The 72089-nt window shown below is 35.2% G+C and overlaps 2 protein-coding genes across 3 annotated transcripts; one reads left to right on the top strand and one right to left on the bottom strand.

The window, feature by feature from the left end:
* Nucleotides 1-32925: 32925 nt before the first annotated feature.
* On the bottom strand, nt 32926-38487 carry LOC126725633 (boron transporter 4). Of its 2 annotated transcripts, none has more exons than XM_050430439.1 (14): nt 38366-38487; nt 37359-37466; nt 37062-37144; nt 36653-36845; nt 36429-36567; nt 36170-36335; nt 35926-36092; nt 35602-35775; nt 35415-35510; nt 35195-35323; nt 34659-34969; nt 33844-34123; nt 33633-33770; nt 32926-33359 (listed from the first exon to the last, which is right to left on the bottom strand). In XM_050430439.1, exons 2-14 carry the CDS (start codon nt 37460-37462, stop codon nt 33330-33332), a joined length of 2010 nt encoding a protein of 669 aa, XP_050286396.1. In that variant the 5' UTR covers nt 37463-37466; nt 38366-38487; the 3' UTR covers nt 32926-33329. The 2 variants fall into 2 exon arrangements, with proteins under 2 accessions (XP_050286396.1, XP_050286397.1); XM_050430440.1 differs by having other exon boundaries at nt 35602-35676.
* Nucleotides 38488-63145: 24658 nt separating this feature from the next.
* Nucleotides 63146-68437, top strand: LOC126725632 (uncharacterized). Its single transcript, XM_050430437.1, has 7 exons — nt 63146-63805; nt 64289-64424; nt 65165-65246; nt 65663-65838; nt 66978-67115; nt 67204-67343; nt 67817-68437. The coding sequence occupies exons 1-7, from the start codon at nt 63688-63690 to the stop codon at nt 68074-68076; spliced, it is 1050 nt and encodes a 349-aa protein (XP_050286394.1). The 5' UTR covers nt 63146-63687; the 3' UTR covers nt 68077-68437.
* The last annotated feature ends 3652 nt before the right edge of the window (nt 68438-72089 follow it).

Genomic DNA, 72089 nt, shown 5'->3' with positions numbered 1-72089 from the left:
GATCATACTTAAAGTCTTATTGCAATATATTGCAAATGATTAATATATATATATATATATATGTGTGGTATAAATAATGAATATATCATTGTAATAATCTAATATCAATTATTTCATAATCTATCACATGAAGTAATTATCTATTACAATGAAGATATCATTGCAATAATTTAATCCAACTTATTTTGGTCAATTATTTGCAATACATTGCAATAAGATTTATGTAATAACCAATTCATACAAGATATTCAAAACAGTAAATTGTTCATTGCAACAATATATATATATATATATATATATCATTTTATCAAATTTCTCATTAAAATATTTTGAGTCTAGTGCAACAAAATTTTTTGTTACAAAAACCTATTATCTCAACTTTTATTGCAACATATTGTATTAACTATTGCAATGACTCTAATGTTATTACAACAATTTTTTTTTCATTACAATAAATATTTTTTCTTGTAGTGAATGCAGTCAAATATTTGAAGAGAATGAATGGAAATTAATGTCAATTCAGAATTAAAGATTTAGAGTGATAAGGAAAATTTAATTTAGTAGATGAGGGATTTGAATCATATTGCCTTCCATTTTCAAAATTATACAAAAATTAGTATTAGTGCACATATTAGAAGAAATGAAATTGAGTCAGTCTTCATTATTAATGAATATTTACGAACATGAAAGAAAAAAACTAACGTTAAATGCCGGCTGTTTCTTCTTTAAACTTCGTTCTTTTTTTCTTTTCTTTTTTATCACTATAATTCTAGTAGAAATAACGATCAGCACTACTCAAATCTGGTTTAGTCGGTTGTGGATTTCACGTGTCCATTGATATGCAAATGACTTTGCACTTTCCCACATGTACCTCCTGAAATAAGGAAAAAAAAGTGGACATGATATTACATTGTTCAGAGTACCAAAAGTGCAAATGAACATAGAAGTCATTCATATTCATTCTTCATGGCAGGACCTTCTCAACTCCCCTCATTTCGCCACCTTTTAAGCACCAATCAAATGGTATAAACTCAGTTCTAGATGTAAAGCTGTTGAAGAAACCATCAACTTATCTTTCTCCTTGACTTGCAAAATAATAAGTGTAATCAATAGTGTTAATAAATTGACCCTATTATCAGATTCTTTTTTTTTTTTTTTTTTTTTTTTGGTGGAAAGCGGGAGGTTTTATTTAATAAACTGAGTTCATACAACACCTATAACTGTGTTGGGGTTACAAAGCTAAGTTTCCCCCAGGCTAGTCAAGTCCCTCACATATGATACATAAACAAAAGTGGGACATTCGCTATACGCAGTCATCATATTTCGGAGATGGGTCCCCCGCTTTGCTAGAGCATCTACACAGCCATTTGCCTCACGGTACACGTGTTGCATGTGCACTTCCCATTCCTGATCCAAAAGGTTCCTGTAATCACAGATCAAGGGCAGAATATTAGTGGGATAATTCAAATTTGAAATTGTTAGCCAGTTTAGGACCACTTTAGAATCTAGTTCCAGTTGAAGGAGCTTTACTCCCATATTCCACGCCATTGCCAGTCCCTGTCTAACCGCCGCCAACTCAGCCATATTGTTTGTTGCGAGGCCCACATGCATTGAGAATCTTGCGATCCATTGGCCCTGGTGATCTCGAAGAACACCCCCTGCTCCGGCCAATCCTAGGTTATCTAGGGCACTACCATCAGTGTTGAGTTTAAGAAAGGGGTAGGGGGGGGGGGCTTGCCAGCTGATAATCTGAGGAATCAAATCTGAGGGTCGTTTGGTGGTACCGAAGAGGAAATGAAACTCTATCGCCACTTGAACAGAGGAATAGATTAGGCTATGTTGGGAGCGAGATTTGTTTTTAAATATTCTTTCATTCCTTGCTAACCAAAGTTTCCAACAGGTGAAGGGAAAATAGACCTGCCATGGGCGGTGGTGGGGTAAGGAGGTCCTAACCACCGTAGCATTATATCTCAGCCAGTCTTGAAGCGGCAAATGGAAGAAAGACAAGGGCAGGATACCTGGGGATTGGTGCCATACCTCTTTTGCCCAAGGGCAGTCACGAAGAATGTGTATAGTCATTTCAGGTGAGTGGCATCTAGGACAACGAGTATCCACATATGGACGACCATAGGATAGGTATGTTTTGGTGGGGAGTCGGTAATGCATAGCCTTCCACAGAAACATTTGGATCTTTTTGGGACAAGGGGATACCCAGATCCATTGCCAAAGGGCTTTTGACGCGATAAAGGAATTTTGACACGAATTTGACGAAACACGTGCCCTTATTGTGGGGCCATAGAAAGCAGTCAGTAAGGCTAGCAAAGCGAGCCACCAGAATGCCTTGAAGAAGGTCTTGGAGTTGGGTGGGGAGGGGAAGATTTAGAGAGTCGAAAGACCAAACTTGGTTTGGAAAAAGAGAGTTGACACAATGGTCGTCCTCCTGGGGGAGGAGAGGACCCTCAATATAGTTCCGCAGGGATCCGTTAGGAAGCCAATGGTCTTTCCAAACTCGTATAGACCTTCCATCTCCTACAATCCAACGCATGCCTTCAAGAAGAAGCTCGGCCCCTAGTGAGATAGCGGTCCAAATGTGTGAGCCTCTTGATGTTCGGGGACTGGTAAAAACAATAGCATGAGAAAAATATTTTTCTTTTAGGACCTTGGCCCAGAGCGAAGTGGTATTGGAATAGAGGCGCCAGGCCTGATTCATGAGGATAGCTTTGTTTCTATGCCGGGTAGAGGACATACCCAATCCTCCAGCCTCTTTGAGGAGCGTGACAGTCTCCCAGTTAATAGTGTGGCAACCCCTGCGTTGATCGGTGTCCCCCCAGAGGAAGTGACAGCTCATTTTATCTATGTGGTGGCAAATTTTTTGAGGGAGAAGCGTGGTTTGCATGGCATAAAGCGGGACAAAGGTGACCGAAGCTTTGATGAGGGTGGCTCTGCCAGCCATCGAAAGATACCTAGCTTGCCATCCTTCTATTCTCTTACGGATATTATTCACCAGATATTGATAGGAGCTAGCTGTTCGGCAGGTGGTAAAAATGGGTGTTCCAAGATAGGTTCCTATGCGGTCCGTGGTAGGGAGGCCAAGGATACCTGCCACCTGATCTTTTATTCGCCTAGGGGTTCGGGGAAAGAACCAAGTTTTAGATTTGGTGGCACTCATAAGCTGGCCGGATGTCGCACAGAAGTCAAGTAAGAGTCTGCTAAGATTTTTACAATCCCTAGTTGTGGCTCTCGTAAACAAGAAGATGTCATCAGCAAAAAATAGGTGCGAGAGGCGAACCCCAGTTCGAAAGTTTATTGGGTGGATAAGTTTATCACGGACAACCTCATTAATCTTGATGGACAGTCTCTCCAAACAAAGGATAAACAGGTAGGGAGAGAGAGGGTCGCCCTGTCGGATGCCTTGGCTGGGCACTACTTCCGGGAGAGGGGATACATTCCATAGAATGTGGAATCACGTAGAAGAAATCATACTCATGATGAGAGTAATGAGATTAAGAGGCACCTGAAAGAATTCAAGGGTTTCCCGGATAAAGGACCACTCAAGACGATCATAAGCTTTTTCAAGATCCAGTTTAAGTGCAACGTATCCCGTCCAACCTCGTCGAGAAATAAGAGTCCGAATAACCTCCTGGACAATGATGATATTATCGCTCCTACGACGGCCAGGCACAAAGCCTGCTTGACAAGGATTGATGACTTCTTCCATGAAGGGTTTAAGTCAATGAACAATGATACGAGAAAGTAATTTGTAGAGGGTATTGCAGAGACTGATAGGACGAAATTGCGTGATCACATCAGGGTGAGCAACTTTCGGAATAAGGACCAAGTTTGTGATCCCCCAGCTAGGAGGGATAGTGAGATGCTCAAAAACTTCTTGTATAACTTGGATAATGCTTGGACCCAAACTAGACCAATTTGATTGGAAAAAAAGAGCGTGATAGCCATTCGGTGCGAGGGCCTTTAAGGGGGGGAGAGCCTAGAGGGTTTGGAGAATTTCATCAAGTTGGGGAATCCTAGTAAGTAACTGAGCATGGGTACGGAAGGGACTATTGGGACAATAGAGCCTCTCATTACCAGTGGTGGTGTGGCAATACGATGAAGAGGCCTGGAACAAAGTTTTGAAGGCATTGTGAATGTGATGGGTTAGAGGCTCTCCAGTGAGCCATAATCCCGTGCCATCCTTTAAAGTTATCACTCGTAAGTGATTGCGACGTTGGACGGTTTTGATGTGAAAATATTTAGTATTGGCATCTCCATAGTTTAACCACATGATTCGAGATTTGAGACGCCAATATAAATATTCTTGGTGGAGAACAATATTGTACTCCTAAGTGAGCTGGCTTTCGAGCGAGTGCAAATATGCAGAGGGTTTCCTGGCTAAGGCCATTTGGATACCTTTAAGTTTGGCTTCCAGGCGGTTTTTACGATGAAACACATTTCCAAAATGAGTTTTGTTCTAGGAACGAATGTTTTCCGTCAACGCATCCAGGCGCCGAGGGAACCTAGATAAGGAAGAGGAAGCAGTAGGGATAAGTTCCGAGGCTTGCCAGCTATCCTCCACAAGGGATGGGAATGTGGGATCGGTCAACCACATTTGCTCGAATCAAAAGGGTTTGGGGAGTTTAGGCTTCGATGGGTCAATGTTCAGCATGATAGGGTAATGATCAGACTTGACCCTAGGGAGATGGTGAATTTCAGTGGTAGGAAAGAGCAAAGTCCAATCGGCATTGCTCAGACCTCTATCTAATCGCTCCTTTATGGTGGACTGCCAAACCGGGCTCTTGTTGGTTCACGTGAATCGGGGGCCATGAAAACCTAAGTCTATGAGCCCACATTTATCCAAGCAGTTTCTAAAAGCCACAATGCGGGTTCTATTTACAGGAAGACCTCCAAGTTTTTCATCCTCCGAAATCATATCATTAAAATCTCCTAGAAGGATCCACGGAAGAGATATATTCCTAGCAAGATTTTCTAAGTAATCCCAAAACGGTTTTCGCTTATTAAAATGGGGAGGAGCGTACACAGCAGTAAGTAAAAAAGAAAGGGGTGGAGAAGGTACCGTCACAAGGGCGTGAATACTGTGATCACTACAGGTGATAATTCTGACACTGAAGGAGGGGTCTTCATTCCAAAGCAGCCAGATTCCTCTAGAGAAACCAGCCGGGTCCACATGACGAGAGTGAGAGTACGGGAGCGTGTCTATCACCCTTTGAGCCCTAGCTTCAGCAATACGGGGCTCGATGATAATCAGGATATTAGGGTGGTGCCTACAGTGGAGCTCATAGGCATGGGCACGAAACATCTCATTTTCGGCGCCTTGACAGTTCCAGGCGATCATCTTTATGGATGTGGAAAAGGGGGTCAGGGACTCATTCGGGACTTCCCATGTCGAGGGAATCCTCGCTGTCGGCAGAGGGAGACACTGATGCCTCGCTGTGGTGGTCATGATGCGATACAGTGCTTCCACATCGCTGAGCCTGGCCCAGTGCGTGCCAGACACAACGAATGGTAGGCTGTAGTTTGAGAACATGACTATGTATAGGTTGGGCTCGTCTTCCCGCATGGCGATGTTTATTTCGCCGCGATCCAGGAAGCAAAAAATGGCTGCGGGCAGTATGTCCGGGGAGTCTGCACTGGAGGAGCTCACCGGAATGCTCCGCTGCCTGACCGGTGAAGCTTGTGTCCGCCTTGCCTGGGTGTGATAAGGATGGCTGGACCTGTTGACTCGGACATGGGATCAATGGCTGCGGTAGGGGTTGGAATGGGGAGGTGGGTCGAGCCTCAGAGGCAGGCTTGGAGTTTGAGTTGCTTAGTTCCAGTTCATGGCTGTCCGCGAATGAACTGGTATGCGGACATAGCTCACTGTCCCATCGAGGGTTTGTTCTAGAGACAATCCGCTCCAAAGCTTTTCTAGGTTCTCCATCTCCTGCTCGTAGGCTTGGAGAGGAGGGGGATGGTTGTTCAAGAGGGGTATGGTTGAGATAGGTGGGGTGTCTTGAAGTGTTGGTGTGAGTCGAAGGTCGGGATCCGTTGGTGTGGGTGAGGTTGAAGCTTGGTCCAATGAGGGAGCCATATGTTTGATTTGTGTCATGAGAGATTGGGTCGGCTAGAAGAGTAGGAAATATAGCTTCCCCTTACTGCATGGTGTGAGCTTGAGGAGATAGGTGATCTTCATTACAGCTGGCCATGCAAGGAGTGCGCATGTCGTTCACAGCCACATCATTCAGTTGGAATGGAAGACGTGAACAACCGGCATCTCCTGGATCTTGCATGCACTGCTGCTCTATCTCACGTGGCTGCATTAACTGAGCTTTTTTACCCTTGGATGCCACCTCGCCACAGTTAAAACTAGGTGGTTGTTTCGCATTATTTGGTTCAAGTCTTTTCACCGACTCAGTTAAGTGAGTGCGTTGCCCCTGTGTGTGAACTGATGATGCTTGACCACGTGGTTGAAACACTGGGTAAGTCTCGGTCAAATTGGTTTTATCGCGTTGAGTTATCTCATTTGGGCGTCCATGTGTCCGGGAGCGGCGAGTTTGGACCATTTTTCAGGGGGTTGACACGTGGGTTGGTTCAGGCGGTGAGGCGGTTGGGGTGTAAGTTTCTGTCTCGTGAGGTAGCACGGTAGTTGGAGATGGCATGCCTTCTGTGCGCTGTGTTTCCCGGTGTTCGATCCGACCACATCTGTAGCAAAGCATAGGGAGGTTCTCATATACAATGTCTTGCCAAAATGAACCTATTTTCACACGTTTGGGTAGCGGGTTGGCCATATTTATTTGGACACACACTCTAGCGAATCTTCCTTGAATGGTTGCGCTAGTGATGGCATCAACTTTCAAGACTTTTCCTAATTTTTTGCCCACGTGTTTGAGAAATTCTGGATGGTAATATTCAATGGGTAATTGTTCTAGACAGATCCAAACCGCCGTGGTTGATATTTTGGCAGTTTGCGGATGAAAATCCGTTTCCTAGGCCTGCACATGTAGGTAATGGTCTCCCACAAACCATGGTCCATCCATGAGAGCATGTTGGTAATCTTTAAGCACATCAAAACGCATAATGAAAAATCCGTAACCAAGGTCAATTAAATGCGTCGTACCTGTGGGGCGCCAAATACCGGCTAACCTAGTTTGGAGTGCCCGATATCCCAATGGCCTTCCCATAAGCTTGAGGATAACGCTCATTTTCCACGGTCCCGCTAGCTGGTTCTTCAATTCTGGAGTGAGTTGGATTTCCCAGGTTTCATCAGTGCGTTCATCTTTAGTTCCGGGTTGGGTGTCTTCATTTTTGTGTCTGCTGCTTCACGGTCTCTTCCTGGTTAGGTAGCTCTTCATTGTCTTCTTCGCCCACTCCATAACGTGCTTCTAGCATATTGGCATCTTGGATCACCTCTGCGTATGTCTTTTTGAGTGAGTTATCGCGTAGGTAAATGTTTTTAGGATCGTCAGGATCATGGGGTAGAGCCGGGGAAGATGAGTTTTCTCTAAAGTTCATCATGTCAGTATTATTATCAGATTCTTTAAATGATATACTAGCTTTTGTTTTTTCATTAATTAATAAAATCTAAAAAACTATCGAATATATCAATCACCCCAAGTAGCTACCAAGACTGTTAAATAGAACATCCATATAAGTGGCTAACGTCACTCATGATAGGTTGGTTCTCTTCTAACCATAAGAGAACATTCTGTCAAAGCTTGGATAAAAGCATTACTGAGAACAAGAAAAAGAAGACAGATGCAAGCATTGATGAGAAGGGTGTTTGAAGGATCAGCTCAGGCAAAAGGTTCAGCTCAGGCAGAGAGGCAGAGCAATGAAACAGGGCATTGGAAGAATTTGTACCAGACTTGCTAAAACGACTGAAATGATTAAGTCTTTTGATATACAACTTGTAGTTTACTTTAAATGAGTTAGCAGTTGTATATATGGACACGTGTACTATTAGAATTGGATGGATAGGTAGTTAAAATAGATCTGGATATTGCGGAGTTAGTTAGAGTTAATGGTTGAGCTCTACTGTGTGAATCATAGTGTATATATATACACTGTATAGATAGTTCAGAGATTCATTCAATACATTTTACAGAAATTCCCAATCTTCAATCTTTTCTCTCTAGCTTCTATTCTCTCCTCCATAGCTCTCTGTTTTTCTTATATGGTATCAGAGCCTGTTTCTTTGTCAATGGCTAATCAAGATCAAACTTCTCGAACTTCATCTTCTCCATCTGTTGCTCATCGTGAGCTCTCTCCAATGGAGAACCCGAGGAGTCCATTCTTTCTGCACCATGGAGAATCACCAGGTGCAATTCTTGTCACTCAGCCCTTAACAGAACACAATTACCCGAATTGGGCTAGAGCTATGCGTATGGCATTAGATGCGAAGAGTAAGCTAGGTTTTGTGGATGGCTCTATAACAGCTTCCATGGCCATCACTCCTCTAGAAAAGATTACTTGGTCAAAGAACAATTCTATGATTTCTTCATGGATATTGAATTCAGTTTCACCTCACATTTCTGGTAGTGTGATTTACAGAAACACTACAATGGAGGTTTGGAATTCACTGAGGAATCGTTTCTTGCAAGCAAATGGTCCACGGATTTCACAACTTTAAAAACAGATTTCAGCAATCATGCAAGGAGATGCAACAGTGACTACTTTCTTCACTGATCTTCAAACTTCTTGGGATCAATTGCTCAATCTCAGGCCTCTACCATGCTACTCTTGTGGCAAATGTATCTGTGGTGTGAATGACAAAATCACACTGTTTCATCATCAAGATTCTTTGATGCAGTTCCTTAATGGCCTAAATGAGGTTTATTCACAAGTTCGAACTCAGATTTTAATGATGGAGCCAAGTCCCTCTATTGACAAGGCTTTCTCTTTGGTAATACAAGAGGAAAGACAGAGGGCATTAGGTTTCAATGGAGGATATTCAGTTGATTCAACTGCTCTTGCAGTCAAGACTCAAGCATTTAATCAAGCTGGGAAGAGCACAAGTGGAAAGGGTAGGCCTATGTGCAGTCACTGTGGCAAACCTGGTCATTTCAAGGAGAAATGCTATAAATTGATTGGCTTTCCACCAGGTTATAAGCAAAAGGGAAAAGTTTCCATGGCTAATCAAGTTAGTCTCAATGGTGATTCTGGTCAGTATGAGAATGCATCACAACTAGGACCTTTTCCCTTCACATCTGAACAATGCTAGCAGCTGCTATCTTTGCTGAATTCTCAAGCATCATCTTCTGCTACTCCTGATGCTATTCACTCAGCAAACTCAGCATTATCAGGTATTTCTTGTGCTTCTTTCCATGATCCTACTTGCCTAAGTTTGAAGAATTCGATTTTTAATGAAAATCCTTCAAACAAGACAGCCTATAGTGATGAAACTTGGGTTCTTGATACAGGGGCTACTGATCACATTATTCACTCCCTTTCATTGTTTACTAAAATCACTAGTTCTATATCCTCATTTGTCCATTTGCCTAATGGTGAAAAAGTCCTTGCCACACACATAGGCACAGTTCAGGTCACTGCATCCTTAATTCTTGAGGATGTCATTTGTGTTCCAGCCTTTTCCTTCAATCTAATTTCAGTAAGCAAATTAACCAAATCATTATCATGTTGTTTGGTTTTTCTTTCCAATTATTGTTGTATACAGGACCTTACTTGCTGGAAAATGATTGGATTGGGTAAGCTTCATAACAATTTGTACCTGCTGCAAGCTTCAAATAATTGCACATCCATTTCAGAGGCATCTACTATCCTAGAGTCAGTTTTGAAGTCTTTTGTTAGTTCTGTCTCTCATGATTCCATTGTAACCAAGCCTTACTTATGGCATCTTAGACTAGGACATGCTTCTGATGAAAAACTTCAACATTGTATATCTGATATGCCTTCTTCTTTTCATTCAAATAAAGATTGTGTTGTATGTCCAATTGCAAAGCATAAACATTTACCCTTTCCCAATTCCAATCACTTATCTGCCCATGCCTTTGATTTGATTCATCTTGATGTATGGGGACCTTTTGCCAAAGCAACTCATGATGGTTTTAAATATTTTCTCACCATTGTAGATGATGCTACAAGGTCAACATGGGTTTATCTTATGCAATCTAAATCAGAAACTAGGCCCTTATTGATTTCATTTTACAAAATGATACAAACTCAATTTCAAACTAATATCAAAGTGTTTAGAACTAACAATGCTCAAGAATTTTTCCTTAAAGATTTTTATGCTCAACATGGGATTGTTCATCAACATTCTTGTGTTGCAACTCCACAACAAAATTCAATAGTGGAAAGGAAGCATCAACATATCTTAAACATTGCAAGAGCATTGAAATTTCAGTCTAACATACCACTTTGCTATTGGGGAGACTGTGTTTTAACAGCAGTTTACATCATCAATAGGCTGCCTAGTGTTGTTTTGAATCAAAAAACACCTTTTGAGAAGCTTTATGGCAAAGTTCCTCCTTATCATCATTTAAAAGTCTTTGGCAGCCTTTGTTTTGCTTCTACATTGGCTCACAATAGGTCTAAGTTCTCACCTAGATCTATTCCTTGTGTTTTTCTTGGATATCCATTTGGTGTTAAAGGTTACAAGTTATTAAACTTGCTAACAAAACAAATTTTCATTTCAAAGGATGTTTCCTTTCATGAAACTGTTTTCCCATTCATTTCTCCAAATTATTCTTCACATACTTCTATTTCCCTTCCTCATATTTGTCCAAATGTGGCTACTCCACATGATCCTATGTTTTCAAAACCTCTTACACCTTCTTTACAAGTTCCTTTCCCTAATTCTAGTCCAAATGTCTATGATTCTACCTCAAATCCTACTGTTCCTGCTATATCAGATTCCAGCATACCAGAATCCTTCATTCCACCTTTTGATGCTTCTGATCATGTCTCAGCAGGCTCTCCAGCTCTTGAACCTTTACCTCTTCCTCAAGAACCAAATATAGTTCAACCTAATAATGTCCCTTCCCTAAGAAGATCATCTAGGACTATCAAACCTCCTCCCTACTTACAAAATTACACACGCAGCAGTACCATGTCCACTGAACTTTCCCAATCCGATCCACTCAGCAAGTCAGGTACTTTCTTGGTCACTCCTAGATATCCCCTTTCTGATTATATTGATAATTCCCTCCTATCCTCTTCATATGCCCATTTTTGTTTTGTCATTACCTCCATTCCTAACCCAATGTTCTATCATGAGACTGTCAAGGATCCTAAGTGGCAAGAAGCCATGAATTCTGAAATTGATGCTTTGGTTTCAAACAATACTTGGACTCTTACCCCTTTGCCTTCAAATAAAAAGGCAATTGGATGTAAATGGGTTTATAGGGTCAAATACAAAGCTGATGGTTCTGTGGAACGGTATAAAGCAAGGTTAGTTGCTAAGGGATTCACTCAACAAGAAGGGCTGGATTTTACTGACACTTTCTCCCCAGTTGCTAAGTTGACTATTGTGAAGACACTTCTGGCCATATCTGCTGTGAAAGGTTGGCATTTGGTTCAATTAGATGTCAATAATGCCTTTTTGAATGGTGATCTAAATGAGGAGGTATACATGCAACTCCCTCAAGGCTTTCACAGCAAAAGGGGGAATGTTGTTTGCAAATTGAACAAGTCTTTATATAGGCTTAAACAAGCTTCAAGGCAATGGAATGCAAAATTTTGTTTTGTCATTAAGCAACATGGTTTCAAACAATCCAAAGCTGACTACTCTTTGTTCACAAAGAAATTTAATGATTCCTTCATAGCTTTGCTGGTTTATGTTGATGTTATCCTCATAGCCAGCAATAATGTCCAAGCAGTTGAGGAGCTTAAGACTTCTCTGAATCAGCACTTCAAACTTAAAGATCTTGGAGGCTTGAAGTATTTTCTTAGACTTGAAATAGCTAGATCAAACAAAGGTATCACTTTGTGTCAAAGAAAATATGCTTTGGAAGTCTTGAAGGATGCTGGAATGTCAGCTTGTAAGCCTAGCAAGGTGCCCTTGGAGCAGAATTTAAAGCTAAGCAAGAATCAAGGAAAATTGCTAGCTGATCCGGGAGAGTACAGAAGGTTGGTGGGCAGGTTGCTTTATCTGACTATCACCAGGCCAGATATTGCTTATCCTGTTCATAAACTTAGTCAATTCATGTCAAAGCCCAGGAAACCTCACTTAGATGCTGCATATAAAGTGTTACAATACATCAAAAGTTCTCCTGGTCAAGGTGTTTTCTTGTCAGCTGCATCAGAATTTCATTTGAAGGCCTACACAGATGCTGATTGGGCCTCTTGCATTGATACCAGGAGATCAACCACGGGTTACTGCATTTTCTTGGGTAATTCTCTCATATCATGGAAGTCCAAGAAGCAATCCATAGTATCTAGATCTTCTGCTGAAGCAGAATACAGGGCCATGGCTGTTACCGTTTGTGAGATGACTTGGCTATTAGCATTATTAAAGGATTTGGAGATTCATCATCCTCAACCTGCTTTATTATTCTGTGATAACCAAGCTGCAATTTATATTGGGGAAAATCCGGTGTTTCATGAGAGGACCAAACACATAGAAGTAGACTGCCATGTAGTAAGAGATAAGGTGCAAGACAATGTTGTTAGGCTTCTTTTTACTCCTTCATATTCTCAATTGGCTGATCTACTTACAAAAGCTCTCAACAGTCAACAATTGAGGAACTTATTAAGCAAGATGAGTATAGTGAACATACATAGTTCAACTTCTCATCTTGAGGGGGAATGTCAAAGCTTGGATAAAAGCATTACTGAGAACAAGAAAAAGAAGACAGATGCAAGCATTGATGAGAAGGGTGTTTGAAGGATCAGCTTAGGCAAAAGGATCTGCTCAGGCAGAGAGGCAGAGTAATGAAACAGGGCATTGGAAGAATTTGTACCAGACTTGCTAAAACGACTGAAATGATTAAGTCTTTTGATATACGACTTGTAGTTTACTTTAAATGAGTTAGCAGTTGTATATATGGACACATGTACTATTAGAATTGGATGGATAGGTAGTTAAAATAGATCCAAATATTGCGGAGTTAGTTAGAGTTAATGGTTGAGCTCTACTGTGTGAATCGTAGTATATATATATACACTGTATAGATAGTTCAGAGATTCATTCAATACATTTTACAGAAATTCCCAATCTTCAATCTTTTCTCTCTAGCTTCTATTCTCTCCTCCATAGCTCTCTGTTTTTCTTATACATTCTTTTTGTATATAAATGCATCACTAGAGTCTCTGTTTCACCACTAAGGCCTTTTACAATAAAAATTCGAAATAATGACAGAAAACAAATTAAGGATACGAAAGAAAGCTAATTTACCAGAGGATTGATGCAAAATGGTTTGGCTACACGTGACAAAAACAGCTCGTTCCAATGAGGCATGTGATCAATAGGACAGAAAAAATGAACAGTGTTCACTCACTTTTCAAGTAGCAGAGTTTTATACATTTGAACAAGCTTGCAAATGAATGTTTCTGTCTCCCCTTTGCAGTACACATACACACAATAATAGAGGTTATAATCTGCATCTTTGTAGGTGAAAGAACCGTAAATTTGATTGCCCTCATCTGTTAGCCTATCACCTATCTTCCTACCCCATCTAAAGTTAACGGTATCATCCACGTTAGTCACTCCAAGATGTGCCATACTGCTTCAAATAGAAACCTGAAACTAAGTTATATATAAACTATGACCCAAAAGTCAATTATAGTTTGGCAGGGAAGGACTAAAAGAGTAGTAGTGATTAGTGAAGGACTAATGCAAGAAACTATATATTTTCACCTTTTTCATATTATTCATTATCACAAGCGTGATCGTAGAGCAGCAATAGATCTCTCTCTTGAATCTTTCCCATCTCTTTGAGCTTGTGAATTACCTACTCTGATTTGCTGAAACAAATAAGGGAAATATTCATGGTTTATTTCTACATAAAGAAGAAGAAAATTAAGAAATAATGATAAAACCCTTGTTGACACCTACTATTCATTTGGATCTATCAAGATCATGCTCTCTTGCAAGTCTAGCACATAATTTGTTCTTGTGCAAAAGCATTGTCCCCTTTCTCTTTTAATTTTCTCGCTCACTCCTGGAGTTGCATAATGAGTCTTGTTGTAGATGTTTCTGATCCCAATATTTTTTTATTATTAGTTTCATCAAATATTTCAATAACTTTCCTTACAAAAAATTGCAATATTTCGAGTTCTATTTTGTTGTTATTAGTTTCCCCCAATATTTCAATAATTTTCTTTACAATTTTTTTCAATATTTTAATAATTTTCCTTACAAAAAAATTATAATCTTCTGTGCAAAATTTTATAAACAAAATAAAAAGACAATTAGAGTGGTGTAGTTATCTGATCATATTATATGTATTTATAAATTTGTAAATTGCATGATATGGGGCTGATATATATAGGCAAGTTTCATGCCTACTCAAGAATGCAAATATCATTTTTTTTTTTTTAAATGCAAATGTTTTTTTGATAAAAAATCAAAATGTAAATATTCTTCAATTATTTTATTTACATTCTTGATTGTGTGTGCTAATATATATATATATATATATATAAACATTGTTGGACTTGTTTTAGTGGTTGCAAAAGTAACTAAATTTGAGTAATACTATCATGTTTCAAATTAATGGTTTCCATACAAATCTTAAAAAAATGACATTAAAATTTATTAATATTTAAGTAATTAAAGCATCACTTAACATAATTAATATAACAAAATAAACATATTTTTCTATTAGAAATCACAAATAAAAATAGTTTCTTATATAAAATTTATATAAATAATTATATAAATTCCTCTAATATAAATAATTAATGCACAACTATAGATAATTAATATGGTGAATTACATAATTGGTTTTTATCTTTTACATCATATGTCGATTTGGTCCTCAACCTTTCAATTGTGTCAATTTGATTTTTAACCTTTCAGTGTCGTATCAATTTAGTACCTGCTTTTATGTCTTGGATGAAAATATCTATGTGTCTAACGGACTAATAAAAAAAATTATGGCTCATCAACTGCCAAATGTACAATCACGTCATTATAATTTTTTTTTTTTAAAAAAGTTTAATTTAAAAAAAAAAGTAAAAACTTTTGTAATCGCGTTAGCAAAATTAGGGGAAAATTAAATTCCTAACTCCACTTCATAATGTTTCATTTTCAACATCTTCATCTTTCAAGATTTCTACTGGGATTAAGGCTAGGCTTCAGCTTCAACACTACGACAAAACCACTACCACCACCATGAACAACAACAACGTCCAAAACAGGAAAAAACTTCATTGGTTTCAAAGTCGTCAAATGCACCAATGACCTAACAAACACTAACTTGTAATTGTTGATATGACCTCTATCTCTAATGAGTCTAATTTTCATGTTGGCAGGAACCATTTCTATCACCCATATCTAACTGAAGGGAAAATCACATTGAATATCAAAGGTTCACTTTTATTATTTTCTTTAAGTGAAGATGTTTAAAACTAAAAGTGCTACTACAAATTTGGCAATAAGTAAATCAAATATCGATTAAAAAACGAAGATGTGTGAGCAAAGTGAAAATTGGAATTGTATTTACCAAAAACAAATTGGAATTGCACCTCAACCTTCTAACTTATGAAAATGTTAGGAATACAAAAAATTTCACAACTTTTATCATAACTCACTACATGGTGACTTGTAAATGGTGGAGGTTAAATGCTAGGTCCACACTTTCCCCACCCATAACTCATCACGTAGTGAATTGTGACAAAAGTTGTAAGAGTTTTTGTGACATAGCATTACTCACTAACCTAAGTACCTAACCATCTAAGCTCTGATACCTTTACTTTTAGATACCCTATGACAAAAGGAAGAAAGCATGGTACATAAAGCACAGATACAATGATTAAAAAAAAAGCACAAATACAGTTGATGATGCAAAAAATCAGCAGTTGAGCTCCTCGTCATAGCGGATGGACGAAACTGTGATTGGGGTTGTCTCTGTTGGAGGAAAACTTGCAAAATGAATTAGGTGGAAGAGTAACACGCCGGTGTGGCGTTAGCCAAACCACCTTCAATGCTTAAGTCAGTAAGGGAGAAAGATTTTAGAGAGAAACAGACAAGAGAGTGAATTTCATAGAGTCTTTGTGTGTACCTTTCACTTCTGTTGCTTTTTCTTTTATAGTTGTGTGCCTCATTAATGGGTAATGAATTGCTGTATTTATGCTCAACGGCTAGTGTGTTACAAAATCTTTGTCTGAAGTTCACAGCTCATCTTATAACTGTTGCTCTGTCTGTTACACTTTGTCATCAATGAGCGTAATAAATGCGTAACATCGTCTCTTGGTTAATGACGGTTCCAACTTAGTGACAATCGTAAATTTATGACTCATTAGTTGCCCCCTTGTTTGAATTTTCGTCTGTTAGACAAGATGAGAACATATTCGTCTGATGCTTCGTATTTCGTGTACTGCGCATTTATGACGAGTTGATATTTGACCAGTTGAGTGCCATGTATATGGTCAAGATGCGTTCGATGTGCAGATTTTTCTTGGTTTTCCCGCACACGTTTTGGCCTTTTATTTGCATTTTTCCCTCCTGATTCCTTTCTTCTGTAATCTTTCCTCATTCAATTTTCATTTTAGGTTTTGTTTCTTCTTCAAGCTTCCCTTTTCTGTTCTGCATTCCCTGGTAAGTTCTTCGTGCTACTGTTTCTTTTTCTATTCTTCCATGGTAGATTACTCTTCTATTAGGGTTGATTGTCCTTCAGTAGCTTTTCTTTTCACTCACCTAGGTTGTTTACTTGAGACTGTAGAGGGGGAGTGTCTTAAGTGGGTCAGTCTCTTCGTGGGGGAGGACTATCCACACAAATTTGTATTTTCTTCTTTACTCCCTCTCGTTTCCCATTCTACTAGGGTTGCTAGATCACTGAAGATGTCTGGGGAGATTAGGTCTAGCGAGTTGGAGACGGGGTTTTCCTCATTTGATGATTGTGTGATCCCTGAGGTCACTTCCCCTTCCACTCCTTATAAGGCATGGAGCATCCCATGTGTCCTTTTAGAAAAAGATGAGAAGCGGATCAGGGATCGGTTTCAGTTTCCTGATTTGGTCAAGATTAGGATTCCGAATGACGAGGATAGGGCCTGTTGCTCTTATGCTAATGAAGCCTGTTTCTACGAGGCAGACTAGCGGTCTCCGTCTTCCCATTCACCCATTTGTTAGGGAACTTTTTGTGTACTTGCATCTTGCTCTAGCACAGTTAGTGCCTAATTCTTGGCAAATCATCATTTCTTGCAAGGTGCTATGGATGTCCGCCAATGATGGGGACGTCATCAAGAAAGACGAGTTCCTTCATTTTTATCATCTCAAAAAGTCCAAAGACCCTGGCTACTATGAATTTAAGTCATGGAATAGGGCTTCTAGGTTAATACTTGATTACCCATTGTCTCTTTGAAATTGGAAGCAAAACTTCTTTTTTGTTTTTGGAAGTGGTTGGGAGTTCGTCCCTGGTGAGGACCTGGACAAAGCCCCCAAGTTTTTTCGTAGTTGGGGAATCCCTGTGTCTGGTGCGTCTTTCTCATCTGTTCTTTCTATCATTTATTTTCTCTTTGTGAGTGACGATGAGGTGTAATATAGCATATACTTTTTTTTGGTAGTTCCTTAGCGCCCTCGTTTAAAGAAGAGGTATCAACGTCAAGCTGAAAATGTAAAGGAATATTTGGAGACTGTCAAGGATTTTGACGAGCTCGTTTCTCCCCAATCGCTATTCCTCCATTTCTTGGGTCCGGAATTATCAAGTAAGGTTCAGAGAAATCTTGAAGTTGTGAAGAAGAGTGAGTGTTCCATCTTCTCTTTTTTTTTCCTTCTTCTTCCTCTTCTTCTTCTTCTTCTTCTTCTATTTTTTTTTTTTTTAAATGTAGTTTCTCCTTCCTTTTAGGAATGACGACTAGATTCAGTAAGCAAAAGTTAGCCGAAGCTTAGGAGAAGAAAGCAAAGGGTGGCCTCATTAGTGGCCTTCTTTCACGGAAGCGCTCAAAAGTGGGCGACGTTTCCAAGGATGACCCCATGATAACTCCTCCTTCTGCCGATTCACTTGCTAAGCATCCTGCCTCTCCCACCTCATCTCTGGAGGTAATTGCATCTGCTAGGGAGGAGACTAAGAAGAAGGAAAAGGTTGGTGGCAAGTCTTTTCTTCCTTCTTTCTAGGACGATGTTGATGCTGCTACTGCTGCTGCTCTAAAGGCTCATGAAGCACTCTCTGTGGATGACCTGAATCCTTGGATGGCGAAGTCGTCAACCAAAGTGATGTCATCTCACATTCAGAAACTTGTGCAGGTATACGTTGATAATGTAGGTTGTCTTTTTCTTTTTTGTTTTGCTTTTTGCTAAGAGAGATTTTATGTGTAGGCCCTTGGGGGAATCTTTTTTCGTCTCTGAGAAGCTTCTGGACTTGGAGAAGAAGGTGTCCACAGCTGAGCCTATGGTCAAATCCCTTTCTGTTGAGAATGAAACACTGAAGAACAAGATCGACATCCTTGCTGTCGAGGCTGAGAATGACAAAGATCGCATGGCAGCCCTGGAGAAGAGTCTTCAAGTGGAGAAAGACTTTTGCAAGCTCAAGGATAAGTAGATGGGAGATTTGTAGCTCAAATTGCAGAAGGCTGGGGCTATGGCGGTGCAGGAATTCAAAGACTTCAATGAGTTGTGTGGGTACTATGTGGAAGGCTTCAATCTGCTCAGGGAAATGGATGACAAAGCATCACCCTGACTTGGACCTTTCTAGTCTGGTTATTGGTGATGTTGACAAGGAGCTATTGTCTTATCGTCCTTCTGAGGCTATAGCTGAAAATGTGATTGAAGAAGCCACAACCGTTGTGGAGGTGACTGAAGAAGCCGCATCCATAACTCCTGCAGATTCTACTCTTAACGAACAGTAATTTATCCTTTGTATTCTAGTTTTTTTTTTTTTTTTTTTTTTTTTTGTAAGATGAAAACAATATCTTTTTATGGGCTCATTGTTTTGAGCATCTTAACTAAACAATCTCTTTGGGCTCGTATGTTTTGGGCAAAAATTCTCTTTCTGACGATGACAAGTAAATTTATGAATTGCTGAAATGAAAAGATTTTTAGAAGTACATCTTTGCTATGTTTAGATGACGAATTTCTTCATGCTTTAAACAACTTTTCATGCTTGGTTGTGTTTGGACAACCTTTTATGACGATATTAGTTGTGTTTAAACAACTTTTTACATTTAGCTTGTGTTTGAACAGCTTTTCATTTTTAGTTTTTTTTAAACAACTCTTTATTGAGTCATGTTTGAATGATGATCTTAGTTGTGTTTGAACAACTTAGTACTTTTTAGCTGTGTTTGAACAGTTTTTTATTGAGTCATGATTGAATGACGATGTTAGTTGTATTTGAACAGCTTAGTATATTTTAGCTGCATTTGAACAGCTTTTTATTGAGTCATGTTTGAATGACAATCTTAGTTGTGTTTAAACAACTCTTTATTGAGTCATGTTTGAATGACGATCTTCGTTGTGTTTAAACAACTTGTTATTTTTAGCTATGTTTGAAAAGCTTTTTGTTGAGTCATGTTTGAATGACGATTTTAGTTGTGTTTGAATAACTTATCATTTTTAGCTGTGTTTGAACAGCTTTTTATTGAGTTATGTTTGAACGACGATTTTAGTTGTGTTTGAACAACTTATCATTTTTAGCTATGTTTGAACAACTTTTTATTGAGTCATGTTTGAATGACGATGTCCCACTATACTCGTGACTTAGACTCATGGTATTGGAGCGTCTTTAGGTTAACCATTTTTTTTTTGTTCATGCTTGAGTGATGGCCATATTAGTTGGGTTTAAACAACTTTTGATTTAGTCGACTTTGGTGGCTATGATGTTGTTGGCTGTGTATGAACAGCCTTTGATTTGAAATTTTAGTGATGGAGATTCTTGGGATGTCTCCCAAGGATAACTCCTAAGTGTTGCACATATTTTTATTGACAAATAATTCATGGATAGTCATTGATAAATATGCATCGATAATGCTTTCATATATTATTGATCTATGAATGACAAAAGTAATAACAGTCATACAGACTTGATATGAAGACTAGGCAACTTGAAATGTAAAGTATTCCTTACTGATAGTATTTCTTCAAGTGTTCTATGTTCCATGGTCGAGGCAATTCCTAGCCGTCTAAAGACTTTACGTAGTAGGAGCCTTCCCTGGAGTGATAGATTACTTCATAGGGGCCTTCCCAAGCTAGTCCTAGTTTTCCTTGGGATGGGTCCTTTGTTGCCTGCGATACCTTCCTAAGGACAAGGTCACCTGTGTTGAACCTTCTTACCTTAACCTTTCTGTTGTAGTATCTGGCCATTGCTTGCTCGTGTTTGGTCATTCACTTCATAGCTTCTTCTCTAACTTCATTAATTAAGTCCAAGTTGCTATTAAGCTCCTGCTGGTTCTTCTGGTCTTCATAAGTTTTGACTCAGAAGCTCGTCAGTCCCACTTCCACTGATATGACGGCCTTAGTGCCAAATGTCAGTTTGAATGGTGTTTCTGATATTGGAACTCTTGTGGTTGTCCTATATGCCAAAAGGATATTTGGTAGTTCTTCAGGCCATGCCCCCTTTGCCCCCTTAAGCTAAGTTTTGATGATTTTGAGCAAGCTTCTGTTCATCACTTCTGTCTGCCCATTGGCCTGAGGGTGTCTTGGAGAAGAGTAGTGGTTCTTGACTCCTAAGTCTTGGCAAAAATTTTGAAACTTGGGATTGTCGAACTACTTTCCATTGTCTGATATTGCAAGGAGGGATCGTCCCTTATCTGCATTAGGACCTACTCAATTGGCATTATTAAAGGAGTAAAGTTAGTGAACTTTGGCTTCTTGTCTGGAAGTTCGTTCTTTTTCCATGTGATCTGCCCAACACTTCATGTATCTTTCTTTTTATCGTGATTGTTGCTTGCTCCTTCGTCTCTCTTCCTTTTTCCTTTCATTTCTTTTGTGAGCACCGCGTCTTCTGCATACATTTACTTCTGAGCTTTTCAGAGCAACTCTATGACTGTTTTTAGTGGACTTTTAGTGATTGAAAAGAAGAAGTCCCTTGGTAGCAACCCTGCTTGGAAAGTTGTTAGGATGACTTGATCTTCAGTTTCGTCTACCTGTAGTAATTCCTTATTGAATCAGGTAACGTACTGTCTTAGTGATTCTCCTTCTGCTTGTTGAATGTTGAGAAGATGGCCAGTTAGCTTTTTGTGTCTTTACCCCCTAATGAAATGACAAACAAAACCCTTGCTGAGTTGTTCAAAATCTGCAATAGTTCTTGGGTGTATTTTGTTGAACCATACTCTAGTTGCTCCTTTTAGTGTCGTTGGGAATGCCTTACACATCACCTCGTCTGAGGTCATCTGCAATAGCATCAATGTCTTGAATGATTCAATGTGATCCAAAGGGTCCTTGGAACTGTCATACGACTCCAACTGTGGTAGACGAAATTTCGGTAGGAGGGGACAATTCAGTACTTTAGTAGTGAATGGTGAGTCTGTCCTTCAAATCATCCCATCTAGATTCTCCCTACCTTTGTCCTTCATAGCACTTTTTAGTTCATCCATCTCCTTCCTCATGTTGTGAAGCTCATTCTCCATTTTGGAGGAATCTTCTCCTGAGGTCCTGTCTCATCGGTTTGCTTGAGAGTTTGATTCCTCCTCATTTTGGTTTTCACCTGTTCACCGGCGTTCTACATTTTGGGATTCCATTGTATTCCGCAGTCTACATTCTGGTGAGTCAGCTCTTCCACATTAGCCAGAAGGGCCTGAATTTGTTGCTGTTGCACAACTTATGGCTGTTGTGTAGTTTTCGCTTCCATCTTGTACTTCGAGGAACTCTTTTGTCACTAGGAAAGATGGCCTGAATGATTAGTATTTCCCACAGATGACGCCAAATTAATGATGCAAAAAATCAGCAGTTGAGCTCCTCGTCATAGTGAATGGACGAAGTTGTGATTGAGGTCATCTCTGTTAGAGGAAAACCTACAAAATGAACTAGGTGGAAGAGTAACATGCCGGTGTGGCATTAGTAAGGGAGAAAAATTTTAGAGAGAAACAAACTGGACAGTGAATTTCGTAGAGTCTTTGTGTGCACCTTTCACTTCTGTTGCTTTTTCTTTTATAGTTGTGTGCCTCATTAATGGGCAATGAATCGCTGTATTTATGCTTAACAGCTAGTGCGTTACAAAATCTTTGTCTGAAGTTCACCGCTCATCTTGTGACCATTACTCCATCCATTACGCTTTGTCATCAATGAGCATAGTAAATGCATAACATTGTCTCTTGGTTCATAACGATTCTAGCTTAGTGACGATTGTAAATTTTTGACTTATCAACGATGAAATATAATAAAAATTGTACTGTCTTACCAAATATGGTCAAGGTTCTCTTAATTTTTTTTTTTTTTTTTTTTTAATGAGAGAAACTCTAAATTTATGCTGAAATAATTTATAGAAGTGCATTGTACAATATAAGCACAAAGAGTTCAGATAAGCATAAAGAGTTTGAAAATAGAATTAAACAAAGGTTAGCTACAAAACTAGTTGTAACCTAAGACCATAATCATACTCAATAAAACAAATATTACTATATATTTTGAACATCTAACCATTGAATTACAAGTTCTTTACGTTCTTAATACACATGTCAAATTTTGTGTCAATCAGATATTATTTACTATATGATTTATAAGCTTATATATTATGCATAATTTTAAACTACAAAAACTTGCAATTTAAAAAATATATTGATGACATAATTATTGATATTTAATTTTCTAAAAGTTTTGCAAGTATGAAGGATATAAGAAGAAGATATAAATGGTGGATTTATCAAAATTCACCCTCAATAAAAAAATATTAAGTAAGGTTGTTAGATTATTTAGACCCATGTACACTCAGATTGTTTAACCTAATTAAATACCAAGTTATTACTTTGTTCATTTAAATAGATCTAGGTTAAAGACAAACAATCATATCACTTAATGTGGAAAAATAAAGAAGATAGACGATATAATGATCTAGGAAAACCAATGAAATCGTTCAGTTTCAAGATAAAAAACCTTGAGAGGATTTAATGTAAACTATCCTGAAGGCAACAAATTCACTATATAGAATGTAAGTTTTACCATAAATTTTTCCCTAAATTTAAAGCTACCTCTTATAGTACTTATTCACATGACCATATGCAACTCCGAAGCCACAGACTCTTCTATCTAAATTTGTCACAAACAAACACTCCCATTTGTGACTTTGAGATTCCACTCAAAGTTATAGACAATCAGCAGTAGTTGATCTTGTATGCAACAACTTCTACAACACTAGATCTTGAGTTTCTTTAAAGAATATTGTCGGTCGAAGATTTTAGAAAGTTTTGGGTACAAAAACTATAGATCTACAATAGGAGGCATAAGATGCACTCTTCTCTCTTATAATGTCCTTTAAATACTGCAAAAAAACGGATTGCAATTTGGGCTTTAAACGAACAAGTTATGGGCTTTTTACGTTTGCTGATTTTTGTTGATTTGTGACTCTCCACCGATAGAACAGCATTCGAGAGAACTAGATTGCATCTCACTTTTTTTTATCCTGAACTTAAGTTTTTTTTGTCTTGGACTTGAAAGTACGCCATTCTAACTTAATGAAACTTACTTTTTGTCATGATTTGCCAACACTACAAACTCAAATCCTAGCAAAGGTTATAGCCTCAATTTTGTAGCTAAATTTTGTCTAATACAAATATTTCGTATTTGATTTTGCTGCTATCTATTGATATCTTGATCATTATATGTGAAAGCTCAATTAGTGTGAAAACACTAATGCTTGTTTAGACTCCCAACTTTAATTTACAGCTTAATTGTTTTTACTCTAACTTATCTAGGTATGGAACAAAGAGTAAATGATGCGCAATCACCGGAACTATTCTTTAAGTCATAAGCAAGCAAGCAACAATAAATATAAAGCTTAAAGAGTAAAGGAAGAAAGATGCAAACACAAGATAACACCAAGACATGTTATCGAAGAGGAAACCAAAGAACTCATCGAAAAACCTCTCCACGACTCTTCAAGTCGAAATCAATCCACTAGTGAATAAGTTGGAGTACACGAATAACAAAAGATCCTCCAAGCCTAGTCTACCCCATGTACTTGAGCCTTCCAAACTCTTGTAACCAACGAACTTCTCAGAGTCTTGTCTTCACTAGTTTTCTGAATCCTATAATACCGCCCAATTGCATCCGTCAAGCCTCACCGACTTCTTTTGGCAAATCTCAAATGCTTCCCAAGTTTCAAAACACTCTTTACACTCTGAATAGGTGTGAGTTATGTTTGGGTACAAATTTCCTCTCAAGGTATAACAATGGGAGAGGGGAAGGAGAAAAGACTACAAGGATTTCTTACTAAAAGATTAATAGCTCTCTCTCTCTAAAAGGTGAGTGTGTTGTGTTGTAGAAACCTATCTAGGGTTTTCTCTTTGAATAGCCTCCTTACACTTTTGTGGGTAATGAGGATATATATAGTATGGGTGAAGGGTAAGAAAGTCATACTTAAAATCCTCCAAGCAGAGAGTTTAGCGGGTACCTCGCAAGATGGCCTTTCTCACGAAATACAGCCTGGCACTTGACTCCTCAGTTTCTAGCATGTGCTTCTCACGTGGCCTTTTCGCAAGTACCTTTACTCGCGAGCTAGTGGCGAAACTGCACTGATCTTCATTGCATGCTTGATTCTTCATCAACTTAATACTAAACCCAATACAATAAAATCCCACAAAATACAAGGAAATAATTTATTGCAATTACAACACTTTTTGTCATGAAATAAAGCCAACATAAAATATAGTTGTAAATCACAACTTTACAATTTGCTATCTGATATCCATAACATTTTTGTTCGAAGAATCTAGAATTCTCTTATCTTGGGAAACTCTAAAAAGCCTGTGGCTCTTTCCCTATAAAAACGTACACAACCATCGACACCAAAGCCCCATGTCTTTTATCACCATAAACTTGGCCCCAATTTTATTTTTTTCTTCCTTACACCTTTTTGGTTCCATCTACACCACCGTTCAGGATCTTCCATTATTCTCTCTCTTTTTGATTTTTTTTTTTTTTTCTAAATTCCATTCCATATCTTACTATAAAACTAATATTATTTGACTATAAACTTATACAGTAATTTTATTGAAAAGAAATAAATCAATCACTTGAATCTAGATCATATTGTTGTAAAATAGCGGAAGCTCAAATTACCAAGATTGATTGTGAAAATATTCTAGGCTTGAGAAAGATCTCCAAACTAATCAATAGGAATGATAAAAATAAATCCAAAGGAAAATAGACACAAAACATCAAGAATTACGTGGTTTGGCTTTTGGCCTACATCCACAGGCAACGAAAAAGAAATTTCATTCATCAAAATATGGAGATATACAAGTTGGTGTATCAATACTCTCACACACACCCAATCCCCAATACACCCAATAGCTCTCTCACAATAATATGAAGCAACCAAAACTCTCTATTGCACTCTCTATTTTTTTTTTCTCTCTTTAATTTTAGCAGCACTATGCTTATATAGGAGACTTGAGTCGACTAGTAATGGTTTTTAGACCCCTTAAAAACACAATTGGATTAATCTAGGTAATTAGCCAAGTTGTTACTTAGTCCAAATTCACAAATCTAGGTTATCACAATCAAAACAATCATATCATGCAAAGCAGCGGAAAGATAAATAACACAAAGATATGATCACCTAGGAAACCAAACCGATAAAAACCCGGGGAGGATTTAACCTAACTATCCTCAAGGTAAACTTGAATCCACTATCTTGAAAGAATTGAAGTTCATACAATAAGACTTACAAGCCCCCACGCTTGACTTCTTATTGCTACCCACCAGAAGAACTTACTGATACGACCACGTGCAAGCTCCAAATCCACGGACTCTTTCTTTCTTGGATTCACCACCAGATACAAGCACACCCGCTTTTGTTTCTTTAAGCTTCATTGGTAGCAACTGAGTTGATCATCAAGGTGTAGATAAAATCTCCTCCTTGAAAACCCTAAGTTTGTGTAAAGGAAAGCTCCTCTAGATCTCACAAAAGATTTACACAAACAGCAATATGAGCAACACTAAAACGTGGTTAGGGTTTGCCTTTTATACTTAGGACAAATTAGAAAACCCTAAACGTTTTAAACAAACTAGGGCTGAGTTGGAAATCTGCAGAAAAAACGCATTCTGCCCGAGATTCGATCAATCGAGCCAGGCCAAAATGCACAGTAACTTCTACATTAGCTCGATTCCAACTTTACATAAAAGATACAACTTTGAGCAAGACTAAAACACAACTAAACACATTGTTTTGATCATGGTTTGCCAACAATACACATTAGGGTTCTAAATATATAAAAACCTAAGTCTTTAGAACCTAACAGCTAGTATATCCAAATCCAAGAAGGACTAGACTTCTTTTCCACACACAAAAGGAGAATCACTCCTATTCCAAATAGAACTCAAAATCAAGTGGTAGACAAGACTTCTAATAAAACTTGATAACTTTAAACAACAGTAACCCAAAAGGGATAAAATTCCTTCTTTATCCAAATCCAACAAGTAGTCGAACTCCTAATTCAAGCCATATTCTACAAATCTCCACCTTGGATTGAATTCCATCAAGCCACACAAACGACATTTGTAGACACAAATACAAATCCTTAACAAGGCTCCACCTTGACAAGACATCTCCTAAATCGCAAATGCAAAGCGCTCAATAAATTAGAGTTTTCAACAAACAAAGTGCAAATTATCCAAAACCACTTCCAAATGCAGCAATGGATGCCAAATGCACCCAAAGAAGGTGCCAAATCCAAATAAGAGTCCAAATCAAAGTACATATTACCACAAATGAAACTTCTGCGTCATCACCACCAAAGCCCCTATGGGCTAATTCAAATTGCATATACCGAACAAGTCCAAGCTACACTTGAACTTGTGCAAAGGCTTAATCACCATGTCACCACCAAAAATAACATCCTTGGCCAAACACAAACGAATAGTGCCACAAGCTTGTCTATTAATCTTTTCCCAATCCTTGTCTAGCATCCCTTCAAGTTTGTCTTCCAAACTAATATCCAACTCTTGTTGGACCAAGAAATCCATAATTTCGCATGGCCACATGCCAAAGTTATTCATTCCATCAAATTCCTCTACTTCAAATTTGGCATTAGACACCATCGTTCAAATCGCCAAAGATTTTGCAGAAGACTCTGCCAAAGATTTCCTAGAGGAATCCGCCAAAGATTTTGTAGAGGAATCACCTGACATCTTTCTCCCTAAAAATCAGATTCACGAACCAATCACCAAAATCTCTAAAGAGAACAAATCCAAACGCCTAGGTAGCGAACCTTGGCTCTGATACCAGTTTGTTGTAAAATAGTAGAAGCTCAAATTACCAAGATTGATTGTGAAAATATTTTAGGCTTGAGAAAATCTCCAAACTAATCAATAGGAACAATAAAAATAAATCCAAAGGAAAATAGACACAAAACACCAAGAATTACGCGGTTCGGCTTTTAACCTATATCTACAAGCAACGACGAAGAAATTTCACTAATCAAAATATGGAGATATACAAGTTGGTGTATCAATACTCTCACACACACCCAATCCCCAATACACCCAATAGCTCTCTCACAAATACAAGGAGAAGAGAAGACCTTGCATCCTATGCTAAACTAGAGAACTCTCACAATAATATGAAGCAACCAAAACTCTCTATTGCACTCTTTTTTCTTTCTTTTTTCTCTCTCTCTAATTTTTCGTAACAGCACTATGCTTATATAGGAGACTTGAGTTGGCTAGTATATCCAAATCCAAGAAGGACTAGACTTCTTTTACACACGCAAAAGGAGAATCACTCCTATTCCAAATAGAACTCAAAATCAAGTGGTAGACAAGACTTTTAATAAATCTTGATAACTTCAAACAACAGTAACCCAAAAGGGATAAAATTCCTTCCTTATCCAAATCCAATGAGGAGTCGAACTAACAATTCAAGCCATATTCTACACATATAAATAAATTGCATATAAATATCATATAATTTTATCCTTAAATTTTTCCATCCTCAGTAAAAAAAGTTTAACAGAAAATCTTTGTACAAATGGAAGGGCTGCTTCATTTAATCCCAAAATGTAATTTTCAACATGATGCCTCACTTAGCAGTAACAGCCCCTCTCTCATCTACATGGTTTTTAAAACCAGACCAGATAGTACAGTCCGACCCGATTAATCTGGAACCTCTCACTAATACGATTTTTTTAACCCTAGAAACCGTTCTATGTAAGAAAAGCAGGAAACCGTTTAAAAACCGCGGATGATTTTCACAGTTTAGGTTATAACTATTTTTATTAAAAAAATAAAAGTATTTACAGACTCACGCACCAAATCACCATTGTTGAAGCTTCAATCATAAGATTTTGTCAAATGCTGAACTCGCATCAACGTTCCGATAAGTTTGGGCGAAAAATGCTTTTCGCCACTGAGTGCTTCTGCCTTTTGAGAGATTTTTTTGACCAAAAAAAAAAAAAAAAAAGAAAAGAGAGAGAGAGAAAGAAAGAAAGGAGCAGCCACTGCACAGTGACGATGTAATGCTCTTCAAGATTTTTTGACCAAAAAAAGAACTATAACTATTTCCGTGAGTGAGACTGAGAAGGAGGCAGAGAAAGAGTTTTGTGAGAAGATTTGTGAAGAAGAAAGAGAGAAGGGAGAACACCTGAAGAAATGTGTAGGCATTGGGAAAGTAAAAAAGAGGCATTGGGAAGGTAAACAATTTAAATGGGTGGATGAGAAAAAGTTAAGATAATAGTAAAAAAAAAAATTAAAAAGAAAGAGAAAAAGATGTAGAATTAAAAATGGTGGAGGAGATAAATCAATCAATCAAATGGTGGAGAAGAAGGAAAAAAAAAAGGCGGGGGGGGGGGGGGGTGAGAGGAAGGAAAAACGGATTGGACTAGCTTAGGCAATTGGAAAAGTTCCCTTCTCACATCACTTCCTCTTAAGTATGAAATTCTTAATAATTTATAGGAATCTTTACCAAATAATTAAATTTATATACATGAAAATAATATATATTCTCAATTTTTTACTAATTTAATTAATTATATATTTATATTTTAAATAATTATTAAATTAATTATGACATCATTAAGGTTCAACCTTGATTTGACCTCGATCTAACCTCAAAAATCTTGAACCTTTCTTCTCTCTGGTTCTTTAAACGGTCCAGGTTTCAAAACCATGCTCATCTGTGTGTAATCTGTAGATAAAAGTAATTATCATTACCGTCATTTTCAGCTTTTCTAATTTCCATGACAATGCATCTCTCATTTCACTCTAATTGCTTGTCCTCTAAATAAACTTGCAAAAACAAAATATACAATAGTGATCAGTATCGAGTGTCCAATGTACACGGTTGCATACATAATTAAGTGCTTAAAATATGCTTTACAAACGATGCATTGATGTATTCAGGCCACTTTGATGTATTCAAGCCACTTTGATCTATTCAATACATTTGGTCCACATCTATCCAATTCGATTTATTTATTTATTGATACAAGATAGAAATTTTACTCTAACCTAATCTAAGTGTATATGTATGTAAAGCTCCCTCCTGGAAACTTGAACTCCGGCCCATACCCCCCACACCCAATACTTGTGGAGTGATCATCGCGACAAGGGTGCGCGATGGTCAATTCTATTTATTGGTAGAGATAGAAAGATGAAAAATAATTTTTTTTAAAAAAAATTTTAAGGAAGAACAAAATTATCTTCAACAAATTTTAGAGTACAAATTATACATTATATTACAATTATAAAACGATTATCTATTTTTGCGCATCATATGGGTATGCGACTAGCTTATATAATTCTCAATATCAACTTGTGAACATACCTGTCAACTTGTGAACATACCAACTATCTTCTAGGTGGGGTGTACACTCTACATAATCATTATTTAAAATTAAAAAAAGAAGTCTACGTATGTTCATATATTGCACCTAGCCTCCACTCTTTTTCTTTTCTTTTCTTTTCTTTTTCTTTTTTTAGCCTCAAACTTTACGTTTTTCTATGATCCAAATTTTAACAACCTAAAAGAATAGAGAGAAAAATGTTAAATTCAACACAAATTTTTAAGAGCATTCAAGGTGGGGAGAATACAATCTTGTAGATACATTTTTTATATTCTTAACACTTTTACAATGATTTATTTTAAGAAATCAAATTATTTTTTAAAACTCTATGTATTTAGATTAATCTCTTAATTACATTGGTATATAATTGTTTATTTAGTTTGTTATTAATATCAATTAATTATTTTTAGATTAGTTTTGCTTTTAATCTTGCCCTTGGAACTAAAATTTTGGCTTTGCCACTGCCGCCTCGCCCCGCATGGTAGGGCAAACTTCCTTGCCCCATTCCCACCCTGTCTTGCAAAACTTTATTTCGTATTAATATGTCACACCTTGTTGCATATCTATTACAATTATTACCAAAAAAAAAAAAAATCTCATTAATATAAGTATACTTTAAATTACAATTAAATTTATTACATCATATCAAACTAAGGATTGAATAATATTATTTAAAGTGTTTAACAAGATAATATCACAATAAAAAAAAAATGAATTAATATTCATGCATTTAAATACTTAGTAATACATACTAAGTTTTTAATACTGATAGAGTAGGATGGGGTGAGTCAAGGCGGGACAGGGAGAAATTGTCATCCCCAGTACATATATCTAACAAAGTAATGACATAACTTAGTTTTTTTACTAATTACATGTCTATATTTTTATTGTTACACATCAACATTTTATTGACCCAATATGCTTCCCTAGGATGTGACCACGAAACACAACAACCGATAAGCGAGTTTCCATAAATCAACGTGATGAACTCCGTTGAGCGTATCTCAAAATAGGGTCATGTCAAATACAGAACTCAAAATTATTTTTTTTTAAAAGGTTTTAAATGATTGTTTAATTGTGTGCATGGAAAAAAAAAAGTTTTAAATGATTGTTTAATTGTGTACGTGGAAATAGAGGTTATTAGAAAATTTAACAATCAATTATAAGTAATTTTATTACAATAAATAAATAAAATAGTTGTTTTGGATCATGATTAATTTTTTAAATTTAAAATTTTAATTTGTTATATTACTCATACCTAGCTTGAACATGTACTTCGATGTTCTACGGCCCCAAACCAACTAAATCTATCCAAAACCATGAGCCATTCATCAATATCTGGGGTTTATGATTGGTCTTTATTGCTTCATTTCAGCTAGGAGAAAAGCTTGGTTTTGAACCGTGTGTAACCTTTTTATTGTCCTTTAACAAAAAAGAATATAACATGTTTTAATTTTCTTTACTTATTTCATCTTCCTATTTGGTACAGCATGGAGGCAAATGTGTTACAGATGTGACAATCAATGGCAAAACTTCTTCTTTTTTTTAATTTTTTTTGAGAAAAATCAGTGGCAAAACTAGAGCAGCATAAGTTGCATTGATTCACGGTGTAATTTGAATGGGTGTCATGTATGAAGAGAAATCTATGAACGTATTCGATACTTCTTTGACTATTTTTTATTTTTTTTGGCTAAATGACTCTTTGACTAGTCATATGTAATACATTAAACCAAATTCTCCACGTAACCATCTTCCACGAATGCATTTAAATTAGAAACTATTTTCTTCAAAAATGAAATGAACCTTATCTTTATAAGTTCCTTTTCTTCACGTTTTCTCCTTCCAATTTATTTCCCGTTTCTTTGTTGTCTTTTACTATATCCCAAGTCCAAAAGAATAGTCTTTTCTTTTTTCTATTGGGGTGAACAAGTTCTCTTGTACTTACTAATTACTATACAATGTACAATAGTGATTCAACATTGACTTCTGTGCATACTTTGTGTGGTTTAGAAGGAATTTTTTTTTAAAATAACAATAAATATTAAACAATTTAGTTAATTGTCATATTTCAAAACAATTTTGAAAAATAACATCTCGAGTATCTAAGTCTCGATTTGTAGAAAAAAAATTGCGCTAAAAATCGAGTTTTAGAGACTCGATTTCCATAAATTGCAAAAAACGCCGCTATATGGATTTAAAACGTCACTATAGGGATTAAAAACGCCACTATAGGGCACCCCAAACCTGTTACTTACAAAAATTTTTGCAGAAAAACGCCGCTATAGGTATTTAAAACGTCACTGTAAGGCTTAAAAACGCCACTATAGGTGAAATTTTTTGCATAAAACTCGAGTCTTAAAGACTCGAGATCTATGTGGCATTTTCCCACTCAGAACGCGAGTCTTTGAAGGTCGAGTTTTTTAAGTGGATCTCGATTTTTTGAAACTCGAGATGCTATTTTCTAAAATTGTTTCAAACGTTGTCTAACTTACAAAATAGAAAGGCTGAAGAAGGTTAGTCTGCTCAAAACCTCGGTTTAGAAGTTATAAAACAAAAAGATGGACCATAGCATGAATTGTGGACTAAAAAGGAGAGTAGTAGAACATGGAAAACAACATAGCTAAACATAAATACATTTTTATCAGATATCACAATATTCTAAGAACCCGAAACTGCTATATTATCATATACGGTTATAAAGAGGTCAATGATATCTACATATGAGGGGGCCATGATTTGCCCTTTCTGAATGTTGCCAAGGATCATACATTTGCAGTCCATGTTCACATTTTTATTGTAAGTGCTGGAATAATACTAGTATCTTGGCTGCATTCTTCAAAAGACAAACATTGCCAAGAATATTTAGAGTATGCCAAAATCAAGAAAAATAAACGGAAAATATATATATATATTAGAGCATCACATTTGAAATTCGCTGTACGTGTTTTTTTGTCCTGTGATTTTTCTATACTCCGTAAAAAAGTTGAACAGAAAATCTTTGCTTTGTGTTGCTGATAATCTGCTTGGGCCACTTGGTCATTTTCCTACTAATTTTTCATTGTACAAATGGAAAGACTGCCTCATTGAATCCTAACAATGTAATTTCAACATAATGCTTCACTTAGCAGCATCTCTCTCTCTCTCTCTCTCTCTCTCTCTCTCTCTCTCTCTCTCATCTATGGAATTAATAATGACATTCTACAACTGTGTAATCTGTGATAAAAGTAATCAACATTATCGTCATTGTCAGCTTTTCTAATTTCCATGGATATCCAACCAACATTTCACTCTAATTGCTTATCCTCCGGATAAACCTGAAAAAACACAATATAAAGCAGTGATCAGTATCTAGTGTTCATGCACAAGGTTGCATACACAATTAAGTACTTAAAACATGATTTACAATAAATTCTTATTGGCCAGTTTGGATGGAGGGGGAGGGAGGGGGAGTAGGGTAAAGCTGGCCGGAAATTAGCCTTAAGTGAAAGTGCATCAATGTGCATGACCCAATATTTGCACTGTTTTGCCTTATTGGACCTTGTCGTTAATTATAATAAGAGAGAGAAAGCAAAGCAAGTCATATTTACCTGGCCGTGTTTCTCCTCACTGAAGCTAACGGTTCTAACCTTCAACTCCCCTCTGCTTGTTGTCAGTTCATCTAATATCTCAGCATCACACATTTCCACTCCCCTATCCCCATTTCCAATATGTGGTGCATCCCTTTCCTGGTATAGTATATTATGAGTTTTGCAGGTTAATGAAAAATAATATTGTCAACAGACATTGGATGAAACCTACATTGAAAGATAGGCTGATAGAAACTCTTGGGGCACCAGTGACTTCCTCATACTCAGCTGCATCCAGTTCCTGCAAATGATGCTTCGCAAAAAGCTTGGGGAGAATATGCTGCCTTATACTGATGAGAAGGAAGAATGGCAAAGGGAACAAGATTCCAGCTATAGGAATCCATGTTATACCAAAACAGACCAGGAAGTATACGAATTGGAAGATTGTAAACGTGGCTATGTATTTAAATGGTACTGACTCCACAAAGGAAGCATGAACTCCTTCCAAGACCCTGCAATGATCAGCACGATAGGTATTAGAAAAATTGTTGGCAGCCAATACTTGTATTACAAAATTAAGTGAAATCTCCAGCAAGGGGATGTCAGGAATTTAATGTTTCTTTTTTTAATATTAGGCATTCAATACTTCACAGCCATACAAGAATCAGTAAAATCATTGGCAGCTGTGTCTCATACATATATGCCAATAGGAAGAAGAAATAATTTCTACTAAGGTTCTTTTGAAAACACTTGACTATCAGCATGTTCATTTCGTCCAATCAGGGGGCAGCTGGGAATAAATAATCATCAACAAGTCTCTTCCCTTTTTTAGACCCAATAATTTCTACATGTCATTCAACAACTTCATACCCTTCTTGAGAAATGAATCCACTAACGTTTGTGTGTATGAATATGTGTACATTATCAAATGATTATAAATAAATAAAAAATTACATTAGTTTGAATTTCACTTTGTTAAGGGACATAGATAAAGCAAACTTGGCTAAAATGTGAGCAGAAATGTAATGGATAAAAAGAACAACATACTTGTACCGCCGTCCAGGTGATATGAAAAGAAGGAGCATCCTTTCCCAAAACTGGTTCCCAGGAAGACTGTCTATGGCCATGAAAGCAAAGTATCCCCAAAGTACTGATGTAGGTATCTTCTTTATTGCAGGCATAGCAAAAACTGATGCTGCCACCATGAGTGACTGTAAGAGATTACTCACTCTCTGCTCATTAACTCGGACAGGCAGATGAGCATCAATGTGCTTCTCGGGATCAAATGTATCCTTTGCATTTTCACCTTTCATTACCGCTTCCTTCAAGTCTTCCAGCTCTTTAACCACTGAAGTAATCTGCAAAACAAGCATTTTAGGGTGCAGGAACCACTTGCATATAGAATTTTGTATGCGGATGAAGTTTTATGGGGGTGGGGGTATTGAGCCTATACAATCATTATAAACTCAAGAGAGTGTAAACAACTTTCTTGATAAAATAGTAATGACCATCTCAGAGAGGAAAAAATGTTGTTGAGGGAGGGATTCAAAGAAAACATGTTTCTTTCACAAGTTAGTACTAACCGGAGGAAGTATAACTTGACTGCTGTCCATTTCTATGAACACAGCTTGCATCTTGCCATAGACTTCAGAGTTGCTAGCATTCTGCCTTATGCTTTCCTTGGCGCTCTCCACCATCTTCCTTCGCATCAACTGCAACTCATGCATTAGTTAAATTACTTGTCTAATCCAGCTCAATTACCAACTATCCCAAGTAAATTCCTATGACTTTCTATAAACCCACCTGCCTCTTGAGAACAGCAAGGCTTTTAGTGTGCATGGGGGACTGTGGAAGGACACCATTCGAAGGAGGTAACCCAAGCAATCCACAAAGCAAAGTCTGCAACCATGTTTTACAAATATAGAGCATAAGTCTTCATAAATTGTACAAATAAAAATAAATGCCAACACAAATTACTAGTGATACATACCATGAAAGCTAGCAATAAGATATCATAATGATATGCAGAAGGGTTCTTAAGATTGAACTCCTTTTGTTGTGCCATCTGTGAAGCAACACTGTGGTCAAAAAAGTAAAGCCCCGCAATCATCACAGCAGGAATAAAGGCTGCAAAGATGTATGCTGGAGAAACGTTGCCCATGTCCTATAGAAGATATGAATCAATATATTTTGGTGCATACACAGAAAAACACACTCCTATCTTATACTGTCATGGAGGTTATGAGACACACAACAAGAAGAGAGCCTATTAGCGAACGCAAAAAGGGGGGGAAAATTACAGGACATAGTTTACCTTTACTACAGTCCAATGGTGTAAAGATGTGGATTCCCAAGCAAGAGGGCTGTAGAGCCTTCTGGGAACACCAGAGGGAACTTTTCCAGGTACACTGAATGACAGAGCTGTCCACACTAGAACCATCAAAGGAACCCCATAGTCTGCAATGAAGCTTCTAAACCACCCTGCATAACATAGTAATAACTTTCAGATTCAACATGTAACCTATTCAATGACTAGGCATAACTTTTGCTTGACAAACCTGTGCCATACCACCATGACCTCGCTTTTCTGCTCTTTAAAGCAGTGTAGAGAAGGCCAAAAGTAAATATGATTCCCAGTAATCCATTTGTGTAAAGCCACTGAAATTGATACTTCACTGACTTCGGGTCCTCAGCTTTGGGAACTTCAAACTCACTTGCCATTCCCTGTGATTCAGAATTTGTCAAGTGTTAAGCAGTATGCTTCTCAAGTAGATGTTGTATACTCCCTAAGTTGATTCATTTCAAGACTGAAGTTACCTTGATAGCCTCTTGTATAAAGAGAACAGCAATCAGCATGCCAAACAGTTCACCTGCAATCCTCGTAAATTTATTGATGACTGTGCAAGCATTGAATATTGCAAGAATAAACAGCAAGAGAGCTGTCCAAACACAAACCCTGCATAATTTGTATCAATAATATCAAATTACATAAAATTCGTTAAGAGCACATACTTAAACAAATGATGGTTGATTCCTATTACCATCCAGCCCAAGCCAAGAAGAGTCCGCGTCCCAAATCTTCCCTTCCTTTAGCAAAGTTGTACAAATATGTGTACATAATAACAGTTGGTTCTGCAACTCCCAATATTAAAAGAGGTTGTCCTCCAAGAATCGCATGTATGATACCACAAATAGCAGTAGAAGCTAAAGTTTCAACGGTGCTCAAGCTACCATCTGAACAGAATAAAATTTCCATTGCTTTCAAACTTATCAAAGAAAATAGGAAAGAAAAGATTTTTCATTTAGTCCCCATTTGGTCACCAAGAAATTGAGGCATAAGAAACAAAAATCAAAATAACAAAAAGCCTTAACATCTCAGTTCATCTTTGCCTTTCTACTAATTTATCAGCAATTGAACAAATCACTGAAGAAAAAGACTAGATGACTAACCTGTATCTCTGCTTAGTTGCTCACCAAAGGTAATGACAGGAAGAGCAGAAGCAAAGAAGATGTAGGTGGTTGGGGCCAATATCCTAAAATGACAAATTGATGGAATTAAAAATACAAATCCATGTGACAAATTATAAAGTAGGTGTATAAAAGACAATACAAACCACTCTTTTCCAGCCATAAACCTTGTAGCTCAAGTATCACTTTCTAGTGTTTACAATGAAGACATGCAGGGTTTAAACCCTCCCTCCCCCCACCCCCCATTGTAACTAATGAATTATCAAAAAAATAATATACCCAATTCCAGAACGAAGACCGCTTGTCCAATCTTGTTTGTAACACTTTAATCTTCCTCTGACGTCATTTCCAATACCCCTGAAGGGAGATCTCAAGTTCTCCATTTTTCTGATTAAGAAAAAAAAAATCCCATAATTTAATATAAAAAGCCAGAACGCAGAAGTTCAAAATCTTATAATTTTAATGAGAAAATCCTTTTTTTTTTATTGACTTAACAGAAACAAAAACATATATGCATTAAAAAAAAAATTCAAAAAATTCAAAAAATAAAAGCAAACATCAAATGGCAAATAAATAAAAACCAGCAAACCAAAACAGAACAGAGTTAAAAACTAAAAAATCATGAAGAATAACTTCCATAAAAGAGAAAATAATTCCATGCAATGATTATATCAAGCAACAAAATTTTTCTTTGTTGTGAATGAAAAAATCACTCTTGTACTCCTCCAAGTCATTTGACTGGACAACAAGATTTATGAATAGTCTGTTTGGTAGAAGAGAGAACACGAAAAGTGGCAAGACATAAATAAAAGCCTATTCTTTTCCATCATTCTGCTTTCCAAAACAATCAAAAACTCAACAAAACAGAGAAAGATAACTACTTGTATTAGTCTCGGTTGGGTCAATTTCTTTTCTTTACTTGCTTGCCTTTCTCATCACAATCAACAAATTCAAAGAAGAAGAAGAAAAAAAAGAAAGACAAAAGAACTCAAATTGTTATGATCTTCATTTCCCAGCATTTTCTTGGCAAGCAAACATGTAAATCATTAAACAAAATCTTTTGCATTTATTTTGACATTCATAAATTAATAAAAAACCCAGATACCATATAAAACCACCATGCACAAAACATGGATTATACCAAAAAAAAAAAAAAGGAAAAAGGTAGAGAGATATTACATAAGAAAAAAAAAACATTAAATGAAACAAAATAAATAAGCAGCAGCATTCATTCCCAGAAGACTGAACAGACATAAGAGTGATATTTACATTGCTGTAGAACTCACCGGAAAACTTGTCAAAGATGAAGAAAGTGTGTCCTCGTGTTCTTGACTTCCTTTCCTTTCCCTTGAGTCCACACTCGAGGGCTGCTGCTTTGTTGTTTAAAAGTAAGGAAGGGATGAAGAAAGGAGGCAAAGTCCAATGCCTTTTAAATGTACCCGAGAGTCCTATGTTTATGTGGGTCCCACTTACTTCCTCTACGGGAATGAATGAATGCAACTTTTGCAATTCCTCAAGTGTAACCATGAATTTTTTTAAAAAAATTTTATGGATGAAGTTTTTGTTTTGTTTATTCCTAATAATGAGTCTAATAGGACCGAATTAGTGGAGACCTACTAAGACTTGTTGATGTTAATAGGATCAAATGATAAAGACTCCATCTTGTTAATGAGTATCTTAGTGCCGAGTAATTACATGGGAAAAGTTCAGAAACAACCCCATAGTTTTACCATTGGGAGATATTAAATTCCAAACTTTTAAGGACTTTTACAGCTGTACATTTCATGTGTAATGGGTGGGATTTGCTTGGATACATTTATGAAAGTTTTGAGTTTTAAGAGTCCCATTTGATGTGTCCCAATAATAAAATTATGGTTTTTTTTTGGGGTACTTTCCCCCTTAATTATTTAGAACTCCATTAGGATAATAACATAATTAATATTCATTTTTCTTGCATAATTGTGGATCTTTATTAATTAAATTCATGATACAAGTTAAAGAATTATTAATATTCAATTATGAGTTGTAATATGCTTGCCAATAATTTATCGATTTGTGCCATAAGTCTTTGGAATGTATTTAATAAATAATGGGAAGGTAATGATAAGAAAAGCATGGATGATATTAAGTAATCTTATTTGAATGTTTTAAAATAAAAGAATTGGAAAGAATAAAATGTAATAAATTAACAACGTTGTTATTATACCCTTATTTTAAAATAAAATGATGAACGTATAGGGGTATTTTAAGAGTTTTAGTGAAAATTTATTAAATCTAATTTCATTCCCTCCTATTCTTCCCGATTTTGGGAATAAAAATTTGAGGGTTTGAGAGAAAATGGAAAAATGGGGAGTTCCCTTCTTTCCTTTCAATTCCATTTCCTCCCACTTAAATTCCTAAATATGAGAATGGTTTTTCTTCATTAGAACTCCCAAACAAGGGAATTAATTGAAGAAATATTTCCAAATAATTCTTTTCATTCCATTTCTTTCTCTCTTCCCAAAAGGAGTGTGTAGAAAATGTATGAAAATATCATTTATTGGAGTTTTTTTTTTTTTTTTAATAATTTGATTGTTAAAAGTGGGAGAATTTAAAACTTAAAAACATTAAAATGAGTCAGTTGATCTACGGTGGTCTTTTTTACTTATTTATTGGAATATTATATGCACCTTAACCAATACTCTTACTGCATTCAATAACAATAAAAAATTTATAAAAAAAATAAAAAAAAGTACCCTCTTTTTGTAATATCTTATAGCACCCAAACAAATATCAATACAAGTGAGAAGTAGGTGTAGGTTGCATACAACTATTCCTTTAAGCTAGCTAAACTACTGATTAATATCAAATCACAAAATTAGATGAAGAATAGGGTTTTTCTTTTTAATAGAAAACAAAACAAAACCAAACCAAATCAAAAACAGGTGATATATTAGCAATACTGAAGAAAGTACATGTGCATTTGGCTCCAAATTAAAAAACCAGCTTATTTTTGCTACTATTCATTAGTCCCACTATACTTTTTGGTACTATTCATAAGTCTCACCGTACTATTTCATCTAACTTTTACTTTTATCTACGTACAATACTTTTAGTAAAAGTTTTCAATTTCAGCAAAATAAGCGAATCCTAAATAAACCCTACATGTGGTAATTTGGGTCGGTAAACCCAAAGGAGAACTGTATTCTATGGCAATTTGGCTAGTCTCTCATTTAAAAGAAGCCAATTAATTATTTGATGACAATCAGGTATTAATGTACAGCACATAAGTTATTACTCTTTTGAAAAATAGGTTGAAAATCTTCTCATTTTCTTTACAGTCACAACATATTTCACAACAAATTTTTATTACTGTCAATATGATAAGTAGTTTAATAATGAATAATAAGTTAAGAACCTTGTAACTCAATTAATTGACAGTTTCTTGTGTTCCTAACCGAAATATTTATTCGAAAATCCCCCTTACCCCTAATTATCAAATAATAATAACAATAATAATAATAATAATAATAACAAATGATAAAGTGGTGTCAATTTATAGTAAGTATCATGTGAAAATCAATAATAGCATGCCAATTTAAACAATTGTAAAATTTATTGTGAAAATTAAAAAAATTGTGTCTATACATTACTCTTCCTAATATATATATATATAGGAAAATTATTAGGTACTCCCGGAATACCATAAATGCGTACTCCTTTCTCTCACATGAATGGTGAGTCCCACCATGAACTTAATGAGTGGGACCCACCATTCATGTGAAAGAAGGGAGTGTGTATTTATGGTATTCCGAGAGTACATAATAATTTCCCATATATATGGGTTTGATTCAAGTTTCACCTAGTGTAATTCTAAACAAACTCTAAGCAATGTTACACAAATCAATATTTTTTAATTGGATGTGAATTTTGACAAATCGACCGTCGGATTATATTATCTTTGTATATTATTCATGCTTGCAAAATTTTAGGGTGATTAAAAATCAACAGTCATGTCATCTATCAATTGTATAAATTCCGGTTTTCGTAATTTAAAATAATGCATAAAAGATGAGTTTATGGATCGAATGGTAAATAACATCCGATTGGTATGAAAATTGGCATGCGTGTTTAGAACATATAGAACATGTAATCCAACGGTGGAATTTTCAAAATATAAATTCAGTAATAAGCTATTGGGTGGTGTAATATTATTTAGAGTAACACTAGGTGTAACTGAACTCAACCCTATATATATATATATATATATATATTGAAAACACTCTTCCTAATAAATTGATGAAAGTATAAAGTGATTAAGTGAGTGTGGTATATACTGGTAATGTTGGTAGAAAATTTGTAGTATGCTATGCTCTGAAATTTCTATGGAAGTGATTTTTTTCTCCATAATTTGATAATTAAAGTGATGTTTGATTTTTTTTTTTTTTTTTTTTTTTTTTTTATGGGAAGTGATGTTTGATAATTGATTCGTGAATGGACCATTATTATTCTAGCTGGATTTTGGCTTTTCTTAACTTGATTCAAGGCATATATGCATATAGACAGAAGTCGTATAGGTTGGATCAACCTTTGGTAATTAAGTTCATCCTTAATTTAAGTATTTAAGTTAGACTAGCTCTTAATCTTAGGTTTCTTTTCCCCCTACCAAATTAGTATTTTTTTACATTAAATAAATAAATTATATATTTAAAGAAATTTTCCCAAAAAAAATATTTGCCAATGTCAATATTTCGTATACTTGCATAGTTATGTTTAAATTGGTATATATCACATTCTCAAAAAAAAAAAAAAATGATATATATCCATTCATTTTTTTTTTTTTTTTATCTTGTTTTGTTATTCTTTACTTTATCTATATTTATTAAAAACAATTAATGATTAATTCAATGGAGTCAATGTTTGAATTAGTGATATTAGTATATCAGTCCCTTAGGATATGTTAGGCAAGAGGATTTTTGTTTTTGTTTTTAAAACAGTATGAAAATAATTTTCAAAAAATTGAATGTGAAACTAGTTTTCAAAGAATAACTTTTACATTATATGTGTTTGGCTCACACTTTTAAGAAAAAATTTCAAAATATTGAAAAAAATTGATGTTTGGATGATAAGTTTCAAATTTGAAATATGAATTTTTTCATGATAAAGATAAGTTTCTTAATTTAAGAGATAGAAGAATTTGGACAAATTTATGGGCTCTACTATTTTCAATTTATTTATAATTATGCCATTAAAATTATTTTATGTATCTTGAAAACATCCTCTCAACTATTTTCAAAATTTAATCTTTTTTTTTTTTTTTTTGGAAACTAAAGAAAGAAAATTTTATTGATGTAAAAGAAAACGTGTACAAATAAAAGACATACAGCAACTTTGCATGTCACAGTAAAACAAACCAAATAAAGAAACAACTTCAAAAAAATTAAAATTAAAAAAAAAAAAAAAAAAAAAAAAAAAAAAAACACACACACACACAACTTAAAAGTTCTCGAGTAGATGAAACCCGCTGGTATGTCTCCAGAACTGCTAAGGCCCCCTCTAGAATCAACTTTGGCTGTGTTTGAATTTTCTCAAAATAGAACTTGTTTCTCGCCTTTCAAATTGTCCAATACAAAATTGCCCATCGGAAATAATTTTCTGAAAACTGTATTTTAAAAGCATCAACCAAACAGTAGATTCAAATGTGGGACTCATCATTTTATGGTTTCCAAAACAAAAAAATTTATTTAAATCTTCTTACCAAATAGGCCCTTAACAATTTGATACTCAACAAAATTTTGATGTCTATCAGTTTATAAGAGGAATATACACTTCTCAAAGAAAACAGAAGCTCACATGCAGATATCTGAATATTTGAGATCCAAACATGATGCAATTTAATTAAGAAAATGTTATTGACATTATCTAAGAGATTAATTATTATTATCTAAGTAATTATCAATTTCTTGACCATTTTTTCAAACTTCATGCCTCCACCGACGTCCACTCTCATTTTTATAAGTTGACAAGAATTCCTTATGGTTGTTGTCCTCCTATTAATATTCGACCAATTTGTCCTTTATAGCATGGGTTTTTTTATGACAATTCTTGTCGGTGAATATAATTTATAATTAAGGTGACGTTTACATAACTACATTCCAAGACAGTCTTATATGACACATGATTTGTATCATGAGAAAAAATTACTTTTAAGTATGACAGTTAAAAGTTACAACACTTTTTTTTTTTTTTTTTTGAGTTATATTAAAAGTTACAACACTGATAATCAATAATTTGTAATAAATTGCAATCATACTAGTTGTCAGAAGCAAACACAAAATATACTTATTTATTTCTCAAATGATTATTGGTTTTTTTTTTTTAATACAATATAGAAATTCTACTCTATCTTAATCTAAGTGTATATGTGTATGAAACTCCCTCCCGTAAACTTGAACCTCGGCCCTTACCCCCACACTCTACAAACACTTATATTTGTGGAGTAACCATCACGCTAATGGTACGCGGTAGTGATTACTGGGTTTATTAATTTCACATGCTGATTACATTTCTTTATGTTTTTTTCTCCAAAAATAAGAGAATTTTGTTTTATGCTAATATGGGGATGTCTTTAAAATTTATCCTATCTTTTGTTGGTTTTTGAGACTAATGGACAAAAATTAATTTTATTAATATGATAAGTAATAATGCTACAATTAATGATATCATGTTATTGACCAAGTTGCTTACCTTTCACTCTCATCATTAATGGCTGTATTTTAAGAAATGACCTAACTTTCGTAGACATGAGAGGGGGAGTGAGGATCTAATATATATATATATATATATATATATATATATATATAACAACACACCATAAACTTCACCAAAAGAAAAACAAGAAAGCCATTGAAACTTTTTAAAAAGTGTAAGGCAAATTATACTTCATTGTGCATACAAATATTCTTTTAAACAAGATGAGATAATCACTTCTTTTTTTAATACCCTATTAATTGCTACTGTCAACGAAAGTTGGTGCCACTATGACGGAATTTATATTTGTCATGGAAGCACTAGGTTGTCACAGAACTTTAGCCGTATCCAAACACAATATTCCAAATCAGGCTATTAGGCTAACGTGTTTAGAACTTTAGATCCTAATGGAAAGATACACTGACCTTAAAAAACACGTACCTAATATTCTGCTTAGTTCACAGCACACCTCGTTCATGAAAGCTTTGCCACATTAATTAAAAGGTTCACCTAGCTAACTAATATACTTCAAAAGTATATACGTTCAATTTCAAAGTTTGTGGATTCCATTTCAAAGAAACCAATATGATCCACTAAAATTAGCTTAGACCTAGATAGGTAGGTAGGTCAAAATTGAAATTTACCATAGGCAGAGTTTAAAACTTTAAATGCAACATTGCAAAACTCTTTTGATAAACCTGTCTATCTTTTCCAAGGGGGAATACTAATTTTTTTTTTTTTTTTTTTAAAAAAAAAAAAAAACTCTACACTCCCTAGTCTTGCCCAATGCAAAACCCATCTTTCTTTCTTTCTCTCTTTTTTTTTTTTTCTTTTTTTTTTTTATTATTTATAAACAACAAAACTAATACCATTAACTACTAGAGGCTAAATCAGTTGTAGTACAAAAAAAATGTATAGCGATACATTTTCCATCCAAACGAATAAATCAGAGGATAAAAGCAAAGCTAACTATATAGTCTAGATACCTAAAAGAAATGAGGGTTTGAGATTATAAAAAGTTTTATATAAGCTTAAATAAAAAGACCCTATATATGACTATTGGTATTAATATATAGGAGAGTAGTTTTGTACACAAGTCGATGTCATATATGCATGCATCATGTGAAACTGAAAGTAGATGAAGATTGCTATGATCTCTTAGTCTTATAAGGAGTAGGAGAGTCAGAGACACTCCTCGATCGTATCTTTGAAGTATATTTCTTCGTATAACATCATCCATTGAAGAAGAAAAAAAGTATTGAGATCGATCATGATATATAGATGACAGTCACAGGTAGGTATTCTCAATCTCATGCATACATGCATGCAAAATATGTGACAAAATTTCGTGTGCAAATTGGTTTCCTGTTTGTCCAATAAAGTAACGCGGCATGTCCAGTGTGAAAAAGATCAATTTGATCACTTCTTTTAGATTTCTCGACACTTTTTCCAACATGCATACCCAGAGAAAAAGAAAGACGTGATCTTAAAATATATAGTGCATATATATATATATATATATATATAAATTATTTGAATTTTTAGTTGTCACTAGTCACTATCTTTTTATTTTTTTTTGCATGCATTAGCTTGCAAGTTTATCCATGTGTGCCGAGGAGGGAATAAGTTAGCTCACGCCCTCATCAAAAGAGCAGTTTCATCTGTAAATTTTAATGTTTGGATAGAAGAACTACCCTCTGATTTGGAGTGTGTACTCCAAAACGATATTTCTTAATTTTCTTTTTTATATGATCTTAACTTTTTCTCTCAAAAAAAAAAAAAAAAAACCTTAGGCCCTAACAAACCAAAACCTATGAGCATTCGAGAATGTGAGTTGGTTTTTTTTCGTAAATGCGAGTCTGAGTCATTCAACATAGAATTTAGCAAACTCCCCTATTTACATATGCACGCTGATGAGCTTTACTTGGAAACAATTAATTTAATACTTCACACTTGACATTGTAGCCTCGTAGGTAATTATGTATCCATTTTTTAAAGAGTAAATTATATATATATATTTATATATAATTTAAAATTATTTTTCACGTTCTATGATAATTCATCTTTATCATCAAGTTATAATACCAATTTTTCTTATTAAAAAAAAAAGTCAAGATAAAAAATTTTATTAATTAAAGTAATTAAAACTCATTATTTTTAGAAATATTTAAATCATATCTTCATAAAAATATATAAGTATTAATGCTTGGCCCACTTCATACTATTAAAAAAAAAAAAATTGTACTCACACTCAATTAATGTCTTTTTCTCTTCTCCAAAAAAAAAAAAAAAATTAGTGTCGTTTTCTACTTCATACTATAATGTCTTTTCCTTTTCCTTTTTTAATTCAATATTCTTCACTCTTGTTTTGTCTTGTACTCATGTATAACACATTTATTTTAGGAGTAGTTAGGCTTAGAGCATCTGTTCAAGAAAATATATAATTAAGTAAAATTTTTTTTTTATATAAGCTTAAATAAAAAGACCCTATGAAAAAAAAAAATAACCTCTTTGTATTTATTGCTTACCTATCTTTTTCTTTTTACACTCCTAAGAAGGTAAATTTATTTTTGACTCTGTCACTGTCAGTACAAAAAGTATTACTCTTTACACTCATGTGAATGTTGAATCCTCTCGTTCGGTGTCATCTTGATCAGACTTGCATTTTATATGAATGCAAATAGTATTGCTCTCTTTAGTCTCTACAGTCATGTAAATGATGGATTTCATCATTGGGTATCAACCTAGGATTCGTTTTTTTTTTTTTTTTTTTAAATAATTATGAGTCGGATTTATGTGAGTATAAAAGTATTATTTTCTCTAAAATTAGGGATATAGGAAGATTCTAGGGATCATTCCAAAGTTAGGTAAAACACCAAAAAAATTAGTTAAAATTTTTAGATGACAGCCTCTATATATATATACAAAGCTTTTTCTTTAGAAAAGTATGTAAGGACCTTAACTTTTTCTACGCAATAACGTGGCTAGCTTCTTCCCTATGTGGTATGCAACTGCATGTGCATCACTTGAAAGAAAATTCAAAGAAAATGAAATGTAGAAAAGTTTCCAAAAAGTTGGGCTTTGGAAATTGCAAGAGCTTTGAAGAATAACCATTAACAAATAAGGTGAGGATCATATTTTCCACGTGGTGGAAATTTATTTTCTTTAGACAGACGCGTGTTCTCCTCAACGGCTCAACCAAGAGACAATATGGGTAAGTTATTGAGACATTGAATTTTCAAATAAGCAGACAAAATAGACAGTAACCATCACAATCACTGGTTGCTTCAAAGTGGCAATTTGGCAAAGGACAAATGAGAATATATGGGGATAGTGTGAATTCTAGCCGGTAAACTTGGTAAAGTCTTCGATCTAAACTTTAAAGGTGAAAAACTCATTTTAGTCTCTATATTTTCACGCGATTCTTACTTTGGTTCTTAACTTTTTTTTCCACCAATTTTAGTCCCTATCCTAGAAAACACGTCTCGTTTTTGTCTCTGACGTTACATCAGAGACGGAAATTGCACAGCTGGTAAACGGCATGCACTATTGGCCTGACGTGGCCATTAAAATAATAATTAAAAATGCCACGTCAGCATTTAAATTAAAAAAATTAATTTATTAATTTTAACTAAATAAAAAAGATTAAAAACTAAAAATCATATTAATTGAGATCTAAGTGTGTGTCTTGAACAAGAACACAAGTCCAGAAATTAAAAAAAAAAAAAAAAAAAAAGGAAAAACCAAACCCTGAGATCAAGAACACAGTTCAAGATCTAAGAACAAAGAAAGAAAAAAACGCCCACATACACACACTTTCTTTCCTTCACTCAAACTCACTCAAAAAAACAACACCTAGATCTAAAGTAATGTCGATCCCGGTCCAATTCGTCGAGTCAGGGCAGGGCATAGTCCGACTCGTCGGTGTTGAAGATCCCGAAGGTGTTCCGAGGGTTTCAAGTGAGGAAGAGCGTGAAGAAGATCACGACAATCAGGAGAGAAGTCGATGAGGTGGCACTGGAATCGATGAAGAAGGACCCAAAGGAGAGGCTGAGGGTGAACGAGACGTTTATGAGCTTACTCTTCAGGTTGGATTCGGTGAGAGGCGTCGATTCAGGGGTTAGGGATTGCCAAAAGAGTGTGATCAAGAGGGCGATCTTGTTGCAGGAGTTTTTGGACTCCATTGTTGCTGATGGACAAACCTTAACCCTAGGAGGTGAGGTTGATGAAGCTTCTGATTCCTCCGAAATCGGGGAAAAGGAAGGTAAAATCTCTAAGTCTGAGGTTGAAATTTCTGGTGCTAATTGAGCTAAATTTGTATTTGAGCTAAATTTTTTGGGTTTATTTTGTGTTTGTTTCCTAAGAAAATATAGGTTTATGGGTTTGTTGGAGATTGGATTGTTTACTGGGTTTATGGGTTTGATTTGCTGGAGAATTCAGTGTTGTATGGTTGATTAGTTATTCAATTATGGACTTTGTGAAAATCATGTGGATTAGTGATTTGCTGGAGAATTCGGTGTTGAATGGTTGTTTGTTGGTTTTTTTTTTTTTTTTTAAATAAATTTTTGGGTTTGTGTTCTTGGATGTGGGTTTGTGTTCTTGTTATTTTTGTTCAAGACACACACTTAGATCTCAATTCATATGATTTTTAGTTTTTAATTCTGTTTTTAATTTTTTTTATTTAGTTAAAATTAATAATTTTTTTTAATTTAAATGCTGACGTGACATTTTTTATTATTATTTTAATGGCCATGTTAGGCCAACAGTGCATGCTGTTTGCCAGCTGTGCAATTTACATCTTGATGTAATGTCAGGGACAAAAATGAGGCACGTTTTCTAGGAAAGGGACTAAAATCGGTGGAAAAAAAAGTTAGGGACCAAAGTGGGAATCGTGTGAAAATGTAAGGACTAAAATGGGTTTTTCGCCAACTTTAAATTGTATACACCAAAAACTAATTAATGTCTTAAACCGATGATAAAAAAATAATAGTTTTGGGACAAACAGTATAGGTTGGAAATACTATCATATTTATAATGATAATAAAAAAAGGGTAGTGAGCAATTTTTTTTTTTTTTTTTGAGAAGATTTTTATTTTTAATTTTATTGGTTAGCATGATTGGAATTTATTTTTTTTTTTAATTTTTTTTTTGGGTAAAAAGGAAAATTGAGGAATGGGGATTGTCCATAGAAACAAAAGAAGACGTACGAGATTGAAGTTTAAGTTTGAGTGAAAATGACTGAAGTTTTGGTTTCTTTGGTCAATGGTTGGTCTGATTTGGGCAAAAAAATAATTTGGCAAGACAACATTGGATTTATATATATATGAAATAGGTTCAAGTTACATTTTTTAAACAATTAGATTTAAGTAGATCCAATGGTAAAAAAAAGACCCTCATTAATGCTAATATTCTAATTGATCTCATTTATTATCCCCTATTTAATACATTTCATACTTATTTCTAAAAATAAAAATGAAACCTCATTAATAATTATTACTTTAGTTCTTTCCACATGCATAATGGCACCAAAAAAAAAAAAAAAAAAATTGGGCTTCAGTAATAATCATTTTTGTAGTCGAAAAATAATGAATCTAATTATTAAAGTATAAAAACATGTGTGATGCTCACAAAAAGACATCAACAAAAATGTATAGAATATTGTTGAAAGAACTACATTGCCATTATTACTGAGATTTTATTTCATGAGACAAGATCTGGAGTGTTCATGTTGATGAGGCAAGGAGCATGGTGGTGAGATTGGAATTAAGCAATGGAATTGAGTTGGAGAAAAGCAATGGAGGAGAAAGTGAGAGCAGAGAAAAATGTGATTATGGAGGAGAGAGAGACGTAGACTTTTTTTTTTTGGGTTTAGAGATAAGTATGGAATGTATTTGTAGGGTCACATTTTTCAGCCTAGGCCCAAGATGCATGGGACCTTAGACCAGTGAGCCCGATACAATGAATTTGTAGAGAGTGGATCAAAGAGCTGAGCTTTAGCGTATGGACAACCGTTAACAAGGTGTTCTTCACGATCAAGCTAAGGTGAGCTAAGTTTACCAAAGAAGATTAGTCCTCAACATGGTCCGAGGAGCTTTTTCTAATACCTCTCTGGTGTGTTAAGGGTTTCAGCTCCCTTTTCTATCTCCCTTCACCCCCTTTTTATAGTAGTTTCCTTCCTCTTGAATGGGGTTCCTAGGGTAGGTACTTGTCCCATTAGCCCTTCCCTCCAGTTGTTGGGGGTGGTTGTAAAGGCAGAAAAGCATGACTATGTCAGGCAAAAGCCACTAAATGCAATAATGGCAGTCTTTCCCTTAGACATTTCCATTTTCTCCGTTGTCCTTTTTTGCTTTAGTACTTTTCTTGTTCTGTGAAATGATTTGGGGCATCACTACCAGTAGCAGGTTAATCCCTTTGTCCTCGGCTACATCCATGCCGAGGAGGGTTCTTCCCATGGCCGAGGAGGGGTTTTTTCTTGAACTGGGTCATTGGCCCTATATAGACATTGACATGGACCTCCTGGTCTTTTACCCCCCACAATAGCCCCTCAAAATCCTGCTGTCCGACTCCTCGGACGGAGAGGAGGGTTTTGGTGACACTTAAGTTCTTCTTTAAAGTAACTAATTTCCCCATAGGTTTGAGTCCGAGGACCATGCAAGATCTTAATTCTGTCTAACACTTAAGTTCTTCTTTGAAGTAACTAGTTTTCCCATAGGTTTGAGTCCGAGGACCATGCAAGACCTTGGTTCTGTCTAGCACTTACGTTCCTCTTTGAAGTAACTAGTTTCCCTATAGGTTTGAGTCCGAGGACTATGCAAGACCTTAGTTCTGTCTAGTATTTCTTCTTTGAAGTAATTAGTTTCCCCATAGGTTTGAGTCTGAAGACCATGCAAGACCTTGGTTCTATCTAGCACTTAGGTTCTTCTTTGAAGTAACTAGTTTCCCCATAGGTTTGAGTCCGAGGACCATGCAAGACCTTAGTTCTGTCTAGTACTTGGATTTTCTTAGAGTAACTAGTTTCCCCATAGGTTTGAGTCCGAGGACCATGCAAGACCTTGGTTCTGTCTAGTACTTAGATTCTTCTTTGAAGTAACTAGTTTCCCTATAGGTTTGAGTCCGAAGACCATGTAAGACCTTGGTTCTGTCTAGTACTTAGGTTCTTCCTTGAAGTAACTAGTTTTCCCATAAGTTTGAGTCCGAAGACCATGCAAGACCTTGGTTCTGTCTAGCATTTAAGTTCTTCTTTGAAGTAATTAGTTTCCCCATAGGTTTGAGTCTGAGGACCATGCAAGACCTTGGTTCTATTTAGCACTTAGGTTCTTCTTTGAAGTAACTAGTTTCCCCATAAGTTTGAGTCCGAGGACCATGCAAGACTTTGGCTCTGTCTAGCACTTAGATTCTTCTTTGAAGTAACTAGTTTCCCCATAAGTTTGAATTCGAGAACCATGCAAGATCTTTGTTCTGTCTAGTACTTAGTCGTTTAGAAAGTTGTCAATACGCGTTAATTTCCCCAAAACCGAAAGTCCGGGGACCCGACATAGCTAAGGTTCTATTTAACCGATTCAAAAGATTTCGGTTTGGCCCTCGGCTTCTTTCTCCGAAGGGAATTCAATGAACCGGATTACTAGGCCCGCGAAAATTAGCCCCTTGACAAGTGCACAGGGCACACATATGACGTCAGAAGCGCCTAGAACCGCTCTCCGTTTAGCAATCCTTCCCGCGTAATCAACGCTTCGAAGTGTAGACCTAAGTGGAAGCTGAGCTACGACAATGACGGTGTGTTCTTGGAAATAACGGGGAGGCTTTCGTGTAACTTGTACCACCGCCAAAATGGTCCTCTTGAAGGACTCCTATTGATAAGAGCTTGATCTCACCGTGATTAACCGTTGCATTCGCTAACGCACAAGCTCTTCCCACAGACAGCGCCAATTGTAGGGTCACGTTTTTCAGTCCAGGCCCAAGATGCATGGGACCTTAGACCAGTGAGCCCAGTACAATGAATTTGTAGAGAGTGGATCAAAGAGCTGGGTTTTAGTGTATGGATAACGGTTAACACGGTGTTCTTCACGATCAAGTTGAGGTGAGCTGAGTTTACCAAAGAAGATTGGTCATCGGCATGGTCCGAGGAGCTTTTTCTGATGCCTCTCTGGTGTGTTAGGGGTTTCAGCCCCCTTTTCTGTCTCCCTCCACCCCCTTTTTATAGTAGTTTCCTTCCTCCTGAATGGGGTTCCTAGGGTAGGTACTTGTCCCATCAGCCTTTCCCTCCAGTTGTTGAGGGTGGTTATAAAGGCAGAAAAGTATGGCTATGTCAGGCATAAGCCACTGAATGCAATAATGGCAGTTTTTCCCTCAAACATTTCCATTTTCTCCGTTGTCCTTTTCTGCTTTAGTACTTTTCCTGTTCCGTGGAATGATCTGGAGCATCACTACCAGTAACAGGTTACTCCCTTTGTCCTCAGCTACATCCATGCCGAGGAGGGTTCTTCCCATAACCGAGGAGGGGTTTTTCCTAAGACTGGACCCTTGACCCTATATAGATATTGACATGGACCTCTTGGTCTTTTACCCACCACAGTATTAAATAAAGGATAATAAATGAGATCAATTAGAATATTATCATTAATGAGAGTCTTTTTTTAACCATTGGATTTACTTAAATCCAATGGTTTAAAAAATGTATAACTTTTGTAACTTGAACCCATCTCTCTCTCTCTCTCTCTATATATATATATATATATATATAATTTAAAATTATTTTTCACGTTCTACGATAATTCATCTTGAGAAATGATATGTCTACAACATTTTCACAATATTTTTACAACAAATCTTAAGTGGTAGGTTAAACTGGTTATTATTGTTGGAGCAAAAAAGTAATATTGGTATTAGGTTCAAATTTGAATCAATAACAACTAACTACTTGTGATTTGTTATGAAAATGTTGTAAAAATGTTATGGACGTAACACCTCTCATTCATCTTTATCATTTAAAACACCAATTTTTCTCATTAAAAAAAAGTTTAGATGAAAAATTTTACTCGTTAAAGTAATTAGAACTCATTATTTTTAGAAGTGTCATGCTAATGAGTGTCCTTAGAGCACTGGTTAAGAATCCAATTAAAGAAAATTTTTATGAGAAAAGAAAAAAAAAAAAGCAATAAATGTTTTGACGGTTTTTTTCATTTTCCATAAAAGTGATGTCAAAACTTCCTTTAATTGGATTTTTAAACAGTGCCCTAAGGGCACTCTAAGCATTTCCCTTTTTAGAAATATTTAAGTCATATCTTCATAAAAACATATAAGTATTAATGTCTGGCCCACTTCATACTATTAAAAAAAAAATTGTACTCACACTCAATTAATGTCTTTTTCTCTTCTCAAAAAAAAAAAAAAAAAAGTTCTCACACTCAATTAATGTCTTTTTCTACTTCATACTATTAATGTCTTTTCCTTTTCCTTTTTTAATTCTAATATTCTTCACTTTTTCTTTTTCTTTTTGAGAAAATAATATTCTTCGCTCTTGTTTTGTCATGTGTACTCATGTATAACACATTTATTTTAGGAGTAGTTAGACTTAAAGCATTTGTTCAAGAAAATATATAATTAAGTAAATTTTTTTAGTAAGTGTCTCTTTTTCTTTTTTACTTACATATCTTTTTCATTTTACATTTAGAGTTTTTTTTTTTTTTTTTTTTTTAATAGAGAATTTCAACCTATGACGTCTGTTCCTGATGATAGCTCTTTATTATTAGACCAAAATACCGATCAGTTTTTGGTATAGGTGGGAATTGAATCTCAGATTTCTTATTTAATCATCAGAAATTTTACCAATTAAGTTAACTAGAACTCATATTTTACATTTAGAATTAGGGATATACGAATGCTTCCCCCCCCCCCCCCCGTCATGTGTACTCATGTATAACACATTTATTTTAGGAGTAGTTAGACTTAAAGCATTTGTTCAAGAAAATATATAATTAAGTAAATTTTTTTAGTAAGTGTCTCTTTTTCTTTTTTACTTACATATCTTTTTCATTTTACATTTAGAGTTTTTTTTTTTTTTTTTTAATAGAGAATTTCAACCTATGATGTCTGTTCCTGATGATAGCTCTTTATTATTAGACCAAAATACTGATCAGTTTTTGGTATAGGTGGGAATTGAATCTCAGATTTCTTATTTAATCATTAGAAATTTTACCAATTAAGTTAACTAGAACTCATATTTTACATTTAGAATTAGGGATATACGAATGCTTCCGCCCCCCCCCCCCCCCCCAAAAGAAGAAATCGTATGATTTTTTGGTTAAAAATTCGGGACATTTTCCACTTTTGCTGTTCATAAAAAAAAAAATAATAATCACAGAGTTTTGTTAATAATATTTTATATATTACATCCTATATGTTAAGGTATATCAAAGTGACGTAGATGGGCCTCCCACAAATTTATTTTTGGCTGTCATTGTCAGTACAAAAAGTATTAGGCTGCGTTTGAAATGACTTCAAACTGATTCCGGAAATGATTTTCCGGAAAATGGGGGTGTTTGGCTGTTACTTCAAATTCGGTCAAACTGAAAAGCATTTCCAATTGACCGAATTTGAGAGCCAAAACAACGGAAATGATTTTCCGTTTCTATTTTCACTTCAAAGTACTTTCGGCCTTGGAAAATAGAGAGAGAGAGAGAGAGAGAGAGAGAGAGAGAGAGAGAGAGAGAGAGAGAGAGAGAGAGAGAGAGAGAGAGAGACATCACCGGCTGGCGCGGTAGCGCCGATCGCGATTACGATCTCCGCTTCGATCTTCGCGCGATCACGATCGCGATCGACGCATCGCGCGAACGCGTCAATCGCGATCGTGATCGTACGAAGCGCGAATGCGTCAATCGTGATCGCGATCGCGCAAAGCGCCAACCGCTTCGATCACGATCGCGCCACTCGCGATCTCGTTGATCACGATCTCGCCTTCGTTTGTCTGGATTTGATGATTTTTTTCTGGGTTTTGTTTGTGTTTTGAGGAATAAATGATATTATATAATTGTTTGATAACCAAGAAAATGTGAGCAACAAGTAGAAAATGTGTTTTTCTATGGTATTTTCAAGAACACAACCAAACATCAGAAAATATTTTCCGAAACATTTTTTGAAATGCAACCAAACACATGAAAACATTTTCCTTTTCGGAAAATAGCATTTCCGGAAAATAGAATATTTTCCGGAAATACTTTTACACGAACCAAACGCAGCCTTAGTGTATTATTCTTTACACTCATGTGAATGTTGAATCCTCACATTCGGTGTCATCTTGATCAGACTTGCATTTTATGTGAATACAAATAGTATTGCTCGCTTTAGTCTCTACACTCATGTAAATGATGGATCCCATAATTGGGTATCAACCTAGCTAGGATTCGTTTTTTATTTTTAATAATTAGGAATCGGATTTATGTGAGTATAAAAAGTATTATTTTCTAACCTCAAAAAAAAAAAAAAAAGTATTATTTTCTTTAAAATTAGGGATATAGGAAGGTTCTAGACTTCTAGGGATCATACCAAACTTAGGTAAAACACCAAAAAATTAGTTAAAATTTTTTAGATGACGTGGCTACCTCCCTCCCTATGTGGTACGCAACTGCATGTGCATCGCTTGAAAGAAAATTCAAAGAAAATGAAATGTAGAAGAGTTTCCAAAAAGTTGGGCTTTGTAAATTGCAAAGAGCTTTGAAGAATAACCATTCACAAATAAGGTGAGGATATCCAATGCTAATTTCCATGTGGTGGAAATTAATTTTCTTCGGATAAACGCGTGTTCTATCTCCTCAACCAAGAGAAAATATGGGCAAGTTATTGAGACATTGAATTTTCAAATAAGCAGACAAAATAGACAATAACTATCACAATTACGTGAATTCTAATTAATTCAATTGATAAAGTCTTTTATTGTTAATCTATAAATTGTTTACATCAAAAATTAATTAATATATTAGATCAATGATAAAAATAATAATAATAATAATAATTTTGAAACAAATTGTATAAGTTGGAAATACTATCGTATTTATAATTTAAAAAAAAAAAAAAAAAAAAAAAGATGGGACAGTGGTTAGAGATGACTAAGCTCTGGTTGGATCCTGTAATAAATAAATAAAGATAATGGAAAGGATATTGAGCAATTTTTATTTTTAAATTTTTTTGAGAAGATTTTTATTTTTAATTTTATTGGTCAGCATGATTGGAATTTTAACAATTTTTTTTTTTTTTTGGGGGTGGAAAGGAATTTTAAGCTTTAACATTGAGGAATGGGGATTGTCCATAGAGACAAAAGAAGTCGTACGTGATTGAAGCTCAAGTTTGAGTGAAAATGACTGAAGTTTTGGTTTCTTTGCAGTGGTGGCTCTACTTGCAAGCCAAGGTGGTCACTTGAAAAAAAAAATGTATTTATAGTGAATGTTTGGATAGCACGTTTAAGTGCTGCATCTTCTTCTTTTTTTTCTTTTTCTTTTTTTTTTTTTTAGCCATAACTGTTGACCGGTCTTTTGTGAACAGTGCATAAATGCACTGTTCACAGGTCCCACAAACTCCACTTTTTATCAACTTTTTCATTAAAAATAGGTTCCACGGTACTATTTACACGTTTAAAAATTATTTTGCTACAGTGTTGTCAGTTTTCAGTTTTCGATTTCAGCAAAATAAGTTCTATCCAAACAGAGCCATACACTTGTCAGAAAAATGTTATAAATGTTATATGCTAAACTAACCTATTGTAACTATCCTAATAAAAATTTTGAACACCTTGACTTGAGAATTACAAAAATTTGAGTTCAATAAAAATAAGAATAGTGCTACTACATTCACAATATTTTTACAATAATTTTACAACAAATCTAATGTAGTAAGCTACTACTGATTCTAATTTAGGCCAAATACTAATATTATTTCTTTACCCACCAATAACAGCTTTTTGTATAAGATTTATTGTAAAAATGTTGTAAACGTAGCATTATTCCAAAATTAATTCTACCTCCAAACATAATTCTTAATCCCTTTTTTTTTAAAGCTTAAATAACAACGATAAATATTAGCTAAAATAACAACAAACATAAACCAAACAAAAACAAGACAAGAACAAACAACAACAAATGAAAAAATTATTCAACAAAAAGCCTATTATAAAACATAAGGATAAAATTTGTAATTCGTTCAACATATTCAATAAAAATAATTTCTAATTTCATTTTTCATTTTTCTTTAAAAAATTATACCAATAAAAATATTATGGTAATTTAAATTTTTTAGTGATCACCCTAAAAAAATTTCTAAAGCCGCGGCTGTTTCTTTGGTCAATGGTTGGTCTGATTTGGGCAAAAAATTAATTTGGCAAGTCGACATTGGATTTGGACCTTTGCGATATCGTTCTCTTGCAAAACTTTTGGCCCTTATTTATTTATTTTTTAATGGTCGTTCATTTAAACATCTGGCATATTACAAAACACAACACAAGGTTTCAAAGAAACACACACAACACATGATGGACCAACCAATAGCCAGACGAAAAATAGATACACCTAGCAAGCCGCGTTTTTTTTTTTTTTTCTTTTCTGGTGAAATACAGCTACGCAAACCTACAAATCCAGACGCACACGCAAATAAAAAAATAAAATAAAATAAAAGTTTTAAAATTGGTGTAAACAAAAAAAACATAGAATCATGCTCACAACTTCACTTTTTAACTTTATGAAATGTATCTCTGTTGGATAATCTTAAAATCACTTAGTAAAAAAGAATAAAAAAATTTACTTGACATTGGTCCGAACTACAATCTAAAAAGGGAAAAAATTTGGTACTAGATGCGATCTATGAAAAGAAAGAATGCAATGCTTCATTTACTAGTTACAATCTAGAAAGAAAGCAAACTTATATTAACATGGAATCGGTTTATAAACCCAAGATTTAAGTTCAAAAACTAGGTTATAGAATGGATCTAAGCCTTTAAAATCAAACCATGTTAATTCTCTCTCTCTCTCTCTCTCTCTCTCTCTCTCTCTCTCTCTCTCTCTCTCTCTCTCTCTCTCTCTCTCTCTCTCTCTCTCTCGTTTCAAATCGTTCATATGGATAATTAGACCTCCTTTTGTTTCCAATGAAAACGTTCAAGGTTCAAATCTCATTTCCTTCGTTATTATTATTATTATATAATCTCTTTTTATGTTTCTTTGCTTTAGGTCAAAAGCCCTATCAATTGTGTGATCTAGCTGATCGATATGTAACGTAATATTGCATACGCACTATGCAACAATGAACCTTGTGCATGTAACATTATAATTTTTTTATAAATATTTTAACATTTTTCTACCTTTTTGGCTGATACTTACTCTTTTTAACGTTCTCATTGACAACTAGAGGTTTAAGTTGTTGGGGGTACAAAATAAGGTGTTTATATAGTTAGCCTTGTGGGCCAAATCACATTAAAACTTTGATTTGTGTCTCTTTTTGTATCTACTTTCTCACAAAATTGACCTCAAAATTTCATCTTAAATTGGAGGGGTTTGTCAGAAATATTTGTATAGGTTTATTGTGCAAACCTAACCAGCGGTACACCTTAAGATTAGTATCTGAATATTTCAGAGCCAAGCTAATTGGCGCATTGGATAATATAGATCTCAATAGTAAAGATGTAGCATTTCAAGCTATACTTGGATGTAGGCCTTCAAGGCCGAACCATGCTAATGATCTCTCTGTCTCTCTCACACACACAGATAATTAGGCAAACAAATTGCACTGTACAAGTGAGATTATTATTGTGAGAATTGTTACTTTCGAAGTCCATATCACTGAATAACTGTAGCCTGTACGTGGCCAAACTCTCTATTAGAAGTTAAAGCCCAAGTTGTGGGGCTAAGTTAATTCTAGTAAGGTGTTGCTAATTTGTATCCTTCCCAACTTCCAAGCAAACTTGCAGTCAAATTGGTGATAGTCATTTGCCTTGAGCATCTCTTGAAAGCAAAGTTCATAAAAAAATGACAGGTTTATAAGAAATCAGGCTTGAAAATTGTTGAACCCTATCAAGGAAAAAACTGTAATGACTAATAATGAGCACAATCACGTACGTGCAACAAGGATATGGAAAATGTGGTGTGATGATTTCTAAGTGATAGAAAATAGCTTAGAATAACAATATTACGTTTGTTCTTCTCAACAAATAGAGCCAATTAGGGCACCAAGTGTGAGAGTTTCTTAGCCACACCAAATTTAAGAACAAACAAGAAAGCAAGATTGTAAACATCACACACTATTGATGGCTTAGTGTTATCGCAACTTGGCAAGAAGAGGAACATATTCATGGAGCCATCAAAATTTATAATCTTGACTTGTGCAAGGCTCCAAACAAACACTAGCTAAAGTATGTCATAAATACTGTCAAGAAAACTGGCAAAAAAAGACTGACATGGGGCTTTCACTATCTTTTTCCTTGGACTTGGATTGCTTTGGGTGAAGAGATATTCGGATCACATTGCAGAAGTCTCCCAGTACACACATGAATAGCCCTATTCTTCTTGCCATATAATTGGATTTGGCCCCCCACACACCTTTTTATGGTGTGCGAGTGAACACATATGTTGCAATTCAGGTGGCAAAGTGCTTGGCTGGGTAACTAAATAAACAAAAGGAAAAATGTTTTAAGGTATTGCAAATTGACATAATTTTTTTTTTAAAAATTAATAAATATGATAAGATTTAAACCACAACCTACAATTAACATGGTTGTTGAGTTGTCACTTCTCATTATGTTATCATATATATAAACCAATCCATAAATTGGAATATATAGTGTGAGACCTTCTCGCATATTACACCCTATATATAACTGTAATTTCCTAAATACAAGTCATCTTGCTCACATTTTGTGCTCCACTAAGATTTGTATTATAATCTTTTTATCTGCACTCCTTTGTAATAGGAAATACTTTGATAACAATTGAATTCAATAAGTAACATCATTTAAAGCAAACACTTAAGCTAGCTACAAGAAATAAATTACTGAATTTTGTGTGGGGAACCGTTGCCCTTTAAATTATTTGGGATCTTTGAAAAACTTAATACTAAGAAAATATATATATATATATATATATATATATTGAAGCACACCTATGACTTGTTTGGATTGAGGGGGGAGAAAGGGAAGTAGAGTAAAGTTGACCAAAAATTAGGTTAATTTTCAATCAATTCAACTCTACTCTTCTCTACTCTCCATCCCTCCCTCTCAATCCAAACGGACCACTAATTTCCTAGTGTTTCATTCATACAGTCTCTAAGACTGTTAAACATGTTCACAAGGCTGATTTTTTACCAAGTTCGTGTTTTGCTGTAAAACTTTTTTAATAGACGTAAAATGCAAATATAAATGGCTCATGATATCTTTTCCTTTCCTAATGGTGGATTCCATATTTCCAAGGATCAGCAAGCAAACATTGAAGATAAAATCAAGCACAAAGTCCACAATTTAGGGGAAAAAAAAAGTCTTTAGTCATGAAACACTTCCTTTTTTTTTTTTTTTTGGGTGGTGAATAAGAGGATTCATTGAAGAAAAAAAAATATTAAACAAAAGTGTCCAAAAGACCGGGGAACCTTGCCCATACATACTGGGCCTGATGCATCCCACCTTCTCATACAAAAGGGCCCAGTGGGCCAAATAATGGGCCAATCCATTAGTCTCTCTGAAAACATGATTTACAAACAAAAGGGGAAGGACACGACAATCTCTCTTAAAAGAGTTAAATCTCTCTAGAATAATGCTCTTAATTGGATCGGTTAGAAATAAACTAGAGTGGAACACTTCAATTTTTAAACCAGTTGGATTGGACCTATTGGATGATAACACATGTCCAACAATAGACACATGGCATCATTCAGATGGGTATAGTACAACTGGACTCTAGATCTAATCCTTACCGTTAATAATATACTAACTTGTAACCTCATGTATATGCATAGATGTAAATTGTCCATATTTTTTTAAAATTATTGTGAAGCACCCTTTTTTTTTTTTTTACGATTTATTTATTCTAGACTTTTTTTATTTTTGTACTTAATAACTTATTTGGATGAATATTTATGATGCGGTTCCACATTTTATTCTAAAATTAAGTAAATAAAACTCTTTAAGAATAGATAATTTAGGACATACAGTGCAAAATTGGAATTCAAATTTGAGTTTCTCAAAGCTCTATCTACTATTATTATTATTATTATTATTATTATTATTATTATAGATAGATATATAGACTAGATTGAATAAAGCTTAAAGTATTGTTCAATAAAAGCAAATTAACGAGTTTTGATCTAGTTTCATCAATAAAACATTAAAACAACTAAAGAAGCAACCTCTTTACTTTGGTCACTAAAATCTCAAAATCTTCCTGCGTTGCTTCTGTGCACATTGCCTCCAAAGCCCCTTACAACTTCAAGATACAGTTTTCTAATAACAAATTTCTTTTTATTTTTTGTTTGGTCTCACACTTGTAGGCAAAATCAAATAAAGAACAAAAGCAGCATAACACCAAAGGAAGCATGTAAAGTTGTAAACAAGTAGTTCCTGCTAATTTGGATTAGAATCTAGAAAACTTAAAAAATTTCAGATTTATTTAGCATTTTAAAGTAAAGTAGCATGGAATTGGAATACTATAAAATGGTGCCCCTTGCACTCTTTACCTTTGGGCAGTGATTTGAGTGAAACTGAATTAAACCAACAAATGAATCTTTGTTCTCCTCCCCCAAATGGCTCTTGCTTACCAAGTTTTTACGTTTTCATTGACACTCTTTCCACATTCTTCTTCAGAGATTTGTAACACGATACAATATAAGCTTTACTAAAATAATTCCCTAGTAGAGCCAAGGGGCTTGACAGCTGATAAAAGAGCTGGTATTTATTTATCTTTTCTTCAATCATATCCTTCAATATATGCCACATTTCATCTTACGCTCAGTGTCAGATTAGATTTTGAGTTCAAATTCTTTTCGTGTGACTTTTGGTAGTATGGTGCTGACAATTTGATAAACTTTCTTGCAACAAAAAATTTACAATTTACTAAGATAATTTTGTTTTGATAATTCACCCCTAAATTCATTGATATTATTTTTAAGCTAAATTGCAAACTACATCCCTAAATTTTGGAAGTGTTTAGATTTTACACTCTAAAATTTCAGAATTTAAAGGTGTAAAATTCAAACACCTTCAAATTTTAAGAGATAAAATCTAAATTCCAAAACTTCAAGATATAAAATCTAAACACTCCTAAATTTCAAGAAGTAAAATTCAAATTAAAAAACTTCAAAACATAAAAATTGTGAAATATTATCTGTAAGGACACGTTTTGCAGCCCAAGCCCAAAAATGTATGGAATCTTGGCTTAATGAGCCCAGTACAATAAATTTGTAGAGAGTGAGTCAAAGAACTAGGCCCTAATAAATTGGACAATGGCTAGTATGGATTTATATGATGATCAAACAAAAACAAGGAGCATTGATCTGAATTAATGTACTGTCCGAGGAGGTAAGTCTTCATATAAATCAACTAAACCAAATACAAATATAATTTTGATTGCTATAGTGTTCTCTCTCTATTTTTCCGATTCATTCCTCATGGAGGGTCTCTTACATTATATAGCTCCCTTTTGACCATCTTGATCCTACACTTATTGGTCATTTGAGCCCTTATTTGAGTACCTGTCCCATCAAACACCCTCTTTAGCTTTTTGTGAGTTGTGGTAGCCAAGGCAGCACTGTTCATAAGTCTTCTTCACATAAATACGGCCAGAAAAGTAGCTACAATGCATTCAATGCGATGGTAGCAGCTTTCCCTTAGATATTTTTGGGTTCCCCTCCTTCTCGTATGTTTATGATGCACGTCCATATCACTGGAGTTTCATAGATGGTCACTCTAATCATTGGAATACATATTTGAACTGTACTTATCGTATCCGATGAGATATTCCTCTTCAGACAACATTCTCATTTATATCTTGCTCATTAAATCCTGAGTCTAAACCATTCATTACCATTCGTTTCTCCTCGAACCACTCACGCTCTTGGCCAAGGTCCAAGGCCCAATATATAATTTGGGTCATTAATCCTACATTATCCGATAAACAAAGGATTGTTAATTCGTTATATATTTATCTAGAAATAAATAAATAATTAAACAAGGGATGTTATAACAATGGGAGTCTTTTTTTAGTTTTTCTCTTCTTTTTTATTTTTTATTTTTTTGATGGAGCATTTTTGCACTACTATCACTATGACAGAAAACTAAAATTATATATGTCATTGTACAAACATTTTTACAATCCCCAAAGAAGCCAAACGTTTTCTTTCACGCTTATAAAAACCAGGCCTCTTCCGTAATAGCCTCTCTGCTCTTCAGCCCAAACACTATACCGACGATACATAGCTCTGACTCTGTCTCTTCCTAATTTCATTTTATTTTAGTTTTCCCTATTTTACTTTCATTTCCCATACACCATTTGATTGATATGCTATAGGAACTAAAATTTCCTTCCAAAAAAAAAAAAAAAAAAAACACATTTATCAAATCGTTTACTCATATAATTCCTCACTATCACTGTGTAAAAAAAAAAAAAAAACCCAAAAAATTAATAAATAAATAAATAAAAGAAAATAAAGAAAACCCTTTTCTTCAAATTTCAATACAGCTTTTGACAAATTTTTGTGTAGCTAAGCTGTGAATTTGTGATTCTCGTTTTCTTTTGAGTTCTTGAATTGGAACCCATTGTTTTTATTAGCAAGAAGATTGTGTTTTTCTATTTTCTTTTGTGGGTTAGAATATTCTGTAACGTTTCTGGGATTGTTGAACTTTGTTTCTGAGACACTAAAAGAGATGGAGAAGAAGAAGGTGGCGGTACCGCTTGTGTGCCATGGCCATTCACGACCTGTCGTCGACTTGTTCTACAGTCCGATCACTCCGGATGGGTTCTTTCTCATCAGTGCCAGCAAAGGTTTTTATGTCTCATTTTGCAATCTCTTGCTGTGATTTTTGGATTCAAACAATTTTTCTCATCTGGGTTTTCTTTGACTTTCTGTTTTGCTGTGTGTAACTGCAAATTTGGATTGAAACCCATTGTTCTGAAATGGGTTTTCTTCGAAAAGGTTGTTCTTTTAGTAATCGCTGGCTTTTTGATGGATTAGGACTGTTAACATTTTCTTAATTTGATTTGTGGTGAACTTGGTTTTGTTTTGTAACACTTTTCTTGAATTGGATTGTCTCTTTTGTGTGGTTTTGAATTGTGATTTTAAATTGTAACACATTGTTATGAAAATGGGTTTGCTTTATATTTATTTGTATTTGTATAATTAATTACTTCCTATTGTGTTGGTTTATGACTGTAAACTTTCATGACTGGCTAGTAGTGTACTTAATTTTGGTTAGTTATAGAGCTCATGATTCTTCAACTGAAATTGGTGCTGATTTTGAATTTTAGATGGTAGTCCAATGTTGAGAAATGGGGAGACTGGGGATTGGATTGGAACCTTTGAAGGACATAAAGGTGCAGTGTGGAGCTGCTGCCTGGATACTAATGGTCTACGAGCTGCATCTGGCTCTGCAGATTTTACAGCGTATGTAATTGTGCTTATTCATATTGAAATATGTTATCCTTTTCATTAGCGACATGCCTGCTCAATTTTGGTAGTTCATATATATATATATATATAGCCAAAACTATGTTAGCAATAGATTCTATTTGAAAAGTTTGTGTAAATTTAGGTTGCGCAGAATAGGTATTGATGTTATGTGGTACTTGATATATAACTCAAGTGTTACTCAATATCATTCTGAATGATAGTGCTACATATCAGTATGCAATATTCATTGTACTGAATGACACATTGCAATATGTACATGAAAAAATGTATTTTTTTTTACTAAACTTTTTCCCTAGACGATGTAATTCTTTTAATTTAAATTAAAGTATTTGACTTGTCATGCATGGTATTGTATAATAAACAATATAGAAAATACATATAGATACACGGCATTACAATTATGACATACCATCTGGCAACAACATACCTCTGAATTATATATGCGGACAGAAATCTCATTTTTCAAGTCTGTTGTTTGCCTATGAAGATTGTTGTTTCACAAGTGTGCTTATTTAAATGGCATCACTAGGTAGATTTAATTTCTCTATTAGGAGACATCAAGATGTTTTACAATTAAGATCATTATCATACCCCTTTCACCCCCTCTCTTCTTTGTCTCTCGCTTTTTATCTTGCTTCCTTGCAGCAGCAATTGTTAATATGATAGCATTTGTAGCAATATGGAGATTCCTTATGCTTATATTATACATGCAGGAAATTATGGGATGCATTGACCGGGGATGTATTGCATTCTTTTGAACACAAGCACATTGTTCGGGCATGTGCATTTTCAGAGGTAGACTTAAATTTTGATTTTTCCCCTGTATAGAATATCTCTGTTTGTATTTGATCTCTGGAGAGTATTCCTTTTTGCTTCTTTATGATTTTCAGAAGGGGAAATTTTGCACAACTTCTTAAATGACTATAAAGATGGATTTTTAAAGATCAATTCAATATAAGGCAACAAAGGGATATGAGAAGGGTTATTATTATTCTAAAGGTTTTTTTTTTTTTTTGGTGGTGGGTGTTTGGGGGGGGTTGTGTTCGGGAAGGGAGGGTTTAGGGAAATGGAGCATGATTTTGTAAATGCTTTGATAATGACTAAAATGCGGACAAATTGGTAAGGATATTTATACAACTAATAGGAGCAACTGTGCCTTCTCCCTCAATGTTTAGTCTGAACTAGAATTCAACTGAGTTGCGTTTGTACAGGATACACACCTTCTACTCACTGGTGGATTTGAGAAGACACTGCGTATTTTTGATTTGAATCGTCCTGATGCACCACCGAGAGAAGTTGATGATTCTCCTGGTTCAGTTAGAACCGTTGCATGGCTTCATAGTGACCAGACAATATTAAGTTCTTGTACTGATAGTGGTGGTGTCCGGTATGCCCAGTTGTTAATGATTGATCAATGTTAACACATTTCAATTTGTGTCTGTTCTTTATTTCCTAGGTTGCTTAGCGTGAAGTTAAGAGATGCTTATATGTAAAGAAATGGATCTAATACATGTCACATATCAGAAAATTTTTAAGTTCTGAAATTGATGCTTTGTAAATCAAGAAAAATAAATGAGATGACATATAATGTTTAAAATTTAAGTCAGTTCTTTATTATATAATGGAATTCTTTAGATTATATACTATTTAGAAGTAAATCTTGGATTATTGAAGAGTTTATGTCAAATAGACTTCTTTTGAAAGTGTTCATAAAATTCACTAACCTCCTTGACACATGTTTGACTGTGTATCTATGATACAAAGGAAGCCACCAATGTATGTGTGCATCATAGAGAAGGTCATCAAACAATGCTTAACTGAAACATAAGGGAGGAGCAGTTTAAGCAATTTTCTCTTTGAATTTGAGTTGGCTGTGGAACTCCAGTAAGACTCCCAGCCATGGTTCTTTCAGTTGGGTGTGGAAACCTCAGCTATACTTTTATAAATAATTCTTTATGTAGGCACAATGAGACCTTTAGTTCTAAATTGCAGAACCTGTATTTTGTCATGCTTGGTTTCTAGCTAATGGAATTTTTCCTCGTCTACTGCCTTGATCTTTATTTGTCTCGAACCCTTACCCTTATAATAATGGTAGAAGACAACCACCACATCCTCTTTCAATTGTAGACTAATTTGATTGCAATTGCAGTTTATTTGCAACATTTAGTGTGCGGTTTAAATACCGCTTATTTTGCTGAAAACTGAAAATACTGTAGCAAAATAATTTTTAAATGTGTGAATAGCGTCAAGGGACCCATTTTTAATGAAAGTTTTGTTAAAAGAAGAGGTTTGTGGGTCTCGTGAATAGTGCACGGGACCCACTGCCAGACTTGAAATGTGCTTCTCCCAAAAAAAAAAAAAAAAAAAGAAGCCAGACGCAGATGCGCATGGGAGAAACGCAATCCAAACGTGCCTCTAGTCTTACAAAGATAACATTAGTTTGAGATTATACTCTTCTTCTGTTGAGTTGGATCTGTGTTTTAATTTTTGTATCACTGACATTATCATCTTTATCTGGCTCTACAGGTTATGGGATGTAAGAAGTGACAAAATAGTTCAATTACTTGAGACCAAGTCACCCGTAACTAGCGTTGAAGTGAGTCGGGATGGCCGCTATATAACTACCGCTGATGGGTCGACTGTTAGGTTTTGGGATGCAAATCAGTAAGTTTTAAATTGGGTATTTAAATTTTTGTAATGCTTGTGATTCTGCATGCTTGCCTGATAACTTATTTGCTTGTTAATCCATCAGTTTTGGATTAGTTAAGAGCTACAACATGCCATTCAATGTGGAATCAGCTTCATTGGAACCAAAGCTTAGCAACAAATTCATTGCTGGAGGAGAAGACATGTGGATTCATATGTTTGATTTTCATACAGGAGAGGAGATTGGTAGGTTATAAATACCTTTATTCAAGTTCTATTGTCTATCGTCTTTGTGTTATTACTAAGAGGGCTATCATCATGCCTTGTCCAAACCTTTTCAACTTGTCAATTTCATTTTGCTTCTGATTTATGGTTTCTATTCCTAATTTCTGCTGCATCCATTTGGGAACATGCATATCTAATTGTTGAGGGTGTTTGGATACTATGTGAAAGTGCCTAATATGCTTTTTTTCATTTTTTCATTTTAAAGAAAGTATCATGCTCTTGCAGAACAATATTTCATAAACCACACATATTTTGTTGGCTGTGAAAAATAGATAATTCAGATTTGTAAGTAATAATTTTTTTTTTTCACCAAATAGCCGGGGCTATTGTCAATTTAAGGGTAGTGATATTTGTTAATTTTCCTGTGTTCAAAGTAATGGTCTCCATTTATAATGAGCCTTTTCACTAATTTAGGATTTGCATTGTGGATGTAGGATGCAACAAGGGTCATCATGGTCCTGTCCATTGTGTTCGCTTCTCACCTGGAGGGGAATCTTATGCTTCTGGATCTGAAGATGGAACCATTAGAATATGGCAAACAGGCCCTGCAAATCATGATGAGAATGATGCACTTCCTGGGAATGGCCCGGCTGGGAAAGTGAAGGTTGGGGATGATGAGGTTACTAGTAAAATTGAAGGCTTTCATATTAACGACAAAGGGAAGAATGAAGAGGAAAAGGCGATTGATATCTGACTTAGCCTCAAGATTGTCTGGAGCATTTACCATGTGTTACAGCATTTTGCCATGATTCTATATGCATTTCAGTTTTTGGTTCTTGATCAATGTACACTGCATGTCATTTCCATTGTAAGCTACATGTGGTTTCCATGTAAAGTATATGTTGTTTTCCTGTTTGGTCAGTTCCATTTCAGTTTTGGTCATTGTGAACCTTAAATCAATTTTTGTGTAAAACGTGCATGTTTTCGCCTTTTGAATACGTGATACATGCAGGTCCCTTTTTTTGAACTACTTGTCAATCTTATCTGGTTGGTGATTATAAACCGCCTATTGGAAGAAGTGTGGCTTATAAAGGAGGGGTGTACTGATTGCTATATATACTGGAATTCAAATTAGCAATTAACAACTGAAGTTAAGTTAGTTACTAGTCTTTTGGGCAATTGAGGGTGGACTTCATGTGTACCCGGTAACTGACTAGTCCTAGAGCAAAAAGATACATATCCTAGACTGATTCTTCTTTGTTTCGTCACTTGTAATTCACTAGTTTTGGGTTTTGTATTAGGTGTTAATGCAAAGATGTTGATTTCTATCTGTAGTTTTCTTAATTAGAGCTTTAGTTGTTATATTTACTTTTCGGGGAAAAAGCATTTTTCCCCTCTATGTTAGGGGTAGTTTACAACTTCCCTCCTTATTATTGAAACCAATCAATTTCCTCATCTTACGTTTGGAAAATGAGCAAATATCTGAAATCCATAACTTTTTTTTAGTTAAATTCAATGAAATTACAAATGCATTCTAAGAAAACAATAGTGCAATCTTCAACTTTTTCTCTTCTGGTGTATAACTAATAATTTCCTTTAAAAATTTTGTTAAATTTAATTGAGAAAATACCAAATTGGAGGTATTTGCTTATTTCTCAAACATAGAGGAGGAAATAAGTTAGTTTAAAAAATAAATTAGGGAATTGTAAACTACCCAAACATAAAGGGGGGGAAAATGCTTTCTCCCCTTACTTTTTTTATGTATAGAAATGGTATTGATTGCTTTGAATTTTAGCAATTTCATTAATTTTATCCTAGCACAGTTTGATGCTATCAACACTATTGTCAATTTAAGGGCAGTGATATTTGTTAATTTTATCCTAGCACAGTTTGACATAAAGTACTTAACGTAATTACCATCAATAAAAGTCCTATTTGTTGAGGCAAAACAAACTCGTATAGTTTTAGAGATGAAGTCAATCAAGAAATCGAAGGCTTAACAACTAGGAGCATGGAAACATAGAAAGCATGAGCAATGAAGCTCAAAATCGAAGGCTTAGGGCCCGTTTGGTCACCCTTTTCAAAGCATAGTGTTCAGTGTTTAAACACTGAACACTAGTGTCCAAAATTTAAAAAAACATGTTTGGTCACCGTTTTCTGTTCAGGGTTGTTTGAAAATTATTGTTCAAAAACCCATGTTTGAATAGCATTTTTTGGAATCACCTCGGAGCTAATTTTAAACAACAAACACTAGTTCCTAGTGGCACTTCGGTAATTAAATTGAACACTCTTATGGGGCCCACCTGGTCAGCTTTTTTGAATGTTTGTCTCCTCTCTTTACTCTCATCTCTTCACATCCCGAATCCTCTCTACCTGGTACGAAGATCACACAGCAGTAAGCAACCCAGAACTCTCACCCACCTCCATAACTCCCCTCACCTAGCGCCATTCCACTTCCATAACTCCCCTCACCGACCCAACGCCATTAATCCTAACCGACCCATCATAAATGCGTCTTCTACACAAACCGCATCACCAACATAGTGTCAATCACGTTAATCCCTTTCTCAGAACTAATTCCTCACCTACGAAGCTCTGTTGCTAATGAAAAGCCAAACTCACACAGTCCGAATGGCTTGGTTAGGTAAAGATTTTAATTTTCTTAATTACTTGTTGCAGTTTTCTTTCACGTCCCAATCAAATTCAGATCAGTTCACATTAATCCAGGTTAGGGCTTATTTTAATCCCACATCTTCTTTCAGATGGAAGCCTCTCTCTCATCTTCATCCACCTCTCTCGTGCTATACAGAGCATCTGCTTCCTCCTCTCATCGTATTCCCTTACTGGTAGATCTATCTAATATAGTGAATCATTTTTGCTTGTTCTATTATAATTTTGTACCTAGCTCATGTATTTTCTCTTCATTTTGTGGCCTCTATGTTGTTGCTGATGTGAACTTGAGATTAGTAGGTGTAAGTGTAAGTTTCATTTGACAAAATTATAGTGAATCATTTTTGCTTCTGTTATAATTTTGGACCTAGGTCATGCATTTTCTCTTCATTTTGTGGCCTCTGTGTTGTTGCTGATGTGAACTTGAGGTCAGTAGGTGTAAGTGTAAGTTTCATTTGACAAAATTATAGTGAATCATGTGTGCTTGTTTTGTTATACTCTTGCAAACTAATGCCACCTCAGACCGTTGGCAAATAAGTTGGAGCGAGGAGGATTCTAAGTAATGCTATCAACACTTTTTTTTTTTTTTTTTTTTTTTTTTGAGAAACATGCTATCAACACATGGATGATGTTTTGAATTCTTTTTTTTTTTTTTTTAATGTTTTTTATGATATGAGTCATATGACATAAAAATGAATATTAATTTCTAGAAGATGGACTTAACTGGGGGCAAAATAGGATCCTAATTCGTTCCCATTTTTTATCCTAGTCTCTAAACTTAGATCAATGATGATAGACTAGTAAATTATTCGATGTAATTTTACATCTGTTTAGAATGTTATTCAAAACCAAGGCATTGTACACTCGTACTTTTTCTTTGATTATACTAGAAAAGCGGCTTTGTAATTTCTATTTCTCACTCTAAAATCTGTAATTTGATTTTTTATTTATTATTTTCTGGTTTTTTTTTTTTTTTTAATGTCTTAATTAAAAAACAGCAACTCCAATAATGTAAAAATCTCAATTTAGGGGGTAAAATATATATTGCTAGTAACTTACAAGGCTACAATTCTAGTAAATTTAAAAGGAGTTGCTACTGAATTTTAAAATGGCACTGAGTCCTAGTTAAATTTTGTTGAATGCCACCCAAAAAATTGGGTGTAAAATTACCTACCAATCACCTATTTTGAGATAAAAGTTTTGTACATTGGGTACAATCTATTATAGTTTTAAGTTAAGGATAATTACAGTAAACCCACCTGAGGTTAGGCCTGTTTACACTAAGCCTACCCGTGGTTCAAAACTTATCACTTTGCCCACCTGAGGTGCCTTCTGTTAGGGATCTGTTACCTACCTCTCCGTTTGCCGTTAGAAAAACACATTTTTAAAGAAAAACAAACATAACAAAGATCAAAGAGTTAGGACTTTTTATTGCTTAAGAACTTGTTTGAAAACAAAACACAGGAATAGCACAGATCAAATGCTATTCCTGATTAAAAGTGATATCATTGAGCATTTGTTTTTTTTTATAGATCTCTCTAACTTTTATTCAAACCAAACCAAACCCAAAAAAAAAAAAAAAAAAAAAATTCCAAATCCTAGAAAACACAAGCCACAAATCCAGAAAAAAAATCATATCTCGCCGGAGCGATCTCGCGAAGGCGAGATTTGCGAAGACGAGATTGCGATCAACGTCGTGATCTCGCCTTTGCGAGATCGCGCCGTCGCGAGATCGCGACGTTGATTGCGATCTCGCGACGCTTCATGAGATCGCGACGTCGTCGATCGCGATCTCGATCCGGCGCGATCTCGCAAAGGCGAGATCGTGATCAACGTCGCGATCTCGCGACGGCGCACTCTCGCGTTCACGAGATCACGCCGTCGATCGCGATCTCGATCCGGCGCAATCTCGCGAAGGCGAGATCGCAATCGACGGCACGATCTCACGACGTCGATCGCGATCTCGATCCGACGCGATCTCGCGAATGCGAGATCGCGCCGGCGAGATATGATTTTTTTTCTGGATTTGTGGCTTGTGTTTTCTAGGATTTGGAATTTTTTTTTTTTTTTTTTGGGTTTGGTTTGGTTTGAATAAAA

This window comes from Quercus robur, chromosome 5 (genome assembly GCF_932294415.1).
Source record: "Quercus robur chromosome 5, dhQueRobu3.1, whole genome shotgun sequence".
Taxonomy (NCBI): domain Eukaryota; kingdom Viridiplantae; phylum Streptophyta; class Magnoliopsida; order Fagales; family Fagaceae; genus Quercus; species Quercus robur.
The sequence above is the reverse complement of the archived record's forward strand: the minus strand, read 5'-3'. Positions and strand labels throughout refer to the sequence as shown.

What these genes read in the sequence shown, in the direction of transcription:
- LOC126725633 (XM_050430439.1), bottom strand. Translation starts at nt 37,462, where the DNA reads ATGGAGAACTTGAGATCTCCCTTCAGGGGTATTGGAAATGACGTCAGA. An exon ending in GGTCTTCGTTCTGGAATTGG is followed by an intron (nt 37,145 to 37,358) that starts GTATATTATTTT and finishes TTGTCATTTTAG; the next exon opens with GATATTGGCCCCAACCACCT. An exon ending in GCAACTAAGCAGAGATACAG is followed by an intron (nt 36,846 to 37,061) that starts GTTAGTCATCTA and finishes TATTCTGTTCAG; the next exon opens with ATGGTAGCTTGAGCACCGTT.
- LOC126725632 (XM_050430437.1), top strand. Translation starts at nt 63,688, where the DNA reads ATGGAGAAGAAGAAGGTGGCGGTACCGCTTGTGTGCCATGGCCATTCA. An exon ending in TCTCATCAGTGCCAGCAAAG is followed by an intron (nt 63,806 to 64,288) that starts GTTTTTATGTCT and finishes TTTGAATTTTAG; the next exon opens with ATGGTAGTCCAATGTTGAGA. An exon ending in ACTGATAGTGGTGGTGTCCG is followed by an intron (nt 65,839 to 66,977) that starts GTATGCCCAGTT and finishes CTGGCTCTACAG; the next exon opens with GTTATGGGATGTAAGAAGTG.